Source organism: Camellia sinensis, chromosome 5, assembly GCF_055761805.1.
Source record: "Camellia sinensis isolate YWXY chromosome 5, ASM5576180v1, whole genome shotgun sequence".
Taxonomy (NCBI): Eukaryota; Viridiplantae; Streptophyta; class Magnoliopsida; order Ericales; family Theaceae; genus Camellia; species Camellia sinensis.
In genome coordinates, this window is record NC_138965.1 from 95,834,753 (window position 1) to 95,906,841 (window position 72,089).

At 37.2% G+C, this 72,089-nt stretch overlaps 1 protein-coding gene across 1 annotated transcript; it reads right to left on the bottom strand.

Annotated features, from left to right (window-relative positions):
- Window positions 1-7,867: 7,867 nt before the first annotated feature.
- LOC114307238 (phragmoplastin DRP1E) lies at window positions 7,868-51,299 on the bottom strand. The gene is made up of 15 exons (XM_082869335.1): window positions 50,915-51,299; window positions 50,462-50,525; window positions 50,241-50,348; window positions 46,257-46,358; window positions 45,021-45,071; window positions 44,877-44,938; window positions 43,906-43,996; window positions 43,736-43,800; window positions 43,270-43,464; window positions 43,068-43,187; window positions 42,916-42,986; window positions 10,203-10,428; window positions 10,033-10,083; window positions 9,054-9,443; window positions 7,868-8,260 (listed from the first exon to the last, which is right to left on the bottom strand). The coding sequence occupies exons 1-15, from the start codon at window positions 51,053-51,055 to the stop codon at window positions 8,132-8,134; spliced, it is 1,866 nt and encodes a 621-aa protein (XP_082725461.1). The 5' UTR covers window positions 51,056-51,299; the 3' UTR covers window positions 7,868-8,131.
- Between the last annotated feature and the right edge of the window lie 20,790 nt (window positions 51,300-72,089).

Consider the following 72,089-nt stretch of genomic DNA (forward strand, 5'->3'; position numbering starts at 1 on the left):
GGCCATGATAGGCCTGTCCTCCAGGGTTAGTTCAGGAGCCCATGGAACATCGGGCTTCTTTGACGCCGAGGTCGTCGCAGACGATGACCTTGGCCTCTTTGTTTGTGTAGACCCCGAGGGTTGGCCCTCAGCAGACCTCTTGGTTGAAGTAGAGGCTGATTTTTTGCTTTCTGCTAGTTTAGAAATCGACAAAGCATCCTCAGCCTCGGCATCTGTAGCCTTGGCCTTAGGCTGAGCCTTTTTAACTCTCTTTGGTTTGGGTGGAAGCATTGATTGCATTGGTGCGGCTTCGGCATCAGTTGGAAGATCGGCGAGAAGGTCTTGAACGACAGGCCTTGGACGAACCATTTCGGCAGTCTTTACAAGCCTTCGTCGACGTTTACGTTCAGGAATTGGTATTAAGTAGGGGGCCGAGGTTGATGGGAGATCGGCTGGGTCAGATGTGGACTCTTGATCTGTTCGGGATGTAGAAGCAGTTAAGGTTGTGGCTGTGGGTGGAGAAAGACTCTTCTTTCTTTTTCTTGGGACGTCGGGTAAAGTGGATTTGTATGTAGGGATGAAGTTTAGTAACAGTGGGGCCTTTCGTTTATGGATTGGAAGGTTGAGGAGTGTTTTTAGATCTGTTCCTGGGAAGAAGGATTGACGAAAATTTTTCGGTGGCTGATGAAGATCTGCAGGACAAAGAAACAGACGTCAGAAACAAAAAAAGTATTAAGGACTTAAATAAAAACAACTAAGTGTTGACTCAGGGCTCTTACTCTTACCCTCTGTAATTGTTCGAGGAAGAAGGTAGAGGTGGACATCTTCATCTGGGCCAAATTCCCAATTTCCAGAAGCAATGAGAAAATCATCTCCAGCCCCCTTGTTGGAGTCTGGGAGGTCGGCTACGATTTTGTACTGAGTAGATCTCGGTTTAAGGTAATAAACGAAACCCCTATCCTTCAGGTCAAGAGGGCACATGGTATAGCAGTATTGAAGGTCGGCCAGGGTAATTCTAAGGTTCTCTTGCCTAGCTAAGGCTATAATACCATTGATCACCCTATAGGAGTTAATAGTAAGTTGCATGGGGTTCATCTTATAAAAATAAAGAACATGACGGAAAAGGGGATGAAGTGGAAGCCGGAGTCCACATTCGGTGAAAGCTACTATAGGGAAGGGCATCGTATGGTCTGTGGGCATGATGGTATCACTGTCCCCAGCCAGTTTAAGATGAACATCGGCTGGGATAGAGAATTCCTGCCTAAAGTATTCAAGTTTTGTTGGGGTATTTACCCTGTGCCTCCACATACCCATTATGTCAATTTAAAATATGTTTCAGAAGATGGGCGTTTTTAGGAAGGGTTACAAGAACCTCGGTAAAGATCAAAGAAATGGCTGATAAGGCTTATTTCAGTTTTCCCTAAATTGGAAGGTTCTACGCACAAATCCCAAACCTAAGAACTATGAAGATCAAGATTGAAGGCACAGATCTGGGGCAGATACAAAAAAGAGAAAACAAAGACAAAGTTTCAGATTCAAGAACAGAGGAATAGCACTCAGAAACAATAGAGATACAGGGAAGAAAAAAGAATCAAGAACAGTGGCAAAGAGAATGGTGAAAAAGTATAGAAGTTCAAGGTATAGCCATAAATTCAAGACACAAATAAATCCAAGGCTTCGAACAAGATCAGTAATGGCAACAGGCAGACAAAAGCACATAAAGAGAAATCAACATTAAAGAGAATGAATCTTACCAGAACGAATGGAGCCGGGGCAATGTTCGCCGAGCTCAGAAATTGGTTGCAACAGCAAAGAAGGCTTCGCAAGAATGAGGGGTTAAGAGCAGTTCCAGAAGAGAGATTGAAGCAATGGCAGACTCGAAAGAAGAAAGAACTTTCAGAGAGAGAAAAAGCAAGAAGGCAGAATGAGAAAGTGAAGGAAAGATAGAGGCAAAGGAAAAGTTTTGTCAAAAATGTGAAACGGCGGCAAAATTAGGGCAATTATTACGCCTAGAGCAACGCACGCGTCAGACGGCGCAGACGAACGAACAGACAGCTTTCAGGCGCGTCACTGACACGCTCCAATGAATACAAAACACGTGAAAAGAACAGTTTGATATGCATGACAGCTCATGCGCGTGGGAGAGTACGACCGAAGCCTTGTTCCCCGAAGAGAACACGTCGGCTGAAAGTAGATAATCTTGGCTAAACAGTTTTTCTGCCATTACTCAGAAAAGAAGTGACAAAATTTCGGAATAGGTTCCATCACCTCAGAATGCCGAAGTAATAGAACCTAGGGGGCAGTTGTGAGGATATATTTTCTGAATACCAACACGTGGCATGGTGACGCCGACGTGTCAGCCGAGGTGCCACGTGCCCTGGTAGTTAAGCCGAGGTAATCTCGGAGAAACCGAGGTCATCTCCGAAGATATCGGAATCCGAGATAAGGGGCAAGAGTCCTAAGGCAAAAAAGGGACTTAATCAAGATAAGGATAAAGCTCTTAGGGAGTTTATCTTTATCTCTTAAAGAGTCTAGAGTAAACAGTAAATTAGAGTTCATAGAAGTCATACTTCTAGTGGGACTTGGATTGAGTATATTATAAAAGAGAGGCACCCTCGTGGGTCTAAGGTATGCAATTTATGTTTTGAGTATTCAGTTTAGTACTTGATTATCTTTGAGAGATATACTGACTTGATCGTCAGAGTGCCCCCGGGTGGAAGAACCACCGCCGGAGCTTTTTCTTTCTGTTTCAGGTTGCCTAAGCCATCTATTCTGCCTGTGCTCTCCAGCTGATCACTAAACGGGCAGTGTGGTCAGATTTTTACCCACACAGGAATTATGATAGAGAAATTAAAGACAAAAGAGGAAGCACAAAGATAGAGAGAATATGGAGAGAATTTACATTGCCTTCTTCATTGGCTTGATGCCAATTTATAGAATACATATTGTATATACAGACAAAAACCAAAAGTTATGGCATATCTACCTTACGTCCAATTTCTACAACTTTTGACAAAACTTTACAACTTTTTGACAAAGTCTACATGCCTAGGCATAGGCTTATACAACATTTCCACAAAATTAAATACAAAGACAAAAAGTCATAAATGAGAGACTTTAATTATTTGTCATCTTTATATTACAATTATATACATGCACTGTCTTCAAGGCTAAAAATATAGCTATTTGGTTGAATGATAGCTAGTTCATTATACCAAAAATTTTAAGTTTTCCGTATATGCATGGAGATTTCCTTCTTGCCAATAATTTTATATATAAATACCTTCCAATGCAAATACAGGAAAAAACTATTTCATTAAGCATAAACAATGTCTTAATTCATATTCCCTTGTTAGAACAACATCAATACATTTGTGATAAAGAGTTTGCGCCCGTGCCGCGTGGTGATTTAACTCTTATCATCAAAACTATTGACGAATCACACTGGATTTATAAAATTTTAGAAGAAAATTTTAGTGAACATCTATTAAAACTATGGCAACGTAGCCCACGTTTTTGTAGTTTAAAATTGAAAGACCCTAATGTTATCATTAGAGTAAGACCAATGATCTATACTAGACAAGATGTAGATGAATTTGATATTCAACTCCAGGAACTTTTAGACAAAAAGTTAATTGAAGAAACTAGAAACCCTCATTCTAGTCCAGCTTTTATGGTAAAAAATCATGCTGAAATTAAAAGAGGAAAAGCCCGAATGGTAGTCAACTATAAACGGCTAAATCAAAATTTAGAATTTTATGGATATTTTATTCCACGAAAGATGTTTTGATTAACTTAACCAAAGGATCAAAAATCTTTAGCAAATTTGATTATAAAAGTGGATTTTGGCAAATTCAATTGATTGAAGAGTCAAAAAAATTGACAGCTTTCAGTACACCTAGAGGACATGACCACTGGAATGTTATGCCTTTTGGGTTAAATATTACACCACAGGTATTTCAACAGTGGATAGATACAATTTTTAAAGATCTTAAAGATTGTTGTGTAGTTTATATTGATGATATACTTATCTTCTCTAAAACCAAGGAGGAGCATAAGAAACATTTAAAATTACTTTGTGAAAAATTCCAAAAATATGGAATTATTTTGTCTCCAAAAAAGATTGAACTAGAAAAATAATCAATTGAATTTTTGGGAATAATTTTAGACTAGAAAGGTTTAAAATTACAAGAACATATTTTGTCCAAAGTACGAGATTTTCCTGATACTCTTGAAAATATAACACAATTACAGAGTTTATTAGGCATTTTAAATTATGGACGAAATTTTATCAAAAATCTTTCAAAAACAGAAATTCCTTGGTTAACCAAATTAAGAAAAAATGTTATTTTTGAATGGACAGCAGAACATGTTGCTTTAATTAAACAAATTAAAGAAAATGTTAAAACTTTATTAGATGTTTATCTTCCTAAAACAGGTGATAAATTAATTTTAGAAACAGATGCCTTAGAAGCATGCTGGGGATGTGTTCTTAAAGCAATACCAAGTAATTTATGGTATGATAAAGAGATACCTTTATCAGAAAATGGGATTAGACCAAGAAAAAAATCTAATACCCATAAAATTACAAAAAGAAGAATTAATTTGCGAATATAATTCTGGAACATTTAAACCAAATGAACAGAAATATATTATTTTCAAAAAAGAATTACTTGCAATAAAATTAGCAATAAAGAGTTTTCATATTTATATAGCCCCAGAAAATTTTATTGTGCGCACTGATAATAAGGCAGTAAGAGATTTCTTGATCAATAAAACCTATTGAACAAGGAAGAAGATTAGCCTGGTATAATAAATTTCTGAATATACTTTTGAAGTAGAACATCTTAAATGTACTAACAATTTTCTTGCAGATTTTCTTAGCAAAAATTGTTTCAGAAAATTAAATTGCTAAACAAGTAAATTTAATTTTTGCAGAAGACCTCTAGACCAAGAGGAAATAATGGATAAGGGTAAACACCCCGCTCAAGGAGATTGGGTGACAATTGCTAAAAAAACAATCCCTAGAGAAGAAAAAGTTTATGTTGTGTTTGCAGGAAGACAACCTGGAATTTACACAGAATGGAATGATTGCAAAACACAAGTTTGTGGATACTCAGGAACAAGTTTTAAAGCATACGATAGCATGACCAAAGCTAAAAAAGCTTTTTACTGTGCACCAGCCAGGCCAATTTATCAAAAGAATCAAATGAGAACTAACCCAGTTCCAACTAATATTCAAACAGCTAAACCAGATGAATCTGAGATAAAAGATTTTTTCAACCCTGGTATATCTAGAGAAATTTATACAGAACTCAATAGAGTTTGGAAAACTCACATTGTAGACAACAAAGTGAAATTTCGAAAACACATGGGAGTTCTGGCTAACAAATTAGCTGAACAAACAGCTAAATTAAAATATGTGCAAAATCTTTGTTTCAATATTCTTAAACAAATGAATTGGAATGAAGATTTTAATTTTGAAAAAATAAACAATTTTCTTCAACTATCAGACCTCATATCAGATGAGTTTTCTGATCTAGTTTTTGAACAAATAAAAAGAATTTGTCTTTTTGAAAAAGCAAGAACTTTGCTTCTAAAAGAAATTTTTATGTTAATAAAAAATCGAGTTGAAAATCATCATGATAAGATTAGAACGATCTTATGATAAATTAAATTTGAAAGATAGAATTCCCAAAATAACTATCATGGCAAACCATGATATGTGGTTTTTTGAGGATATAGATTGGGGAATAACTAATCAAGTTATTTTTCAAATTTTAGATCCAATCCAATGGATAGATTATCCAATGATCATCAAAGCAATGCTGATGGAGCAAAATTTTACTTTCTAGATCTCCAGCATTGTTGGTTGGCGAGAACGAGAACATTTTTTTCAACCATACCAGATTTGGTATCTTAAAGAAACTGAAGATTTTGAATTTGAAGATGATTATTTAGATAAAGATCACCGGAGAGAACGATTGGAAAATATCCAAAAATTTTCTTTGACAGAATGTTGGATAGACAGTCTAATATCTGTTTCACAAGCAGCGTCCAACATCCATGGCTCAGCAAAATTGCCGTTCATGGTTACAGATGGTAGAATATTATTTGTAACCCATTTTCTCATAACATATCAAAGGTCTCCTACACAAATTAATGAGGCTCTTGACATGTTAATAAATCTCAAAAAGAGAAATAATTTGGATCTTCCATTGGAACTAGCCATGACCGTGGATGATGTAGAACATTTCCGGAATGAGCAATACAGCTAAGATCCGGATTCCCCTCCATCAGAGACTGATGAAGATTATAACAATCTCATCAACAGGATGGAAGCATAGTGGACCCCACTATCAAATGCAGCTGTCTCCTGATCGACTCCAACCTTATCCAGGACACGTGGAGCAACCTGCATCATTTGGCGAAAAGTGATCAGCCCAATCTTTTCAGCCGACGCTACACGACAAATCCGCTCAGCCAAAGCTTATCTATAGCAGTCTATCTCTTTGAAAATCGAGGAGGATAGACAGTGTATGTATATAATTGTAGTATAAAGATGACAAATAATTAAAGTCGCTCATTTATGACTTTTTGTCTTTGTATTTAATTTTGTGGAAATGTTGTATAAGCCTATGCCTAAGCTTGTAGACTTTGTCAAAAAGTTGTAAAGTTTTGTAAAAAGTTGTAGAAATTGGACGTAAGGTAGATATGCCATAACTTTTGATTTTTGTCTGTATATACAATATGTATTCTATAAATTGGCATTCAAGCCAATGAAGAAGGCAATGTAAATTCTCTCCATATCCTCTCCATCTTTGTGCTTCCTCTTTTGTCTCTAATTTCTCTATCATAATTCTATAACTCCACCATAATTCCATAAGAAAAATAGTAAAAAGCTCATTTCTTTTTTTGTTTAGTAATTGGTATCAGAGCTTGGTGAAGAACTTTTGAAAATAAGATCAAGCTATGTAAGTATTTCTATCTATGTATAAATTTTTGATATATATATAAGTGTGTATGGAGTGTTTTATGTAATAAAAAAAAAAAAAAAAAAAAAAATTATTTAAAAACTCTGTCTAAGTTTTTTGTGTATCACTTGTATTTTATATCTTCATAATTATTTGATGAAACATATTAACCAAATATATTTTTAAAATACAACTTAAAATTACTTTCAAAATTCCTTTCTTTTTTTATTTTATTATTATTAATCAATCAATTAATCAATTTTTCTCTCTCTCATGTCTCTCTCTCCTCTCACATTCTATACATCAATCAATAAAAATTACAAATCATCCTAAAACTATTATCAAAACTCATAACCAAACAAATTTTTTATTTTCAAATCATAATTCAAAAGCTCGATTCAAAACATAACTCCACACTAAAATCATTATTCTAAACCCAAACCAAACGGACCCATCATCAGACATCTCTCAACTTCAGCAAAAATTTATAGAAAAACTGAGAAGGGAGCAAGGCATATCTACTCGGAAGAAGAAAGTGAAATGGCAAAAGCTCTACTACAGAGTTTTACTTCTTATCATCATCAACACCTCAAGAGAGGTAGAAAAGAAAACAAGAAACATACAAAGACATTAAATTTTTAAATTGAACCTTTTTTTTTTTTTTTTTTGGAAAATGCAATTCAATCACAATCACTATTGCAATTTTAAAATTCAATTAGATCCCTCAAATGTTCCAATCACCAATCTCTGAAAGGTTTGAGTACTATAAAGTGATGCATTAAATAAATAAATAAATAAAAAACTTTAATTTTAATTTCAAGTCTTTCGGTGTCCTAAACATTAAAAATTCTCAAAACAAAAAATAAGCTTTTGTCATAATCAAAACGAGAGAGAGAGAGAGAGAGAGAGAGAGATATTTAATTACTTTACATACTATAAGGGAAGTAATAAAATTTACACATTTACAGAACATTCAAATGGACTCACCTACCAGATAACGGGAAAGAAAAGAAAAGAGCAAAATCCCAACCTCCAACACGAGGAATAAACTAAAAAAAATATGACGTGAGAAGAATCTCAATCATCCAATAATTCAACAATCAGCAAAAGTACGGAATTGTTTATATCGTGAACTGTGTCATCATACCATACAAAGCATCTCCATATGTCCGTTAGTCTCACCGCGCCCATGATGCAGAATCAATCTCATCCCTCGCTGACTTGTACAGTTCAAGCCTTTTTGCACATTGTTGCCTCCTCTCCATCAATGCTGGATCTTCATCTAACAATTGTGCAAGCTGCTTAGCCTGAAAACATGGCAGAAAAAAGGCCACAATTTCATGTGTTACGACAATTCAACAACTTCCAACAGCAATTTCATGAAAAAGGGTATACTTTAATCAAGTGCAAACAAGTTAATCTTTCAACCTTTGCATTTCATGATTACTATAATGCTACACAACTTACAATAGGAACGTAATTTTTTACCGTATAAGTTTTTTTTTTTTTCAAATTTCTTCACAAATATTTTACTTTTTAACTATATTTAAAAATTAATATTTTTTTTACTAAAATATGAAAAAAAATTCACCAAAGACAAAAAAACAAGAAAAACAAATAACCGAAAATAGTGTTTTAAGTAACCAAACAATACAATTTTGGCAAAAAAGGAAGACCTTTATTTTTTCACAATATCACATGGGAAGGGGCCCGCCACATATGAGAAGGTGGTAGAATTTTTTTGATAGAAAAATTGGGTCTACAGCAAAATTGTAATTTTGGTCTTCAGGGGTGGAACCAATATTTTATACTAGGGGTGCTGCCTCATAGAGACGGCGGCAGAAGAGAGCCTATGATTGACCCTATTGGTGATGGTAATGACAGGTTTCTTCAAATTTCATTAATTAGAGAGAGATTCATCTAGTTTAGGAATAACTGGTGTGACATTAAATTTGAATAAAATAAAATTATGTAATCCACTGTCTTCTAGTTACTGTATAAATAACAAGCTGTGCGCCTCAAAGGATTGAAGAAACTCTATTGAAGACTCTTACCCCACACACACACACACACACACACAAAGACAGAGTGGGTGAGTACCTCTTTCTTGCCAATTTGAATGTAGAAGCGATTGAGCAAGGACTGTTTGGCCTCCTTAACCTGACAATAAACCACTGCCTTGGGAATTATGTTCTTGATTGTCTCAGACACCATTCCCACGTAAGAAGACACATTTGAACCTATCCTCCTAAAGTGGCCCTCTGCGTAGCGATCCACAGTTGGGGCGGCGGCAGCAGCAGCAGGAGTAGCTGGGTTAACCCCTTTCTCTACCTCCTGGGGCAGTTTCCTGAAGAAATCTACCGTCAGGTATGAAGATTCCATGTCCACCAATCTTATAACTGTCTTCTTACTTTCCTCCCGAAACCTTTCCAAGGCTTCACCCGCTGCAGCAGCTATTTCAGCTTGCAGTGTAGGAAACCGCCTCAACTCCTGTCCCGTTAAAAACATAAATTTGGTTTAGTCTTTTGAAAAACTATTTGAGGTTTTTTTTTTTTTCAGATGCACTGAAAAAGTGAAAATATTTATAAAGAAATTCATTTTAAAAATTCACTGAAAAAAAAAAGTACGGAAATGTAATGTCTAGTTTTTGAAAAATATTTTTGAGGTTTTTTTTTTTTTTTGGGGGGGGCGGGGGGGTTTCTATAGTGAACTTTTTCATATATTAGTATTAAAAAAAAAAATCTTTTTGGATGCACCTACAAAGTTATAAGGAAATTAGAAAAAATGTTCAACAAAAAATACCGAAATGTGCTGGTTATTTTATTTTATTGTCTTTAGTGAACTTTTTCATATTTATTCACAAATATTTACTTTTTAACTGCATCTAAATTAGGTGCATCTAATAACTAAAAAAATTGACTAAAATATGAAAAAAGTTCGCTTAAGACAAATATGGAAAACAAATAACTCAAGCAGGTTTTGAGTTTGAAAACCAAACAAGGAGAAAATATTCAAGGCACTTTCCAAATAACAAGGGCACACTAGAAAACTATGCAATCAGCTTCAAAGGGTGGTTCACCTGAGTTTCTCCAATTGACTTTCTAACAAGTTCCTTCAAAACAAAGTGAACCTACATTTAAAGAGTTCTTGGTTAGGCACATATTCGGAGGCAATTTTTGGATAAGCACATAAATATATTTTAAATGAAACCAGTGCAAACCAAAAATAGTAGTTAACACTACTACTTACTGCGTCAACTGAAGCTTCAGCTGGGCCCCTAAAATAATTTAATGACCCCTCAATAAGTCGTCGATAACCTTGCTCGGGTGCAATCAAGTGTGGTTGGTAACCATCTGCCTCTGAAACAATTTTCTTCACATTCTGCAGAGAAAGATGCCGATCAAATGGAAGCTTTCTTAAAGCAGCGGGAAGCTGGTTGTCAAATACACCATAAATCCGATCACCTCCAGGTCGACTGCAAAAAAAATAAAAAAATAAAATCCACATTTATAAATCACAGACATGAACCCAAGATTCCCAAAAAAAAAAAAAAAAATGCATAGAAGGCCCAAGCACTCAATGAACAAAGCAGATAAATAGTCAGAAGTCGAAATCATGTCTTCGAAATCCTGCATCCTTAGTTGCCTGTTCATAAATCATACTAAAGAAGCAACTCAGCCTAAAAACCAATGACTCAAGGGCAATGAGATGGGCTTAAGTTAGCTTGGATTGATTAAAACTAACAACTCCATTTTGAGGGACAAGTCAAAACCACCTGCATTCCGATGGTAGTAGTATATCAAATATATAATATTCTAGGTTGTAGTAAGTGGGAATTTGGGTCATTAAAAAAAAAAAAAACCGCAGTGACTCCACCCTCAAACAAAAAGGTATGCACCATTCCCACAGGAGCTTTGAAGAGGCCAGTTGTTAAGATACACATATTTTAGCTGAGGAATTGCTTATGCAATATATTAATGCTTGAGGGTAGTTTAGTCATTTGCTTCTTTTAATTAAGGTTTATCATTGTTTATTAGATTCTTCTGTATTAGGTATTTTATTCATCCACCTCAACCTAAAGCTCTCCAACACATGTATCCAATATTTTCCTTTGCAGACATTTTAAAGCATTTTATCAGCTGTATGTAATCCATATCTATAACATGTCAATACAGAACCAAAAGCTATTTCATTTTTCTGAGTTCTATCTCTATCAATTAGTGCAACTATGCATGCACGTGTGGTGGTTGTTTATTTTTACCCTTTTTCCCCTCTTTTTTGGAGAGGGGCTGTGAGTAATGTTGTCCTTCCCATACATTAAGGCCATATTTGTTTGGGGAGATTACAGAGGGGATTAAACTAGAGAATATATGGGGCCAACAGTTCAGAATATCTCCCAAGGGACTCCTAATAATGCATTTGTTTGGACGGATTGCTAGTCTGGATCAAACTGCTAGTATCAGGCCAATTATGTTGTTTATTAATAATGCAAATGGATGGATGTGTGAGAATATTCGGTTTTATGTATATATGATAGTATATATATTTTGTACATGTTAGGAATTAAATAGATATTCTTATTTCCTTTTTCAATCCTAGGTTAGATTGTTATATAAACCGATATACTCTTATATTACAAATGCAATTGAATATACAGATTCTTCAGAAAACTTACATGGTATCAGTGCCGTCACCATTATTCTCTGATTCAAAACCCTAGATCTATCACCATTGTTCTTTGATTCGCGCTCTCTCTCTTGGATTCGCTGGTTGTCTTCGACTTGGGTGGGTGACCCATGTATTCCTGATTTGGGGTCACGATCGCTAGTCGAATCGTGTGTGCTAGTCTTCGTTTTCTCTTAGTGCGTCGACTTAGTGCTTCGAGTCGTCTTCTCTCTAGTCTGAAGTTGTGAAGGCTCTCTGGTTTTTTGGTCCGAAGTTGTAGCTCTCTCGTCTTGGTCTGATCGTGCTTGCAAGGGTTCTTCTTTGTTCTCTCGCTTTGATTCGAGGCATCAAGGGTTCACTCTCGCTCATCTTTGCTTCGCGAAGAACCTCTCTCACGAAGGTTTGCTCTCTCTCTCTCTTGGTGGTGTCGTTTTCATAAAGCCTCTCTCTAGCTCAGCTTCGCTTCGCGAAATCCATCTCTCTCACTGACCTCCTTTGTTGGTTCTATATGCTGGTTCTCTCTCTCTCTCGCTTTGAGTTGGGTTTGGATCGTGACTCAGCTGACCCTTAGATTTGAAGGAGTGTCATTTGTATACTTGGTATCTGTCGGCTAATTGTTGACCCACATATATTTGACCCATCTAGTCTTTTTTTTTGGGTTTATTATATTTTGACCCATTAGTTTGTAGTTTATTACACTTTGTTTCGTTAATTCTTTCTTTTTTTTTTTTTTTGGTCCATTAAAATGTCAGATGATAAGATTGATAGGCCCGAGAATAGGTCACTGGCTTATGATGAGTGTGCCTTTTGCCATTAGCGAGGCTATTGGAAGTATCATTGTCCCAAGAAAGGCCATCTGCCCATCACATCTTCTCAGCAATCTCAAACCCAGTTCCGCGCTCCCCTTCCGAGTACTTTTCGTCGTTCCATCGGTTCCACTGCATTTGCTCCGACTCTTGATCCTGACTTGGCTTTCTTGAGTGCTCAGATTAGTCAACTTTGTTAAGCATACGTGTATTTTATTCTTAAGGGTAGTTTAGTCATTGTTCGCAATAAGGGTTAGCATAGTTGACTTATATATATTTCTCGAGTAAATCCTTTTTTTGTTTAATGAAATAATATGATACTTTGTTCCTAAGTAAGTTTTCATGGTATCAGAGCAAGGTGTTGATAGCTAACCTAGAAAAATCTCATTGGTATTGGAGTATGAACTGAACATAGGTTTGTGGTTTCTTCTCTTCGTTTGCCGCTATACACTCTTGCATCGAAGTCAAGTGGGCTCATCTGTGCCTCACGAAGTCGTGACTTTCTCCCTCATCTCACAGTCGCGTTTGTGCCTCGTGAAGTCGCGACTCTCCCTCTCATCTCACAGTCGCGACTTGGGTACTCGTCTGTGCCTCACGAAGTCGCTACTTTCTCTCTTGTCTTACAGTCGCGTTTGTGCCTCGTGAAGTCACGACTCTCCCTGTCAGTCACGTTTGGCTCTTCCAATTGTGATTGATATTGGCTCGTTTTGGTTCGAAGCTGTGGCTTTTGCAACCTCGTCCCCTCACGACTTGGGTACTCTACTTCAGCTTCCTTTTCTTTTTTTTGTGTTGCCGTCTCTTGTGACTTCTCAGTGGGTAATTAATATGGTTGAGAATTTTCTTTGGTTTTATAACTTGGTTTGGTAATTGCAAACTGTTGGGGTTGTTGCTGAACTTTAGATTTGCTCTGTAAAGTTCTTTATTATTTATATTGTTGATATCATGTCTAGTGGAACGTCATATTCACTTCAAGCCATTAGTGTGAAGTTAGTGGAGGATAATTGTGTTCATTGGGCCTATGTCATGAAGAATTTTCTTCTGGGTAAAAATGTTTGGGATGTCACTAGTGATTCTCTTATGCCCATTGATGCCAATGTTGAAAAGTTTCAAGATTTGCTCTCTACATGGCAGGTTACTAATGCCAAGATTATTACTTGGATTAATAATTTTGTAGATCAGTCTATTGAGGTTCATTTTGCCAAGTTCACTACTGCGAAGCAAATTTGAGATCATCTCTCTCGGTTGTATGTTCAATCAAATTTTGTTAAACGTTATCAGTTAGAACACGAGATTCGTGCTACTCAACAAGGTGATGAGAGCATCCAGGAATTGTACTCTGTCATGACTGGTTTGTGGGATCAATTAGCTTTTACTGAGCTTAAGTCATTGAGCATTCATGCGGCATATTGTACTTATCGAGTGGAGCAATGGCTGGTTTAGTTCTTGATGGCCCTTAGGGTTGATTTTGAGGGGCTTCGCGGTACTATTCTGCATCGTAGTCCTCTTATTTCTGTTAATTCTGTGGTTAATGAGTTATTGGTTGAAGAACTTCGTTTCAAAGCAGCTCCTAGCAAAGGATTGCTTCCTTTGCCAACTCAAAACAGTTCTGGTCGTTCCCACTGGTCATTCTTCTCCTATTTCCAGCAAATCCTACTCTCGTGCTCCTATGGATGAATGAAGCTTTTGTCATAAAAAAAGGTCACTGGAAGGCTCAGTGTCCTCAGCTTTTGGGCCGTCCACCGTATGGGCAATCGCCGACTTGGAGAAAGAATTATGATAGGCATTCTAGCCAATCATCCTCTTGGAAAAAGGGTGGAGACAAATATACAGCTGCCACGGCTTCTTCAGTGGATGATTCCTCTCCATCTTTGACTGTTATTGCTGAACAATTGCAAAAACTCCTCTCTACTCAAACGCCAAATGCCTAAGTTATCTCATCTCCTCTTGGTTTGTCTTCCTCCTCTTCATCTCCTCCAGGTATATCTTGTTCCACATGGGTTTTTGATTCTGGTGCTATGCATCATATGGCACATGATTCCTCCCTCTTATTGTCTATCTTTTCTCCTCCTACTAGTACTATTATGGTTGCCAATGGCACTCCTATGTCTCTAGCCGGGGTTGGGTCCATTTTGATTGATACTCTCTCTTTCATATGTTTATTGTATTCCTCAGTTAACTTTGAATCTTATTTCCGTCTGTCAACTTTGTGCCATTGGTTATTGTGTTTACTTCTTTTCCTCTGGTTGTGTTGTGCAGGATTCTCATTCCAAGCAACTGATTGGGACGGGCCATAGGTTAGGAGGATTATATGTTCTGGAGAAACTACATGTTCCTCCTATTATTGCATCTTCAGTTGATTTGTCTTCTTTTCGTTTGAGTCCTAAGTTGTCTGTTTTTTATTTATGGCATTCTCGCCTTGGTCATGTGTCTAGCTCTCGTTTACAGTATTTAGTTTCTACTAGTGTCTTAGGTTCTTTGAATAGTCATAATATTTCAGATTGTAGTGGATGCAAACTTGCTAAGTTTATTGATTTACCATTTAATAAAAGTTTCACTACTTCTTCTAAACCTTTTGATCTTATACATTCTAATGTGTGGGGCCCTACACCCATTCCTACTAAAGGGATTCCCGATATTATGTCTCTTTTATTGATGATTATACTCGACATTGTTGGATTTATCTAATGAAGCACCAATCTGAATTTTACTCTATCTATGCTGCCTTTCGTGCCATAATTCAAACCCAATACTCTTCTGTTATTAAATGTTTTTGGTGTGATTTAGGTGGGGAATATTGTGATAATGATTTTCTTCACTTATTACAATCGGATGTTACTCTTCAACAGTCTTCCTATGCTGAAACTCCTGAGCAAAATGGTGTGGCTGAACGCAAGCATCGTCACATCATGGAAACCGCTCATTCTTTGTTGATCTCTGCCTCTGTTCCTAGTTCATTTTGGGGAGAGGCTCTTCTTACTGTTGTCTATATTATTAACCGCATACCCTCACAAGTGACTAGTGGTGTTACCCCATTTGAACGTTTACATCGTACATCTCCTGACTATTTCTCTCTTCGTGTGTTTGGATGTACTTGTTTTGTCTTTCCTCGTGCAGCCCGTACTAAGTTGTCTGCTCGTTCTGCCATGTGTGTTTTTCTTGGGTATGGTGAAGGGCGGAAGGGTTATTGCTGTTATGATCCCACAACTCACCGTCTCTATGTTTCTCGCCATGTTGTTTTTCTAGAACATATCCCCTTCTTTTCTATTTCCCATGCCTCTGCTCCTTTCACTAAATCTGATCCTAATTATCTAGATCCTTTTCCTAATGTTATTTCTTCTAATTCTTATGTTAAATATTTGTCTCCTTATGATATTCCCTCTTCTTCCTCCCCATCCCCTTCTCTTGTTCCCCCTTCAATTATTCATACTTATGCTCATACGAAACGTTGTTTGCCTGCAAGTACACCTCCCCTTCCTCCTCCGGCTATGTCTCCATTACCTGCTACTACTAAGGCTTTGGTTTCTCGGTATCCTCAACGGGTACGTACATGTCCTACTCGTTATGAGTATTCTAACTCTTGTTACTCTTCTGAATTTTGTACTTTCTTATCCTCTATTCACTCTCTTTCTAAGCCTACCTCCTATAAGGAGGCTGTTTCTGACCCTCTTTGGCAACAGGCTATGAATGAGGAACTTTCTGCTTTACATAAGACTGGTACTTGGGATCTTGTTGCTTTACCTTCTGGTAAACATACTGTTGGTTGTCGGTGGGTGTATAAAATTAAAACCAAAGCCGATGATTCTGTGGAATGTTATAAAGCCCGATTGGTGGCTAAAGGATTTTCTCAAGAATATGGCCTTAATTATGAAGAAACCTTTGCTCCGGTTGCCAAGATGACCACTGTTCGTACCTTGATTGCCGTTGTTGCTGTGCGTTACTGGCATCTCTCAAATGGATGTCAAGAGCGCCTTTCTCAATGGTGACTTAGCTGAGGAAGTCTTTATGGTCCCTCCTCCTGGGCTTCTTCATGCTCCTGGTGAAGTTTGCCGCCTTCACAAAGCTATATATGGCCTCAAACAAGCTCCTCGAGCTTGGTTTGAGAAATTTTTTACTGTGGTTTGTGAGTTGGGTTTTCGTACTAGTGATCATGATTCGGCCCTCTTTCTTCGCTCCACTTCTGCAAGGCTAATTATTCTTTTATTATATGTTGACGACATGGTGATCACTGGCAATGATGTGTATGGTATCTCTGCTCTCAAGGCTCACTTGCATCATCATTTTGAGATGACAGATCTTGGTTCGCTTCATTATTTTTTGAGCATCGAGGTGGCTTCTTTGCCTCGAGGTTAGCTTCTATCTCAGTCCAAGTATGCAGTTGATGTTATTCAGCGGGCCAAGTCGACCGACTCCCGCACTGCTGACACACTGATGGTGTCCTTTTGCCTGATCTTACCTTATATTGGGTTCTAGTGGGTAGCATTGTCTATATTACCGTTACTCGGCCCGACATTGCCTATGCTGTCCATATTGTCAGTCTATTTGTTTCTACCTCAGCTACTATTCATTGGGCTGCTGTTCTTTGTATTACGCTATCTCTGTGGGTCATTGCATCAGAGTTTATTGTTTTCTGCTACTTCTTCTTTGGATCTTCGTGCCTTTTTTGATGCTAATTGGGCTGGTGATGCTCTGAACCGTAAGTCTACTACGGGTTTTTGTGTTTTTCTCAGAAGTTTTCTTATTTCTTGGAAGAGCAAAAAGCAAATTGTTGTTGCTCGTTCTTCTGCTGAGGCTGAGTATCGTGCTATGGCGATTATCACTACTAAAATTGTTTGGTTGTGTTGGTTGCTTTCAGACTTTGGTGACTCATCCCCTAGTCCTACTCCTACATATTGCAAAAATACTAGTGCTATTCAGATTGCTCATAATTATGTTTTTCATGAGCGGACTAAACATATTGAGATTGATTGCCACTTTGTGCGCCATCACTTACAGCTTCACACGTTGTCATTGCCATTTGTCTCCTCTACTATGCAAATCGATGATTTCTTCACTAAGTGCCATTTGTCTCCTCTACTATGTAAATCGATGATTTCTTCACTAAGTCACATACTACATTGCACTTATATTTTCTGCTTGACAAACTCTCGATGCTTCTTGCTGTCACATCATGAGTTTGCCGGCCACGCGCCCGGGGGAGGAGGGGGTGTTAAGCATATGTGTATTTTATTCTTAAGGGTAGTTTAGTCATTGTCAGCAATTAGGGTTTGCATAGTTGACTTACATATATGTCTCTTGTAAATCATTTTTTTTGTTTAATGAAATAATATGATATTTTAGTTCCTAACGAAGTTTTCAAACTTTAGTATACTATCTACCTCCCAGCCCTTTCCCTCTATTTCAGTTGTTTCCTCTCTTCATTCAGATTTGCTTGGGTCTTCTTCAGGCATCTTTTCGCCTGTCTGGATTTTTGACTCTGGTGCTTCTCATTATATGACTCATCATCTCTCCTTACTTCAAAATTGTATTCCCCCTCTTTTTTTTATTACTGTTAATGCTGCTAATGGATTTGGTATGTTTGTTATATCTGTTAGGTCTGTTCTACTGTCTGTTATGTCTGTTGTCTCTATTCCATCTGTTCTTTATTTTCCTCAGTTATTTGTCAATTTATTATCTATCAGTCAACTTGATGCCTCCGGTTTTAATGTTATCTTTTCTTTTCTATCTGTTCTGTACAGGATCGGATGTCTAAGCAGTAGATTGGGACCAGCCGTAGAGTTGGAGACGTCTATGTAGTAGAGAGCTTGTATCTGCCTATGACAACTTCTCCGACTGCCTTTTCCTCTTTTCAGTTAAATTCTCTGTCTAGTCCTTTCTACTTGTGGCATTCCAAATTAGGACATTTGTCTGCTGACCGCTTACGATCTTTAGCTCAGTCAGATATATTGGGTAAAGTTTCTCCTAATGAACTTACTAAGTGTCGGGGTTGTAAACTTGCCAAAATGACAGCCTTACCTTTTCGTAATCTGATACACTGTTTTCTTTAGTTTATACTGATGTTTGGAGCCTTTCTCCTGGTTTCACCAAAAAGGGGTCTGCATATTGTGTGTCATTTGTTGATGACTACACCCATTACACTTGGGTTTATCTTATTGACTCATAAGTCCAATTTCTATTAGATATACCGTATCTTTCAGTCTCTGATCACTACTCAATTTTTGTCTACAATTAAACTGTTATGGTCTGACTTGGGTGGAGAATATTTTAAAACTGAATTTTGGGAGTATTTGGCCAATTGAGGTACTATTCACCAAACTTCCTATACTGATACACCTGCCCAAAATGATTGAGCCAAGTGTAAACACCGTCATCTCCTTGAGACAACTAGATCTCTTCTTCTCTCTACCTCAGTTTCGGTTCCGTTTTTGGGGAAAGGCAGTTCTTACCGATACTTTTCTTCTCAACCACACGCCTACTTCCCTGTTTTCTAGTCGGTCTCCTTATAAGGCTCTGTTCTCTCAAATTCCCAATTACTCCCTCCTTCGTGTCTTTGGGTCTGCTTATTTTGTCCTTCTTTCCTGTAAAGATCGAACCAAACTTAGTGCCCGGTTTGTCCTATATGTCTTTTTGGGTTATAGTCTTACTCAGAAAGACTATTGGTGTTACGAGCCTATTTCTCGTCGTCTTTATGTCTCCCGTCATGTTTCTTTTTTAGAACGTCTGCCTTACTTTCAACTTCCTCTTATCATTGCTCTGATTTCCAAAGAGGATTTGGTTCACATTGATCCATTTCCCTTTGAGATCAATTCTGATGAATACATCTCTACTATTCCCCATGCATTTATTCCCTCTTCTCCTCCTACCACCCCTCCTGATGAGCCCCCTCTTCACTAACTCCCATGAGTCTATTCCATCTTCTCCTTCTATCACCCGTCCTGATGAGTCCCTCTCCACTAATCCCCATGAATCTGTTCCCTCTTCTCCTCCTCCCCAGCCTACTCCTTCTCATCAATTGTCTGCTATTCACTATTTTTCAGAACATCAATCTTACAAGGAAGTCTGTCAAGATCTTCATTGGATTCGAGCTATGGAGGATGATTTGTCTGCTTTACAAAAATTAATACTTGGGAGTTGGTTCCTTTACTTGCAAGTAAGAATCTGGTTGGTTGCAAATGGGTCTACAAAGTCAAGATTCATTCTAATAGCTCTCTTGAGCGCTACAAAGCTTGTCTGGTTACCAAAGGTTTCTCACAGGAGTATGGCATTGATTATGAGGAGACCTTTGCTCCCTATTGCCAAGATGACTATTGGTCGTACTTTGATCTCTATCGCTGCTGTTCGTCACTGGCCTCTTTATCAAATGGATATTAAGAATGCTTTTCTTAATGGCCATCTCACTGAAGAGGCTTACATACATCCTTGTCCTGGCCTTCACCATTCCTCTGGACAAGTCTGTCATCTTCAGCGTGCTCTGTATGGTCTGAAGCAATCTCTTCGTGCTTGGTATGATTGCTTTCAGACTGTTGTTACTAAGCTTGAGTTTCATCCTTGCCCCCAAGACTCTGCTTTATTTCTTCTCTACACCTCTGCGGAATTTGTTACCTTATTATTCATCATTGACTCTGACTCTTCTGCTATCTCTGAGGTCAAGCAGCATCTTTTTCACACCACTGAAATGAAGGATCTAGGCCCATTGTGGTATTTTCTTGGTATTGAGGTGGCTTCTTCTCCCAATAGCTATTTTCTATCTCAGGCCAAGTTTGCCAATGAGGCTATTCATCGTGCATGTCTTACTGACACTTAAGACTTCTAATAACCTCATTAAGCTTAATGTGAAGCTCAACACTACTGATGGTGTTCCTCTGACTAATCCTACATTATATCGAGAGCTTGTGGGTTACTTGGTCTATCTGACGGTTACTCGTCTTGAACTTGCCTGTGTTGTTAATGTGGTTAGCCAGTTTGTTTCTGCTCCTCGCTCCACACATTGGGCTATATTAGTTTGAATTCTTCACTATCTCCAAGGTACTATCTTTTAGGGTTTATTATTATCCTTTACTTCTTCTTTGGACTTGGTGGCCTATGTTAATTCTAATTGGATAGGAGATGTGACTAATTGCAAGTCAACGTCTGGTTTCTATATGTTTCTTGATTTCTGTATGTTTCTTGGCAATTTCTTAACGGAAAAGCAAGAAACAAACTGTTATTGCTCGCTCTACTGCCAAAACTGAGTATCGTGCTATGGCTTACGCTACTACTGAGATTGTTTGGCTTTGTTGTCTCTTGTCTGATTTGGGTGTCCTATAGTCTTCTCCGACCACTCTCGACTGTGACAACTGCAATGCTATTCAAATTGCCCATAACACTGTCTTCATTGAGCAGACGAAACACATTGAGATTGATTATCACTTTGTGTATCAGCATCTACAATCTAGCTCTATCTCGCTTCCTTCTGTCTCTACAACTTGCTGACTTCTTTACTAAAACTCACACCACTACTCGATTTCAATTTTTCTTGGTAAACTCTCGGAGTTTTCTGCTAAAACATCTTGAGTTTGAGCAAGGGTTTGAGAATATTCTGTTTTATGTATATATAATAGTATATATATATATATATATATATTTTGTATATATTAGGGATTGAGTAAATATTCTTATTTCTTTTTTCAATCCTAGGTTAGATTGTTATATAAACCGATGTACTCTTGTATTACAAATGCAATTGAATATACAAATTCTCCAGAAAACTTACAGGATGCCACACAGACTTTGACTAGACAGTCATGGTTTGCATAGCATTTAGGCCTTGTTTGGGAAGCGACCCATTTAGCTAAAAAGCCAAAAAGTCACTAAAAAAATCAAAAAGCCAACAACCCATACAAAAAAATCAAAAATTCTATTTTCTCTCTACTTTTTGCACATCTTTTCGTAAAAAGTCAAAAAATCATCCCAAACATACTAGTTTTTTTTAGCTCATATTTTAGCCAAATAACCAAAAAGTTACTAAATTAGCCTGTTCCCAAACGACGCCTTAACCATAAAATTCAATTTTCCCCATTTTGGTAAGTACAAAATTCAATATTGATGAGACCATTTCGATAAAAGGCTACCTTCTCTTCAGTGATTTTCAAATCCTTTATAACAAAAATTGCCCCAATACCACCAATGATGATGGTTCCCAAATATCTTGTTCAAAGATTTTTGTTATCTTTTAGATTTGTTCTTGGATGTTTGGAAATTGAAGTTGTTGATCAATAATTTTGTAGGAGATTTCTTTTTGTAGGAGACAAATTTGCTTCGTTTATAAATAAGATGTTATTTAAGAATATTAATTGTATGTTCTTGTGGAGGGAATACAAATTTAAATATAATATCTTTTATAAGTTTTGTAATTATTACTTCATATGTAACTACAAATGGTAAAATCATTGTTAGGCATGGTGCTCCTAATATTACTAATTGTGTCATATCATTTAAGGCAAATTACATGAACCTCCCGTGACTATTGCCTAAATTACACTCAGACCCACTAGTATGGAGAAATGATATGGGCCTCCCTTCAAAACTTAATCGCATTACATTTAAAAAAACCATTTCGTTAATCAACGGTTAGTGAAGTGGATGGAATTTGTTGATATCATCATATTTTATATAAAAACACCAACTTCATTCATCCTATTTTCTAATATTTTTTAAACAATTAAAAGTAATAATCAAAAGAACACATAGAACACCAAATCTTTGTGAGAATATTGGTATATATTATTGTGTGAATATTTTGTTTTAGGTTTATTCTTGTTTCCTCTTTAGGATTAGGCCTAGAATTGTTATATATATATATATATATATATGTATATATCATATATACACATTGTATTGAATCACGATTAAATATACAAGTTTATTCAGTATTCTTACATGGTATTAGCGCTACATGATCGTTAATCTCGTGTTGGCTAAGGTTTTGCATAAACTGATTGTTCATCTAGGTTGATCAAATCTAGTTTGAAGTTGAAGTTCCCCTTTGTTCAAAGTTCATCTAGTTCGTAGTTCTTCCTTGTTCAACATCTCTCGAAGTCGCAATTGTACTCACATTGCAATCAACTTCTACCTTTATCCAAGTCGTGACCCTTATCCTCTAATTCACGACCCACCTGGTTCGCAATCAACATCTGCCCTGTTCACGAGCCTTCTCTCTCTAGTTGAACTTCATTTGTCACTCAAATTGCGACATCAGTTCAACCACTTCTGGTTCAAAGTTGGCCCATCATGATTCAAAGGTACAAAGGTTCAACTCAATCTCTATTCTGGTTTTTTGAAGTCGCGAGTGCTCCAGCATCGCGAATCAACCTCTATCGAAGTTGAAACATCGTGATTCGAAGGTTATCTGGTTTTGTGGTTCGAAAATTCTAGACTTTTGGTTCTCGACTTCTTTGGTTTGTGGTCGCGACTCTCTAGTTCATCACTGCTACATCTGGTTCTGAAGTTTAGTTGACCTGGTTTTCTATCATGACATCTCTCCCTCTCTTGTCGTGACCTAGATCTTAAGTTTGGTTGGCCTAGTTCTCTTGTATTCTTGTTTGGACTAAACAAGTTTCTATTACACTTACTCCAGGATATATTTTTTATCTAGGCTCCTTTGGCTTCCTTTATTGTGGCTTTTACATTGTTCTTATTTACTAGTACATTCACAATGTCGGATGATAAGATTGCTAGGCCACTGGCTTCAGATGAGTGTACTTTTCGTCATCAAAAGAGCCATTGCAAGTATCATTGTCCCAAGAAGGGATGTCTGCCTACCTCGTGTTCTCAACAATCTCAGACTCAGTTTCACACTCCTCCGAGTACTTTTCGGCTTCTCGTCGCTTATCCTGCACCTGATCCAGCTCTTGATACTGACTTGTCTTCCTTGAATGTTCAGATTGCTCAACTTCAGCATATATTGTCTACCTCCCAACCATCTTCATCTGCCTTCATTGTGTCCTCTATTCATTCAGGTTTGTTTAGGTCTTCTTCAGATATCTATTCATCTATCTGGCTTTTTTACTCTAGTACCTCTCATCATATGATTCCTCACCTCTCCTTACTTCAAAATTATACGCCCCCTCTCTTTCCTATTACTGTTAATGCTACTAATGGGTCTGGTATGTCTATTATATCTGTTAGGTCTGTCCTACTGTCTGATATGTCTACTGTCACTATTCAATCCATCATTTATGTTCCTTAGTTATCTATCAATTTATTATCTATCAATCAGGTTGATGCCGATTTTAATATTATCTTTTCTTCTTATATATGTTCTGTGCAGTATCAGATGTCCAAGCAACAAATTGGGACCAACCATAGAGTTTGAGACATCTATGTGATGGCGAACTTGCATCTACCTATGACAAACTCTCTAGTTGCTTTTTTCTTTTTTCAGTTAGATTTTCTGTCGAGTCTTTTTTATTTGTGGCATTCCACATTAGGGAATTTGTCTGCCGACCGTTTACGGTCTTTATTTCAGTCATGTTTATTAAGTAAAGTTTCTCCTAATCAACTTATCGAGTGTCAAGGGTGTAAATTTACCAAAATGCCAGCCTTACATTTTTCGTAAAAGAACTATCTCTGATACACCGTTTTCTTTAGTTCATACTGATGTTTGGAGCCCTTCTCCTGTTCTCACCAAAGGGAGTTCTGCATACTACATGTCATTTATTGATGACTGCACCCGTTACACTTGGGTTTATCTTATGACTCATAAGTCCAATTTCTATTAGATATATCGTACCTTTTAGTCTATGATCACTACTCAGTTTGGGTCTACAATTAAAGTGCTACGGTCTGACTTGGGTGAGGAATATTTTAAAACTGAGTACTGTGAGTATTTTGGCCAACTTAGGTACCATTCACCAAACTTCCTGTCTTGATATACCCACCCAAAACATAAAAATATGACATTTTTTGCCGAGTCCATGTATCCTTAAATTTATGGTTTGATGAGTCCGACCTTTAGATACATACCCACACTTGACACCCATAACCAAGTCCATGTAACATAGACTGTTCCCCATGAGCTTGTTCCCTCTTCTTCTCCTACCACCCCTCCTGCTAAGTCCCTCTCCACTATCCCTCATGAGTCTGTTCCCTTTTCTCCTCATTCTCCTCCTCCGTTAATCTATTCTTGTCGAAAGGCTCTCATTCCACCGCTTGTCTCTGCCCCTGTTACTAATCCTCCTGCTTGTGACGACTCTGATTTTGCTAACTGTAAGTATCCCTTTCGCAACCGTAAACAAGCAGTCAAATTTGTCAAATTTGTCATATTTTTCTCCTTCATACTGCACCTTTTTGTCTACTACTCACTCTTTTTCAAAGCCCTATTCTTACAAGAAGGCTTGTCAGGGTCCCCTAATTGGGTACAAGCTATGGAAGATGAGTTGTCTGCATTGCAGAAGACTACTACTTGGGAGCTGGTTCTTTTGCCTGCTGACAAGAATCTGATGGGTTGCAAATGGATCTATAAAGGAAGACTCGTTCTAAAAGTTCTATCGAGTACTACAAAGTTCGCTTGGTTGCCAAAGGTTTCTCACAGGAATATGGTATTGATTATGAGGACACCATTGCCCCTATTGCCAAGATGACTATTGGTCGTACTTTGATATCTATCACAGTTGTTTGTCATTGGCCTCTCTATCAGATGGATGTTTAGATTGCTTTTCTCAATGGCCATCTCACTGAGGAGATTTATGTGTTCTTCCCCTGGCCTTCACACGACATCTATCACAGTTGTTTGTCATTGGCCTCTCTATCAGATGGATGTTTAGATTGCTTTTCTCAATGGCCATCTCACTGAGGAGATTTATATGTGTTCTTCCCCTGGCCTTCACCATTTTTCTGGATAGGTTTGTCGTTTTCGGCGTGCTCTATATGGTTTGAAGCAATCTCTTCATGCTTGGTATGATCGCTTTTAGACGATTGTTACTCAGCTTGGGTTTCATCCTTGTGTCCAAGATTCTGCTTTTTTTTCTCCTCTACACATTTGCTGGTTTTGTTACCCTGTTACTTTATGTGGATGATATAATCATCATTGGCTGTGACTCTTCTACTATTTCTTCGGTCAAACAGCATCTCTTCTGCACCTTCAAAAGGAAAGATCTGGGTCCATTGCGGTATTTTCTTGGTATTGAAGTAGCTTCTTCTCTTAAAGGTTACTTTCTATCTCAGGCCAAAGTATGCAAATGAGGTTATTCACCATGCTGATCTTACTGACACCAAGCTTTCTAATACCCTAATTGAGCTTAATGTGAAGCTTAACACTACTGATTGTGTCTCTTTGAATGATCTTACTTTATATCGAAAGCTTGTAAGTTGCTTAGTTTATCTGACGGTTATTCACTCTGATCTTGCCTATGTTCTTCATGTGGTTAGTCAGTTTGTTTCCGCTCCTCGCTGTACCCATTGGGTTGCTTTGATTCGGATTATTTGCTATCTTCAAGGTACTATCTTTCAAGACTTACTGTTGTCTTCTACTTCTTCCTTAGACGTGGTAGCCTATGCTAATTCTGATTAGGTTGGTGATGTCACTGATCACAAGTCTACTTCTGTCTTCTACATATTTCTTGGTGATTCCTTGATTTCTTGAAAAAGCAAGAAACAAACCGTTGTTGCTCATTCAACTACTAAAGCTGAGTATCGTGTTATGGCCCATGCCACTGCTGAGATTGTCTAGCTTCGTTATCTCATCTAATTTGGGTGTCCCTCAATCTTCTCCAACATCTCTCTATTGTGACAACCGTAGTCCTATTCAAATTTCCACAACACTGTCTTCTATGTAGGGATGGCAATTTGAAACCGGCCCGACGGGGACCCGATCCCCCGACCCCGATTTGAACGGGTTTTTCCCGAAAAATACCCCCGACGGGACGGGGATGGTATTCAAAAACCAATCCCCGATTAATTTCGGGCCGGGGACGGTGATAAGTGCCCAATCCCCGGCCCCGGCCCCGCCCCGCCCCGTACGTCCCCGAACTGGTCTATATATATATATAATATATTTTTTTATTATTTGTTTCCGTCTCTCCAGCCCTCTCTCATTTCTATTTCTTTGTTTCATTTCATTAATGCTCCTCTCTCTCTTCCCTTTGCTTCCTCTCTCTCTCTTCCTCTCCGTCTGAAACGCTACATCCAACTACGACGACGGTCCGTCTCCGACGACGCCACCTCCAACTCGGACGACGACGACGAGTCACGAGTGCCACCTCTGACGACGACGAGCAACAGAGAGATGGAAGGACGACGGGCGACGAGCAGATCGACTCAGATCAGATCTCTACTCTCTCTCTCTCTCTCTCTCTCTCTCTCAGATCAGATCGACTAAAAAAAAAAAAATAGCATCAGATCTGCCCTGATGTTGATGATATTGTTTGATGTTGTTTGTGATGTTGTTGATGATGATGTTGTTTATCAGATCTCTCCCTCTGTTTGTTTGTTGTTGTTGGTTTTTTTGTTTTTTTTTTTTTTTTGGGTCCGGGGAATTTCGGGGTCGGGGAAACCCGATCCCCTTTGGGGGGCGGGGACGGGGGGCGGTGATAAGTCCCCGTCGGGGATCGGGGCCGGGGATGGGGAAAATTTTACCATCGGGGATCGGGGACGGGGAGTGTGATCCCCGGCCCCGCCCCGCCCCGTTGCCATTCCTAAGTTCTATGAACGGACGAAGCACGTTGAGATTGATTGTTACTTTATCCGTTAGCATCTACAGTCTGACTCTATCTCGTTTCCTTTTCTCTTTGGCTTTACAACTTGCTGACTTCTTTATCAAGACTCGCACCACTGCTCGGCTTTAGTTTCTTCTTGACAAACTCTCAGTATTTTCTGCTAAAACACCTTGAGTATAAGCGCGGGTGTGAGAAAATTAGTATATATTAATGTGTTACAATTTTAAATTGTGTTGGGTTGTGTGAATATTTTATTTTAGGTTTATTCTTGTTTCCTATTTAGGATTAGGCCTAGAATTACTATATATATACATATATATCAGATGTACACATTGTATTGAGTCACAATTGAATATACAAGTTTATTTAGAATTCTTACAATCCCATGCCCCAAATCTCCAACGCTTGATTGATTTCCATCCCCCAAATCAACCATCGCCGCCTCCGCTTCCGCTTCCGCTATTGCCATCATTGCCTTAGTTTATGCCTCTCCCACACCGCCTCCTCCACTACCGTTAGTCTTTCTGAAAACTATCAACCTACCTCACCCCCACACAAAAGCCTTTACAATGACAGCGCCAATGCCTCTCTATCATTGCCGCTAGTTCCTCTCTGCCTCCACGAGAGCCTGTCAATGCCTCTCCACTACTACTACACAGTATCGACCCCCCATCACTACTGAAAACTAAATGGTCACAGCTCTATAGCAGCTCTCTTTCTCTCTCTCTCTCTCTCTCTCTCTCTCGTTGTCTCTCTCTCTCTGGGGCACGATGGTTTGGTTATAGGGAGGGAATGGGGTTTAAGGCCAAGTTTGGCAAGTTCAGAATAAGCCAAAAAGCCAAAAAGTTACTCAAAAAGTTAAAAAGTTAACACTATTTACCAAAAGTCAACAATTACGGCTGCACAACTCCCAATTCTAATTTTCTCTTACAAACCAATTTTTACAATTTTTTATTACACATTTTTCCGTAAAAAGTCAAAAAGTTAACCCAAACATTTATATTTTCTTCCTCAATTTTTTAGTTCAAAAAGACAAAAAGTGCACTTATTTAGGACACCCCAAACAACCCCTTAGTGTAGCTGTTGTGGAGTGGGGTTAGGGTTTTGGTGATGGTGGTTGTGGGTTGGAGTTGGGGTTGGCTGTGGGTGGAAGTTTCGATGAAGTGATGTTAGTTGTGGGTTGGGGTTTCGGTTTAAAGTTGTTGAATCCATTTTATTTCTTTTAGTTTGAACATTTAAAGTTTAAACTTTAAGAATTGTTGGATCAGCTAAAGCAACTTCAAAATTTATGAAACATTCAAAATATATTAGACCATGAAATAAACTTGTATTAATTAATCATAACAAGGAATCAATATAGTCATGGTGTCTCATGTCTCTTAAACTTCAAACAACTGATTTCTTTAGATTTGTGTGAGTTAATGGTTTTAACTCTTATTTGGATGACCTAGATCTAAGAAATTAAAGTTGTCTTAATTTTCTTATTCTTTTTTATCTAATAATTGGAATGTTTGATTATATTTGTAAAGGTAATGTTTGTTCAACTATACAAGTTTGTTTTAATTCAAATTTTTATCATATCATTGATTATTAATTTTTTGGGCATAGATCAGTTGGCTAATTGTTCTTACATATTTTCATTCCATATAACTTTGATTAATTTATGAGAGGTTTATTAGAGGAACCTTCACCAATTAAAATATTAGAAAAGGACCTAAATAATCTTGCCATAATAATAACTGCTTCTTATGATTGCTGTAGCCATCAACAATACCTCTTTTAAGCTAGAAACAGCGACCAAACCAATGGCCTCGAATGCTTATGAGCTTCTGAGACTTGGATGCCACTCAGGTGATATTAAGATACAATGTTCTTATAGACTGATTAGATTATCCTTATTATCCATACTTTAATAAGGCTCTATTACCAAATTTGGACCGAGGGATAATGTGACTAAGCTAACTAATTAAATAGATGATAACAAATCTAATTGTTGTTGCAAATAATAAATACTCAGATTGCGATTATACATTTCATTATTGATATGAAATGGTTTTGGCTCCAGATAATTTATTTTTAAATACTTTATTCTATTTTGATGATGTATTTTTTGAAGATCATATAATGTATCAAAGATTGGCATAAAGTAACATACATAAATAAAACACACCTTAATACATTATGAAAGAAAAACTTACAATGACTTACACACTTGTAAAAATACTACACATAGTATCATACACAAGAACAATCAACAAATTCAAGCTCACATTTAAACTGACAGCATCACAAGTAGGGGTGTACAAAATACCTAGAAAGCCCAAGAACCGAACCAACCCGATCTCCATGGGTTGGGTTGGGTTGGGTTGGGTCAGGTTGGGTGGGGTTGATTTTAATACATTGGTTTGGTTTTCGGTTTTAAAATCATCAACCAAATAAGATTGCGTTGGGCCTTGGTATAAGCCATATGACTAAATCCAACCAACTAGAAATTGAACCTATATATATTGTATAATAATCTATTAATGTTCACATGTATTCATGTAATTTCTATTGCAAATACTAAGATGTTATTGAATGCACTTGATCATTTCATATATAAGACAAAAATTACAGCTAATTAGAATTTGTTTTCTACCTTCATCCAGTCAACTCATTCACGGAAACTAGATAATCTACTTACATTTTTCCACATTGGCTCATTCATAGAAACCTTTTTGTATAACCTACTTACATAATCTACCTAACATAACAGGACTCTTTGTGGTTGTTGGTTTGTATTAAATTTTAAAACAATTTTGTTCTTTGTTTATGTAATGTTAAAAAATGTTTCAAGACTTCTTTATTCTAATAATTTATTGTTGATTGATTAACTTAGTTTTAGTATAGTGAAACTGTGGTTCCGAATTCCAACCCCAGCTAGAGCTACATTGGGTTGGTTTGATCTTGGGTTCAAAAACCTAGAACCGATCATGATTGGTTTGGTTCTAAATTTGGTGCTAACTTGAACCAAATCAACCCATGCACAGCCCCTATTCACAACTCATTCGAAAGAAAACTGTTTCCAACCCACTTTGTCTGAACAACGGTCAAGGCCTTCCCTTTTGTAAACTAGGGGTGTTCAAAAAAACAGATTGAACCATTAAACTGTCCAAACCCTCCGATTTTGTTAGGAGATGGTTTGGTCCCGGTTTTGAAGTATGTGGTAGAAATGAGGATGTGATCTGAAAAGTAGATTCCTTGGTGATAATTTGTCGAAAGTAACTTGTTTTCTTGTGTCTTAGAGATAAGATCATTCAAAAGATTTTTGTCTTCTTTTGTCACACGCAAGGTTGTTAAAATCGGGATCCTAAGTAGGATCGGTGAGAGGGTTTGGTGGATCGGATCATAGGATCGGATCGAGGATCGTAAGATCCTACTTTCTATTAAAAAAAAAGATAAAAATTAAAATTAAAATAATACATATTAAAAATAAGGTAAAAAATCATAAAATCTACGATCCTACTTGCGATCCTACCTACGATCCTATACGATCCCATACGATCCTACACGATCCCATGCGATCTTACACGATCCTACTTGCGATCCTGTTATAACATCGATCCTACAACGATCTGGATCGTTTTGGCAAAGTAGGATCCTACGATCCGGATCGCGATTTTAATAACCATGGTCACATGAGAATCTGCTTTTATAAACATTTGCTTTGGTGGCAATTTATATGCTCAACAATAATTGAGAATTGTGACAATCACAGATGACGTTTATAAGTTGTAGAGATCCATTCCATAACAATCATTTTCCTGTGAGATTGTTTGCATTGCGCATTCATTAGTTATAGCTTGATTGCTTAGTTTTATATCTCTACTTTATTTGTGAGTTTACTCAAACTGCATTAGTTTTCATTATTGCTTAAATATTAGAAAAACTCAATTCAAACACCCCCCCCCCCCTTTCCTCCCTCGCTCTTGGGCTGTCATTACTGGGATAACAAAGAAAGGAAAAATCTTCCTAAGTTAAGTCCACCTAATCAAACAGATAAATTAATCTTGCAACAAGGCAGAGAACCTTTTACATATCTAATTCATTGAAACAACAGGACAATAAACTTTAGTAGTATCTCCACCACTTTGGCTTTATTGAACATGTAATCCTTTTGACTTTACTTATCATGTGATCTACTTTGTTGTGTCTCTTTAGTTGTCTTCTTGGTTGTATCCATTATGTGAGCTTCCTTTGGCTTCATTTGTTTTGGCTTCTTCTGTCATGTGAGCCTTTCTTGGCTTGGTTTGGTTTGTTATGTGACCCATCTACAAGATTCTAGCATTTTTCGGCTAATTTGTCATGTATACTCCTGCTTATTTTTCAGAAGTGGACATGTCCATTTCTTGCATTGACTAGTAGTGGAGGTTTTTTTACTCTCTTCAATTGTTTCTTGAATTTTTTTCTTCCACACCTTTTTGGAGTTGCTCTCCTGATAAATCCTCTTTCCATCAATTGCCTATTTATAGTAATAGAGGGATAATGTATGGAAAACATTTTTAGGTTTAGTGTTCTTCTATTGATATTTTTGATGAAGATTTATTTGTAATAGGAATACGTATTGTTTAGTTTCCTATTATTTCTTCATCTAAACTTTACTGTGTACTAGATTCGTCTAAACTTTATAGTAAGATTTTTTATTCTTTCTAGGCTACTTGTAGAACTAGATCTACTAAGAAGATCACTTGTTGATTTTCATCTAGGTTCTTCTAGATAAACAACACATCTTTTTTTCTCAAACTGTTAACCTTTTGGATTGAAATTTTCGAGTATGAGCACTCACTTTTTCAAATAACTCTGCTTCAAGTAAAGGTTTACTAAGAGGATTAACTATATTAACCACTCTATATATAAGCCTATAATTAATAGCAATGTTTTTGCTTTTCGTGTCAAGGTCTTTCATACCTTCAGGTTGTATTTTCAATCCTAATGCCTGATTAAGATTTGGATCATCCAATGTCAAGAAAAAATTTGGTTTGATAATGAACCAAATTGTTCCGTTATACAATATTAAGGCTTTTTCAAAGCTAAACCATCTATATCCATGACACATGTTAATACTGGAATGTCTTTTCAGCCAGAAATTGAGTTTTATCAACCATATCAGATCTAGTATTTTTACCCAGCAACCAGTTCAAATCTCCTCTTAAAGAGAGAAGATAGATCATGGAAGGGATATGATCCTGTTATTGACAAAATTGATAAGCTCATGTTTTTTCACAATACATTGGACACTCTCTCCAACATGAAGAACCATCAATCTACTGCAATGGGAAGAGAGTTGTGGTCCTAAGAAACGGAAATGTTTTCCTGGAACCCTCCAAGCTAGGGGGAAAAAAATGCTCAAGATGCTCAAGAAAAAGATAATTGAAGTACCAGACATCTCTTCAACTATTTGAGAACTCTACAAAATTAAAAGAGCAACCCAAATCCAATACGAGTCAATGGAAGAAATGGGCATCTACACTTTTAAAAAAGAAGCAGGAATTCACATGACAAATCAGGCCAAAAAAGGCTAAAATCTTGCAGATGGTCACATGACGAACAAAGCCAAGAAAGGATCACATAACAAAAGAAGCCAAGACAAATGAAGCCAAAAGAAGCTCATATGATGGATACAACCAAGGAGAACCAATGAGATATAACAAAGTGGATCACATGATGAGTAAAGCCAAAAAGATCACATGCTGAATAAAGCCTAAGTAGTGGAGATACCACTACTAAGTTTACTGTCTTTTTGTTTCAATAAATCATATATTTAAAAGGTTCCTTGTTTTGTTGCAAGAATCTCATCTTTCTTTTAATTTTATGTATTTTAATTTCGAAGTTGAAGTCCGTTCTTTGCCTATAAAAGGGTGTGGTTGTGTCTTGTAAAATCAGAGTTGTGGGAGCCAAAAAAATATCCTAACTATATGAGTAAAATATCCTAAACGAATATCATCTATCCCCTATAAAAGGGGAGACCCCATACACAAAAGGGAGGTCATCTCTCTCTACACTCCACACACAACACTCTTTACTATTTATACTCCTCATTCATGGATTCTAACTTTATCATTGGAGTGTCTCCGGCCGGCAACGCCGGTTGGGTGGCGCCGACTATGTTTATCCTTGCAGATTACAGTAGCCAAGCTCATCTTTTCGTTGGCGCTCATCAACATCCATGTTAGAGGATTTTTTGGGTCTCACAAGAGTCAAGAAGCAGTCTTATGGTAGGCAAGAGTGTTTCCCTCAATCTTTCTTATAAGCTTTGAGAATTCAATAAAAGTTTTCCATTTCCATAAATACTTGGTCTACTATCTTTTAATTTTCTGGAGGTCTGAGAGTAGTGATATGAGCAAAGTAATATTCACCAAGAGTGAGAGATTACTCTTTCTCTCTACTCATTGAAAGGCTTGAAAACTATTAGCAGCAAACGAAACAAGGTGGGCATGGAAAGGAAGAACCTTACGGTTAGTATATGATAATTTTACATATAGTTAGTATTTAAAATCTTGAATTACAAATAGTGTAATTGTGATTTTTGATATATATATAATATATATATATACTATTTTATGCCACATTAGTGCCATATCACACAGCACATCAACTTGCCTAGTCACTCGGGGACACTGTCGGGGACTCAAATTCGGGGGATGTAGCATCACCCATTTATTTAAAGCCAATAGAGGTTGTACGGTCACCTTTTGTCGCAGACTGTACATTTTTAATGAACCGTTTAGTGGCTTTTGTCGTGGCTGATCAGTCAAGGTTGGATTATTTATTTTTTAATACACTATTAAGCTCTTTTGTCGTAACTGAATCAGTGAATAGAAATAATAAAATAAAATAAATCCTCCAACAAATCCAATGTGTAAATGTAAAAGTAGCCCAAAACTTTTTTTTTTAATATATAACTCACTCACATTATACAAGTAGTACACATTTAAATAATAAGTCCTACAAGAAGTAAGAAACAAACGGAGATACTTGAATTGGAATGGGAGGAGACAAGAAACATTTGAAAATGTCTTTAAATTTGTCTGGGATTATTTTAGATTTTTTGCGAAAGGTTAAAATAAAAACAAATATGGTTATAATTTAAGAATAAATATGGTTATAATTTAAGAATAAATATGGTATCACAAATGGGATCTAGCCTCTCATGTATATAACTCATGGTGTGGAAAAAAGATAGGGGTAATTGCACCAGAATAGTAACTTTTCAAATTATTCTCTTTCTGATGGGGAATCTAAAATAATTCCAATGGGGTGGAATCTTGTCTTTTACCTTTTCTTTCTTCCCTCTCTACTTCTTTATATTATGGCATCTCCCCTAGCATTCTTTCCTTTATGTTTTAGTTTTGTTTTAGCTTTTGAAATTTTAATTTTACCTTGTTTTTTCTTAATTTTATTTTTTATACTTGAGACATCAAATCTAGTTGTTGTTAATAATATAGAATTTCTTGAGTTATTCTTTCTACTCTTTTTCTAGGAAATTATATATTAATAGCAGTACCAGTTGTAGACACCCCATTTTTGACCGCCCTTAAGACTTGGGCGTCACTAATGGCTTGCTTGGTGATGAAAGTTGTGTGGGGGAAAGGTTCAGTTTCTTCGGCAAGGAGAGAGAGTCAAATCCTAACTTCACACCCCATTTTGGACCAAAGCTATTTTGGATGGTTTTTAGACCTTAAAACCCTCTCTTTCAAAATATTTTTGAAACAAAGTTCCTACAATGTTCCGAGGCTCACATTTTGTTAAATGTCGCGCTTTTCGGTAAACCGAGCCAAGACAAAGTGGAAATGAATGAAAGAGAGATGAAATCTTTGAAAAATCTTTCAAAACACCTTGCTTAGGGGTTTGAAGCTGAGAAAAATAGGAGAAGAGGGAAGAAACCCAGTTGGGGAAGAAAATGGGCACGAATCGCTAAGAGAGGGACGAACAGTCCTCGCTGAATCAGGCCTATTCATTTGCATACTTGGATTTCAGCTATGAGGCCACTACCATTGGAAAGCTTACTTCCGGGGCTTCATTTTGCACTCAAGAATCTCCTAAAGCCAAGTCCGGACGAGGGAGATATAGTTAGTTGATGTAGGGCATCAATCCGGTTGGACCGAATCTGCGCAGCTTCACCAAAACAGGCATAACTTTTTGCACAGTTGGAATTTTAATGCAAGGCTGGCGCCATTGGAAAGCTAACTTTTGGGGCTTCATCATAGGGGGTGGCCGACCACCTTGGACCTTTTGACCTGGTCGGCCGACCAGGTCAAGTGGTCGGCCGACCACTTGAACTGATCGGCCGGCTACCTGCAGCTTTGTCTCACTGAGTGTGTTCCAGTTGTGCCAGCTGGAAGGCATTTGCTGCATCCTCCATACACGTGTATGGAGGATGTTTAATCTTGGTTTTAAGCTTCCAAGAGAAGCTTTGGACCCTTGGCTCTATAAAGGAAGGCCTCTCCTTCCTTGGCAAGGGTTCAGAACTTGGTGAGAGCATACACCATATATCTCTCTTTGTCTCTCCCTTTAAGCTTCAAAGAGTGAAGTTCTTGCCCTCCTTTGCACACCACCTCACAACCTAACCTCTCCATCATCCATCTAAGCACCTTGGAGCTTATTTTCAGAGGCTAAGGAGTTGCTGTTTTGGTACAGAAGCTGCTGGAGTTATTGGCTACAAGGGTAACACTCTTATTCCCTTTTTGGTCCTTATTTTGCTCCATATTTTAGCTATATTTGCAAGCATATTTGGGCTTTGTCATAAACTGAAAAAGGTCTTATTTTGAGCTCCTCTTGAAGTTTGTTTAAGGTCATTTTTCTGTTGGGGGTCATCTACCCCCTTGCATGCTTGTTTTCATCTTGTTTTGAGCCATGCATTAAGGCCTTTGTATTGTGCTTTGTTTGGCCTTTTAGCCACTGAAATCCAGTGGATTTTCAGTGGCTAGCATGCTGTTTTGAGCCCCAAAATCAGAGAGGGGTGGCCCTCACACCCCTTGTCTTGTTTACTAGCATTCTTGGCCTTGCAAAGGAGCCCATATTTTCACACTTCTTGAGCATTTTTCAGGCCATTTTTGGTGGGTTTTAGGACCTGCATGACCTCTGTCCAGAGGTGGTTTTGCCATATTAGGTGTCCCTCTTGCATGTGTAGAGTAACCCTCTTCATGGCCTTTCAAAGGAGCCTTTACTTGCATGCTTCCTAGCCTCATTTCAGGCCCTTTTCAGTGAGTTTTAGGACCCTCATAACCTCTGTCCAGAGGTGGTTTCGCCATATTAGGTGTCCCTCTTGCATGTGTAGAGCAACCCTCTTTATAGCCTATCAAAGGAGCCTATCATTCTTGTATGCATAGACCATGTTTCAGTGGGTTTTTGGGGTTTATTTGGCATATAATACCTCTGACTTTTGCTGGTTTAGTGGCCTCTTGAATGCTTAATATACTTGTAGTGTAAACCCTCTTCACTAGCTTGTATTGCATGTTGCTTTGGCCCTTGATTTTAGCACTTTTTGGCCATGCCGTAAATTGATTTTGTGCATGTTTTGGACTGCCTTAGCTCTGTTTTTGAGTCTCATGGTCGAATGATGCTTGTTTTGCATGCCTGTAGTTCAATATTCATGCTTAGCTTTGAGTTTTGGGGCCTATTGCATGCTTGTGTTGAGGTGTTTCCATATTTTGGGGCCATTGTATATCATATTTCAGAGCTTATATGCATGCCATATATCCATGTTTTGCACTCTTTACATGCGTTTGAGAGTTGTGCATAAATGCCTCGTTTTCGGACCATTGCGTGAGCTTCATTTCTATGCATGTTGAGCCATCATTTTGGGCCATTTTCCCACTATCTTGGACCTGCCTAGGGTCTGTCTGGGGTCGGTTTTGTCATTTGTGCATTGTTTTGTGTACCTCTAGTGTAATCCGCTTCACTAGTTTCGGTATTCGGGCCATCTAGCATGCATTGGGTGACATATCTGCATGATTCGGGACCATGGTGCATCATGTTTCAGAGTTGGAAAATGTGTGTTTGTATGCCATATTTCATCCTTTGCCATGCTTTGATTAAGTTGCATTTGGTGCTTTAGGATCGGTCCCTTGCATTGGGCATATTGCATGAGTGTTCTTGCCTTTAATTTCACCATGAATGGCCACTGATTTGAGTGTGACTGAGGTCCACTCCTATTGGTTTAAGTCCACCTTGCATTGTGTATGCCATTTGGTTCATGTTGTTGCATGTTTGACCATCGCATTGTGTATGCTTTGGTTATGTCTTTGTGTATGTCCATCTTCGTATGTGTGCATTGTGTATGCCATATAGCTCATGTGCATTGAGTATGCCATTCTAGGTTCATAGCATTGCGTATACTAATTGCATTCGTGCATATCATCCCTCGTATGCCAGCATGATTAGGTTGCATTGCATTTAGGGTTGCATGTTAGCCGCATTGTGTATGCCATCTCATTGCATTGTGTTTGGAGGAGGGTTAGTCCAAACACGGAAAACGAGGGACGTTTCGTACTCAAAGTGATGAAACGTGTCTAAATTCCCGGTCGCCGACACTCCGGATTACCCATGATGGAGTTTAGGCCTTGTTGTGTTTATATGTGCATTCATTTCATATTGAGTCGTGCAATTCAACTCCTCGGTCATCGTGCATCGAGATGCGTGATTGGTGGCACGAAGATCGAGGTCTACACTCCCTAGAGCTTGTGCAATGACAGGAAGAGTGGTCGTGCATACATATGTGAAAATATTTTGCCATGCCCCTTTCTTGCTCTCTGTTGCAGCAAACCGGAAACCGACAGCAAAAACTGGTCAACAACCTTCTGGAGTTTTGTACAGCATTCCGGGATCAATTGCAAACAGAGGCAAATCGGGGCATCGCGAGGAATTTTCCGACGAGGCGGCTCGAGCATGCATGCATCTTTCATCATTCAGAACAGAGCTGAGGCGGTCCATTTAGCTTGCATGCTAATTTATTTGCTTTCCTAGTTAATTTGTTGATTAATTAGGATTTTGTAATATTTAATTAACTAGAGCAGTTAATTATTTATTCGGAATGTATTATTTATTCGGACCCTCCGAGCGATGGCACAATTGTAATAAGTGTGCGTGTGTGTGATGTATGTTTTCCAACCCCACGTCTTTCTCCCTTTTATTTACTAGCTTATGATGGTTAGATTACGGCATGTTTCAATTAGCATACTTATGCTTGCATGTTTGCATCATTCATCTGTATTGCATGCACCGGGCTCGGCGCATCATACTAACTGCATTGTATTCCAATTCCAAGTTGAACACGTGTTAGCTGTAGCATCTCATATGCCATTCTTAAGATAGCCGAGCCTATTTCTAGTTGCATTTTGCATGTGTTGCATTAGCCATCTTAACATGAAATAGGATCATGCATTGATTACTAACTAGTTTCTATTTTGGCTCAGAGTACTCGGTAAGTGTTTATGCTTTAGCATCCTTGCATGCGTGTGAGTGATTGCCATGATAGCATGTTTACCATGAGGCTAACTGCTTATGTGATATACCTGCCTGAATGCCTGTGGGTGAAGGTTGGATTATCTGAATTGGAATAATGCATTGACTGTGAGTTTTAAGCCCACTTGAGAATGGCAAATCATCTTGTTTTCTAAGCCCACTTGAGGGTGGCAAATTCGCATTTTAGCCTATTTGCGAGTAGCAAACCGTTTCAAAAGAAAACATGATTGTTCCAATTCAGGCGATCCAATCTATACTTGTATGCTGTGTGCATCACGTAGTAAATCTAAGCTAATAACCGGAATACAAGCACATAATGTTTTCAAAACTCGATATTAGTAGAGGTCGATCTTTGATCGGGCGAACGGGGGTGCTCATAGAGTGACCTTCCCCAATCGTACCCAAGTTCTCGAGACGAAGCAACTTTGGTGATGACGGACACGTGGCCTTAGGCAAACGAGTCAGGGTTTCCTAAATTTCCCAAAATAAAATATTTAGGTGGCGACTCTGTATCTAGCGAAACAGTCCATGTTTGGCACTTCTTTCAAAAAAATCTGTTTTCAAAAACGATTTGCTGGATTTGGACTCTTTGATGATTCATCGGTCTTGCATTGTACTCTGCGAGATTAGATACAGGACCGTGACATTTGAGTCCTGAACTGTAGTGAGCCCATATGAACAAAACGGGATTCCCTCCCGGGACATTCGGGGACGTCTACACCAGTATCTAATAAATATTGCAAACAATTACGATGACGTTGACAATTAACAATATGTGATCGTAACTGGTTGTGATCGTAACTGGTTACGATCTAATGACAAATGTTGGACACAAAAATATTGACAAATAATCAATACAATTTTACAAAATAAACTGTTTACTATTACTTCTATATTTTTGAGTTCTTTGATTTTAGTTCTACTATACTTCCAAAATAAGAACAATATCTAAAAGTTTTGACCATTACATGAACATAATTGGCATAGGATCTTGGCATTACCAAACTTTCAGTCTATAGAGATGGCTAACCTTAACCTTTTCTTCCTTACACTTCGTTTGGATTGAGATGAAAAAAGAAAAGAAAAGATTAGAGTCTCTCACCTAGGTGAGAAAAGAAAAGAAATGATTCTGGTTTCTCACCTTCTTGTTTGGATGGATTATGATTAAAAGAGTAATTTTGTTTTCTCACCACATTTGGTGAGAAACAAAACTTAAGTTTGGTGTGACTTGGCTTTCTCACCATTACTCACCTTATTAATCATCCAAACAAGTGACAATAAACCTCATTCTCTCCATTTCTTTTCTTTTCTCACCAAACCCCTCAATCCAAAAGCAATGTTAGAAACCAGACTCAACACAGATTTGCTTCGTTTCCTATCTCATATCGTAGCCTTAGAAACTATTATATTTGGTTATCTAGGTGACCTAATAACAACTCTTAATGCAGAAGCAATCATAGACTACATACCTTGGAAGAGAATATTTATATTACTTGATAAAAAATTTACAAGGTTAAGGGTGTCTGTAGATTGTTAGATTGCCATAATATTGTTTGCTTTTTAGAAGGCTTAAGGTCAAGACTTCTTTCTTAGCTAAATAATACTCTGAGAAATCTATGTCCCTTTCATACAATTGGAGACATTAAAAGGTGGAGCTACTGGTGATGTGATCCCATCAATCCATGACATTGGCAAGATTCCATTCTCATTTGTTACCCATGACATCAGCAAAATCATAATCACAACCGTATTCTTCCATAGCATCTAGATTCATTTAGATCTTGTTTCATCATTATACTCTCCTATAAAATAACATCCTCTTGTTGATAAATATTTTTCAGAATCTATCATTTTCAAATATTCATATATGGATTTATATGGCAATCCTGGAACAATTATGGCGCCCATAGCCTTTAGGACTGCACAATCAGAAATAATTGAAGGGCGTCTTAATGCAGCTCATTTTCTAATAATTATATAGGATAGACATGATCCACTCTCCTATTGATGCAATTGGTTCAAAGATTGGTCTAGACCACACACAACAAGACCCGATTGAAGCAAGGGCACAAGGATTCTTCTTGATATCACAAATAACTACAGAATTAGCAGAGGTAATATTTAAATTAGCTCATTATTGAGATAATTATTTCAAGATTGTCAAATGAATCCATATATGAATATTTGGAAGGTAGATGATGAAAAATATTTATCAAAAAGAGGATATTATTTTCTGGGAGATTATATGACGGAACAAGATCTAAATGATCTAGATGTTATGATGGAAGAATACGATGGTGATTATGATCTTGCTGATGTTATGGATGACGAACGAGAATGAAATCTTGCCAATGCTATGGATAAATGGGACCACATCACCAGTAGCTCTACCTTTTAATTATTATACTATTAAAATAAGTTTGGAGTCCGCATGTCAAGTCTGGACCACTGAGTAATTTTTTTTTTTTTTTTGACACTAGGGTGTCCGGATCAAAACCCGACTAATCCCCAAGGGTGCACAGGCACAAGTGCACCATGGTTAATTCAAGAGTTTTTCCCCAGTCCAATGGCCCCAAAGAATTGTTAGCACCTAAGAGGTTTCGATCCCTAAACCTTAAAAAGAGTACACCCCCAAAACCCAAGGCCTTGCCACAAAGACAATCCCTTAGGTTGCCCACTATGTAAATTATTGTATTGTTTTAGACTAGTTTCCAAAAGTGCTTACAGAAAGGGTCTTCAGTTGTATAAAGGAGACACAGATTTCTCAGAGTATTCTTCCACTAAGAAAAAAGTCTAGAACTCAAGTCTTCTTAGAGCAAACAATATTCTGGCAATTTAATAGCCTACGGACATCCCTATCCTTGTAAATTTAAATGGCATGATACATTGGGTGGCCTATTGACACCTCAATATGTCTTCGGTTCATGTGTTTACAAGAGCTCATTTTCAAGAAGGCGGCATTTGATAGGGTGATTGACTTTTGAATAAGAACTTGCAACCACAGTCTTCTTTGTTGTTGCGTGTCCATTGCACCTCCATATGTCATTGTTTTGCGTCATTTTGTTGATGTCCCTAACTTGAAGGACAAGTTGTTTTCTTTAGAGGGAGAGTATGATGTAATAAGAGAAGGACTTGCAACCACAGTCTTCTTTGTCGTTGTGTGTCCAGTGCACCTCCACATGTCATTGTTTTGTGTCATTTTGTTGATGTCCCTAACTTGAAGGACAAGTTGTTTTCTTTAGGGGGAGAGTCTGATGTAATAAGATACAAGCTTGTTATTTAGGTTTGGTTTGGAATGTTCTAAAAAAGTGCACTTTTTGACTTATTGGATTATATGGGTTGGGTTTGGATTGAGCTTGATGTGATGTGTTAGAGAGGTGATATGATTTAAATAAGATGATGTGACTTAAATAAGATAGTGACTTTTTGACTTTCTGTATTATTTAGTTTATGCCAAACCAACCCTTAGTTTTAGGTTGGCCAACTCTATATGAGTTGTTCCAAGTGTTTAGTTGTGTGTTTAGCTTATAAATAGGTAGTTAAGGTCCTTTGGTCTGGAGAATTTTATGGCATTTTGATATTGAAATATTCAGAGCTTTAGCTCTTTGTAAATTGTATCCAAATTTGGGATTTTCTCTCTAAACATTTCATTCCTAAATTTGGCTTCATCAATTATTTAGCTTAGTAACACTATCCCTAGGCACAAAAGTTGCACTAAATTTAGCCCTACAACAATTATATTGTTTATTAATAATGCAAATGGATGGATGTCACACAGACCAAAGCTAGTAGTGGTTTGCATGGCATTCAAGCATAAAATTCAATTTTTTCCCTTTTGCCAAGTACAAAATTCAATACTGATGAGAACATTTCAATAAAAGGCAGCCTTCTCTTTAGTGATGACTTTTTTTTTTTGAGAAACAACAAAATTCTCTTTAGTGATGACTTTCAAATCATTATAAAACAAAGTTAGCCCTGGTACAATCAACTTCGGTGATGGTCTCCATTCATCTGAGGGATCCCTTTTAGAAGATGGCTTTGTATACAAATGTTTCGAGATATCCAGAATCTAGATGTGTCATGTATGAAGAAAGTAAACCCATTTATGCCATCGTTGGTGAGTTCAGGTTAAATTTTGTCTAGTGTACAAAGGCTATTGAGAATTACCAACGCAGAGACTATTCATGATTCTAACAACATAAATTTCCAAATAGAGTTCAAAGAACAAGATCAACTCAAAGGTAGTTTGAAGCTTTAAGAATAAACTATCCATAAGAGAGAAGAAGATAAAGTGCTCACCCTCCATCCAGATGCTCCTTAAAAACCCTGTCAAATGCACGACAAAGTTCCAAGATAGTGTAGAGTTGAGCCTGGAAAATAACATTTCAGTCAGCGACAACACATGTAACGGTGTCTCATTCAGTAATAATTATACAGAGAAAACTACTCACCCCTGCATCAACACCAATAGGCCTACCAAGGTGGTCCATCTCAGATTCAAGTTCATCAATGGTTTTGTTAATCAACGACGTGATACTTGGTATTCTTGCCCTAATTACAGACTCCAATTGCTGAAATTAAAAATACTCATCAAAATGATACCATATTTATTCAAAAAGATCTTATAATACGAGCAGGATACATGAAGTATACCTTGGAAAGAAGTTTTGCAAGATACACTGAACCCATTTTACTTGTTAAGTGTGCATAGTCAGGACTTGTAGCAAAGTATTCTTGCTCCTTCCGCCTTGCAACAACCATATCAACATTTTTGTTGATATCAGCTTGTGATCGATTCACAATTCCAACCCAAGGATGTTGTAGACGATAAGATCTCCCTTCAAGAACCTTTTTGAGGACGAAAATCATTGATTCAGTATGACAAAAATAACAAATAGTGAAAAAGATAATTGAAGAAATGAACAGGAGAAAAGAATAAAAAGAAAATTTGAAGAAGCATTTAATGAGGTCTTATGGCATCACTATCATGGACTCAAATAGTTGAATCTGTTTCTGTAAAAACCTAATAAATACTTGAATCAATTATAGCACTGAACATCATAAAGATAAAAGAAACCTCAATAATGCATGGAAACAGAGAGAAAGAGAGGAAACCTACATCCAATGCATTAGTTCCTTTATCCATCAAATCTAACTTTGTCAAAACACCAAATGTCCGTTCACCTGAGCAAGTTGCAAAGGAAATTCCATAACAAAAAATCCAAGCAAATTTGAAGGAACAGATTGTTTTAAATAATTTTTCTATAACCAACAGTAAGAAAAACATACCACTGGGATCCACCTCTCTTGCAAGTTTGATAGCATCTGAGGTTGCTATGTCTTGATTTGCTGGAGATATTGCCAGTATGATGGAGTTAGGCTGCAAAACCATATATTCACCAATTAGTGCCAAAATAATCTGCAAAACCTAGGATCTCAATTGAAGCTGGTAATGCATTTACCACTCATGCAATTGTTCATGGCAAAGAAAACAGGTAAAATCAAACAAGAAAACCACATGATACAAATGCTACAAGCCAGGTTAGGGTTGTATGGAAGACTTTGCACACCAGGAGAGAAGCTAGAGGCTTAACTTGAGGACCATAAATTTAATGTACCGATAACAGTTGTAATAAGCAAATCATCATCTTGCTAAGTAAAAGTATGACGATAAACAAAATTAAGAAGCTTTGGAACATATCTATCTGACACATAAATTGCTCCAGGGGTCTTATTTCCCTTAGGAATCAAGAGACCTTTGAGGATCTGTTCTTTACTAAAACTGTCAGGAAACTAATACCTTTTTCTTCAAGTATTTTCTTTTTGTTTCTTTTTATTTCCCCTCATTTTATAAGCTCGGTAAGTACTCATTTGTTAAAACTTAATCATGATTGGTTCATTCACATAACCTAAAAAAAACGAAATTACAATTAATTAAAATAATCCTGAAGGTAGTGAATCATCTATACTATCTATATAAAGTGAACAAGTCTTTTGGTGTCTTAGGTACTTTGGTTCTCCTCATGCCACGTAGCACGTGGATTTCTCTATTTAAAAATAAATAAACTACATTAACAAGACTTAAGACTTGAAACTAAGAGCTTCGTCTTAAGGAAGAAACATTATACCCACTTGAACTACCCACATATTGTGATACTAATTTCATTATCATGTTATTTTTATTTTTACTTACATGCACGCGCATCACATGTGCCAACCGCTAGTTCTTTAATAAGAAAAGATAATCAATTCATCATTACCTTTTCAACATAAGATCGCACCATGTTTTCAATGTCTTCAACAATACTTTCAGGTTGTCCCTCTGCGAAGAACAAACCTCTTTATTGAACGAGTTATATCACTTCCAAGTTATATAAGAAAATGAGAAATTATATAGAACATACCAACAGCGACTTTTGTCAGTCCAGGCAAATCAATTAAGGTTAAGTTGACAACTGCCACACAAAAAAACCCATGAAATGGTGCCAGCGAAGTTATGTGTATGTAGATAGATGTGGAGAGAATGAGAGAGGGCATTGTCATATAGTAGAAGAAATCAAGAAAGGGATAGACCATTTTACTTATGGTACAATGAAACCACAACATAAGAGAAAAACAAAATATTTTAAAAAGCTTATATCTTGTTATACAAAACAACACCGGAGTCCAGACCATGTCTGTTCAAGGTAAGGTCACACATTCACATTGGAAAGATGGAAAGAAAGGTATCACTTGCATCCCGAGGTGAGATGGGACACGATATTGCAATCCCCTAATCAAGCACTAAAATGGAGAATAAGACAACAAACAGGCTTAACAAATCATGCTACCAATGTTGATCAAAATTATCTAAAAGCCATGGCAAAAGACTCCTCTCCAAAGTGAAAAATCAAAAAGCAATGTCAGCATGATATCCTTTGAAAGAGTTTCCAGTTAAAGTTTCCCTCTCAAAATTGTTCCAGTTAGGTCAAACAAGTGAACATGGTTCATTGAGTTTACAAAGTTTTAAATCAAAATATCAAATGTAACTTCTTGAATTATTTCAATCTTTAACACCACATAGTATTTGTCAAACCAAACATGACCTGGACTCCATTTGTTCAACTATTTGGAATCTTAGAGTTCTGATTTGCGGATACCATGCAGAGTGCTCATGTTACATATATATTAAAAAAGATGCAGGCATTCCATCCAAGTAATGACTTCCCAACTCAAGTTTCTTCCTTGCATCTTTGTTTAGAACATCTGCCGAGAAAACCTAGTAATCCTTTTCACCGCGCAATAAAAAAGAAAAGTTGTTTAAAGCAACCAAACCAAAGTTCTGAAATCTAAACCAAAGTGGCTCTTGAAGCCAAGTTGGAGAAACTCTCAACGAAATTGTGTTACAGTATATTACAGAAAACTGGGGAAAATGGCAACACAGGTTGCATAATAATCAATGAATATTATGCTCCTTGTAATCAATGAAACTCCAAGTAATTTTATCAGAGAGGCAGCTAAAAGTAAGAAAGAATGAATAAAGTATAATCACAAGATGTGTTGAAGGGCCAATAAATAAAACGAAGAAGTTTGCAACAAGTGTGGATATATATTTGTTCCACCAGGGCTACCAGCAACTAGGATTAAAATTAATAACCTACCATTTGGAGAGTATATACTAAGATGGATAGGAATAGGTGAAATTTGTTTCGTTTTTCCCGTCACCCTATCAGTTTCATCTGCAATTTCCTTGCGAATCATGGCTGCAGAAGAGAAGCAGAAGGCAAAAGATCAGTTTCAGCATTTGTATAGACCATAGTTGCCAAAGGAAAAAGAAGGGAAAAAACTAAAACAAAAACTAAAAACAATGTCAAAATAACAATAAGAGGTATATAATAAATGTTGCAACTAGCACACCAAAGACAGAAGAATGGAATACGTATACGATAAATGTATTGTCAATTACAATTTACAACTCACAAAATTTTTTTAAAATAGGTAATCTTATTCATTGTTCTTTGAACTATGGTTTATTCATTCCTAAATCTAGTTAAATATATATATTATATACGTCAACACCAAGACAAAGCTAGAATAAGGATTAGGTGGTATTACCAAGTACATAAAGTGCCCAGGTTTGGAGCATGCATGCCTAACTTCATTTTTCCTCCTGTTCTCAATGGTGTAGCACACAATGAAGCACAACAGGTGGTCCCACACTGGTTCTGTAAAGTATCCCTTTCTATTGAGTTTAATGTCTAAAATACCATTTTTCCATCAGTTTTACCTAACGAAAATAGGCAGATGGTTTAGATTGAAAACAAATAAGATTAGGGTTTAAATTGACAAAATTAAAAACTCAAGGTTTATTTTGTTACAAGGCTCAAAACCCTGGTTTTTTTTTTTTTTTTTTTTCCCCTAAAACAAAAATAATGTAAATTAAGGGCAAGTTTGGGAAGATAAGAAAAAGCCAAAAAGCCAAAAAGTTACTTAAAAAGTTAAAAAGTTAACACTATTCATAAAAAGTTAACACTATTCACCAAAAGTCAACAATTACGGTTGCACAACTCCCAATCTTAATTTTCCCCTCCAAACCAATTTTTACAATTTTTTAATACACATTTTTCCATAAAAAGTCAAAAAGTTAACCCAAACATCCATATTTTTTTCCTCAATTTTTTAGTCCAAAAAGACAAAAAGTGCAATTATTTAGGACACCCCAAACAACTCCTAAGTATTATAAGCAAGGTTTTATAACGGTGGCAGCTGCATAACGGTAACGGTGGTGATGATGCAGTTGCAGAGTGTAACGACCATAATGTAATGATGGCAGCAACTCGAGCCGTGAATTTTTTTCTTTTTCACATAATATTGGAAGAACTTTAATTCAGAATCACATTTAATATGGTTTTAAAAGGTTTTTAGTTAGTTTTGTTTAACTTTTTAACACAATCTAGCAAACATATGTACTAATTTTCACACTCATTTATGAAGCATGGGTGTGGGTACAGATACTGGTACAGGTACACCGATACAGCAAGACCTAAAAAAAATAGAATATGGGTATGGCTGGGGTACATCAATAAATTTTTAATATTTTATAATTTATAGTTTGAGATTCAATCTACAAATCAAAATTCAATACCAAAACTAAAAAAGGAAATTACAAAACCAAAAGAGAAATCATAATTCAACAATACAAATACTCAAGCAAAGTCTATAAGCTATTTTAATGCCATTAAATAAGAGAAATTACAAAACAAAGTTTCATTCCAAAAGCAAACTATGCAAATTTTGAAATTTCAGTTTCCACTTCCATTAACTTCATCATTAAACAATACATCTTTCAACTTTGACATATCAGGTAAAGGATTTGCAATTTCAAGTAAATAAAAACTCTCTAATAAATTAAACGTATCTCCACTAATGTCCCATAGCTACGTGATATACCCATGAAGTACCCATAGAATACCTAACTACCAAAGAATGTATAAAAAATACCCAGTACGTATTTCGAATACCTAGTGCGCATGCAACTCTATTGGTACAAGTACCAGTACCCAGTAAATATCCGGTACGAGTACGAAAATATTTTCAGAGTACCCATGCTTCATAGGTTTTAAGTGACCCTAGAGATTTTTCATTTTGCTAGATGTATTTAATTTTCTTTGTTTATTGATTGAACTTATAGATAACTTGCCCTTTTTACGCAAAACAAAATAAAAATATTTATAAAAAGAATTTATTAAGCATGTCTAATGTTTCATATTTCTAGGGCCTTAAACAACAATCATAATGCAATATGCTAGCATAGTAAAAGTACATAACAGAATATTCATCTAAATACTTGTTTGGGAACAGGTTTTTTTAGTAACTTTTTGGCTTTTTGGCTAAAATATAATGTAAAAAAAACTAGCATGTTTGGGATGACTTTTTGACTTTTTACGAAAAGATGCGCAAAAAGTAGAGAGAAAAGGGAATCTTTGACTTTTTGGTATAAGTTGTTGGCTTTTTGGCTTTTTGACTTTTTGACTAAAAAAGCCACTTGCCAAACGAGGCCAAATCTAACCTAAAACCAAATAGATCTAAGTCAGGCTCCATTTGAGACTGCTAATAAGCCCATGAAAAAGCTTCAAGTCATCTGTCATAGCCATTTCCCGCCAAAAAGCCAACTTAAGCCACTTAAAAAAGTCATTAGGACAGCCAAAAATATGCCAAACAACTAGCTTATTTGTGGGCTTATTTTAAGCCAATGTTGAGTACCAAAAGAATCAAGGAGTCAAGTGAAAAAATAATAATAAAAGTTAAAATAAATAAAGAAGGGAATCTCATCTAACTCAAATCTAGTAGAAATTGAAGATTGGACACTAAAGGATGTTGATCTAAGATTTTCACAACAATTCTATGCGCTTTTTGTGTGATGTTAGCAATTGAAAAAAGGGATACGAGAAAAATGGTATTACTTGTATTATCTACTAAAGACAAAGGTAAAGGTCGTAACAATGTTGTAACATCCGTTTGATTTTCAATCACACTAGTATAGCGGCCGTAACGGGTGGTAAAAACTACCCAAAGGATTATGTAATGGCATTACATAACAGTTACGGCCCATTTTTAAAACCATGGTTATAAGTTCAAACACAATGTATCCTCAATGTGTCTCTAGTGTGTTCGACTTAAAATAAAATAAAATAAAATAAAATTTAAAAATAGGACATTTCCTCCAATGTGTCTAACATGTATCTTGTGGGTGTCCAACGTACATCCGTGTTGGACACATGTCGAACACCAGTACATGACCTACAAAGAGGTATATGGGCCTCATAGTATAAAAAGTATATATTTTATGTGTCCCTCACATGTCTCTGTCTTTATTTTTTTTAAATTACTATGCCAGTGTTTCATGTCATGTTGTGAATTCATATTTGTGCTTATAATAATAATAATAATAATAATAACCCCAAGTAAAGGATAAAAGGGGTGGATTAAAATCAAAATAAACAAATAGTTCATTTCTGCTCATCTTTCTGTTTCATCAAGGTTTAAAACCTTGGGTTCGGAAAAAATACATCATATTGCAACCCTTTATCTAATTTAAATTTCAGTAGGCCTACATGAACTTAATAAAACTAAGCTGGGGAATGGACAAGACCGGTCAGTATCTAACAACTTCAAGATCAGCGAAGCCATAAAATTCGTATTACATTTGTTTGAAAGTATCAATTATATGTTTAAACACTTCAAAGGTCAATACTGTATTTAGGAATTGGAATAAAGCTTTAACAAGTGAAACATGACATTCAAATAAAGAAACTACGGCCTCATTTGGCAACAGGCCGGTTTAGTCAAAAAGCTAAAAAGTTACTAAAAAAATTAAAAAGCCAACAACCCATACCAAAAAGTCAAAGATTCTCTTTTCTCTCTACTTTTTGCACATATTTTCATAAAAAGCCAAAAAGTCATCCCATACATACTAATTTTTTTTAACTCATATTTTAGTCAAATAGCTAAAAAGTTACTAAATTAGCATGTTCCCAAATGAGGCATAAGAATTATCATCACTCGAATATAAATGCTTAAAAAGTACAAATGTTAATCAACAGTAAAAAATTAAAAAAACAAAATGAGCAGCAGAAGTGGTGCACCATAATCAGTGAATTTTCTTCGAGGCAGATGAGAAAATTCGCCATACTCCTGCTGTCCCTCATCTATCTTGTAAAGTTGCAACACCAAAGGCCGCCTTGTGACAATCCCTAAAAATACCCACAAACACATTCAATTAAAATTCAATTAAAATCAAGTAGCATAATTACATGACTAATAATAACATAAATTCATAATGAAAGCAAAGTTAACAAAACCTAACCAGATCCTCGAGGAAGAAAATCTCTCCCAACTATGCTCTCCAAAACGGAAGATTTTCCAGAACTCTGATACAAAAATTAGACAAAATATCAGATAAAGAAAACCTCAATTCCCAACGATTATCAGATTAAAAGAGAGCCTCAAATTTAAACAAAATCATATAAAGCAAAAAATGACTTAAAATCTATCTTTTTTCTTCCATATTTCTCCTAAAAACCACTCAATCTCTGTACAAAACTCTCTGCCACCGGAATAAAAACTTTCACTCGATCAATTTTAACTCAAATCAGATGAAAAATCACAGAGGATTCTATGAAAAATAGATTATACGCCCACATTTTAAAAGCTCAATTTTTATGTTTCACAGAATTTTGACTAAAAATCAAAAATGGATTAGTCTCTCTCTCTCTCTCTAAAAATATACTGTAAACAAAGAGGGCCTAAAAGGGTAAACCTGTCCACCGACGACGGCAACGGAGGGAAGAGCATCCCAAAGAGAGGAGAAAGCGGTATCGCCGCCTCCGTAGTCTCCGAGAGCAGTACACGCCCTCTGTATGCGATTCACCAGACCGATCAAGCTCTCCATTGTCGCCATCTTCTCCAAACCCTACCCGATCTCAGTTCAAAACCCCCCTCGTAGAGACTTAAACGACAAGTAAAAGCAGCTTAGACTATTCTAGGTGAGAGAAAAATCTAGAGAGAAAGACACTTGCAATCTACGCCAACCAAATTGGAATGGCGGTAGAGAGAGAGAGAGAGGGGACTTGGTCGAAGAAATGACGGCGTTCGTTAGGAGGACAATGATACGGTGCGCCAGGTGCGCAATGTTTGTCGTTTTTGGAGGATCTGATTGGGTGTAGAATTCTAATAGAAAAATTCCTGCTAGCTCGAATTTCGTGGCCCGAATTGGGCTCGAGATCCAAAACGACGTCGTTTTGGGTCTCAAATTTTTTTTTTTTTCTTTTTCTTTCTCTTCTTTCTCTTCCTTTTCTTTCTTTCTTTTCTTCTTCTTCTTCATTGAACCAGGCAACACAGGCGAGAGGGAGAGGAGAGGAGAGGAGAGGAGAGGAGAGAAGGGCCCCTGTCGCCGTCGATCGTCGTAGCACGCTGCCGATCGTCGCAGCCCGGCAGCAGCTCGTCGCAGCCCCGCCTCCGGCCCCGACTCCTCCTCCAGCCCCATTTTTATGGCCCCCTCCCCTCCAGTCCTCCTCCTCCTCCTCCTCCTCCCTCTTTATTCTTCTTCTCTTCTTCCTCTGCTCCGAATTCGAGCCAAATTCGAGCCTCCGAATTCGAGCTACGAATCAGAGCTCATTCTAATAAGGGTATAGCTTGTTTCATGTTAAGATCAAAATTGGATCCGTTTAGTTTGGTCCATGGGTTCATTTTTGGATTCCGTTTTAATAATATGAATTGTTCAATATGTAAAACTTGTCAAGTATTATATGTCTGTAAAAATTCACATTGATCGGATATCAATAGCTATTTGATCGAATCAGAATTCCATCAACCGTTTATTTTTTTACCGTTCATTTTTTTAATACAAATCTGGTCCAATCAAATAATTATCGATATCCGATCAATAAAATCTTTTACAAGGATATAGTACTTGACAAGTTCTACACATTAAATGGTTCGGATCATCGAAACGGGGATCCAAAATGGGCCCATGTGTCGGATTGAATGGGTCCAGTCTTGATCTTAACATGAGACAAGCTAGACCCTCATTAGAATTCTACACGCAAGCAGATCCTTCAAAAATGACAAAAAGTGCGCACCTAGCACACCGTATCATTGTCCTCTTAACGAATAATGTCATTTCTTCAACCAAGTCCACTGCCTCTCTCTCTCTTCTCGCTCTCTTCATCGCTATTCCAATTTGGTTGGCCTAAATTGCAAGTATCTCTCTCTCTCTCTCTCTCTCTCTCTCTAGTTTTTTCTCTCACCTATAAAATTCTCTCTGTTGTTTCTTCTAAGCTACTTTTACTTCTTGTTTAAGTCTTTACTACGGGGGTTTTGAACTGAGATCTGGTAGGGTTTAGAGAAGATGACGACAATGGAGAGCTTGATCGGTCTGGTGAATCGCATACAGAGGACGTGTACTGCTCTCGAAGACTACGGAGGTGGTGATACCGCTTTCTCCTCTCTCTGGAATGCTCTTCCCTCCATTGTCATCGTCGATGGACGCGTTTATCCTTTTAGGCCCTGTTTGATACAGTATATTTTGAGAGGGAGAAAGAGAAAGGAGGCTAATCCATTTTTGATTTAGTCGGAAATCTGTGAAACAAAAAAATTGAGCTTCTAAAATTTAGGCATTTGTTGTTTGCAATGTTTCCAAGTCATAACAATCCCAAAATTAACAATCTGTTTTTTAACAAAGACAGTTTCATTTTTATAATTATTATTTTGTTTAATTTTAAACTTTTAAAAAGTAAGTAGATTTTACATTATTTATATACTATTTTTCTCTTTTTTTTTCACAATTGGAGGCGTTCTAATTGTAATTTTTTCATATTAAATCGTTGTGTCGATTTGTATTTGATTGTTTGATTATGATTGTTTTTTACTATTTAAAATTGATACATAATCACAAATCAATATCTCAAGGATTTTAAGATTTTCAATTAGTATCAGAGTAGGTCGCTCTATTTTTTTTCAAAACTATTGGAGCAAGATTTTGTTGTTTGATTTGTGATAATGGATTCAATTTGTAAGGGGAATTCTATGGTCCGACCACCCCTACTTGATGGATCTAATTATTCTTTTTGAAAAGCTCGGATGAGAGCGTTTTTAAAATCTATTGATGAAAAAGTTTGGCAATCCATCATGTGTGGATGGACCGAACTGACTATTACCATTGATGAAGTAACGTTTCCCAAACCAATTAATAAGTGAAACACAACTGATTACCAAAATAGTAGCTGGAATAGTAAAGCTATCAATTCTCTCTTTTGCACCGTTACACCAAAAGAGTTTAGTCGTATTTGTAGTTGTGAAGTCGCAAAAGAGGCTTGGGATATCTTACAATTCATAAAGGCACTTCTTCGGTTAAACGCTCAAACTTCAAAGGCTTACGTTTAGTTTCGAAAACTTTCAATGAAAAATAATGAGACATTTGATGAATTTTATGTAAAAATTGAGTGACATTGTAAATTCCAACTTTAATTTAGGTGAAAAAAATACTGAAATCCAAGATTGTGAAAAAAAATTTGAGGTCCTTGCCCGATCGGTTTCAACCAAAAGTTACGGCTATTGAGGAGGCTCAAGATGCTGACAACCTCAAGCTGGATCATTTGGTTGGAAATATCCAAACCTATGAGGCACATATGACCTTCAAAAAGATGATATTGCTTTTAGTAGTTCTCATAGAGCTAGAAAGGATTCTGATGAGAATTGTGAGATTGATTCTAAGATTACGGATGCTTTCGTAAAATAATTTAAAAAGTCTTTTCTGAAAAAGAATCCTAATCTTTTGGAATCAACTCATGAATCCAAAGGCAAAAATAAGCTCAAAATTGATTCTACAACCAAGAAAAAGAAAGGAAAAATACAAGGAAACTCTGAAAAAGTCCAGTGCTATGAATGCTAAGGATTTGGTCACTTCGCTAAAAAATGCCCTAATCGTTTGAGGAAGAAGAAAGCTTTCGCTATCACTTGGGATGACGAATCAGAGTTTGATAAGGATGAAAGTGACAACAAGACTCCAGGCGTTGAGGGGCGTGAACAATTTCTTGTTTTTATGGCAGCTTCTGGAATTAAAAGACGAATGGAGTATCCAAAGAGACAAATTGAGAATGTCACTGATGATGAATCCTCGGGGAACGATAACGAAGAGCTTTAGCAAGCTTATGAAAAGTTGTATAAGGAATCTCTTAACTTATATAAATTGAATGACAAACTCATTATCAAACTCAAAGTCTATGAAAGTGAGAATGTCAAATTAAAGAAGGAGATTTCCGAGGCTAAGAATGATGCCATCAAGATTTTTTGTGATCGACAAGCTCTTTGTGCAACACTCTTGACTTGTGAGACAGAGAGGAATGAGCTACAATAAATCTATGTAATATATGAAGAAAAGATTGAAACTCTCGAGATGTCTCAAGTTGCTTTAAAAGAGCTAGTCATCAAGAAAAATGAAGAACTCAAGTGTGTTATGGTTACCATTGAACTTTGGAACAAAGGATCAAAGACTTTGGACAATATCATTGGGTCTCAACAAATGTATTGTGACAAGAGTGGCATTGGCTTTTGTGGTGACAAAAAGCAAAAATGGAATACATCTACATCTCATGATACAAGAACTCATGATACAATAACTCAAGGAAAGAGGGAACAAAAATTTCAACATGATGATGGACTTTTCAATCTTCCTAGAGTTGGTGAGGCTAAAGAAAAAAAGGTACACCCTGTTTTTATTTGTCATCATTGTGGTATGTATGATCATATTTGCCCTTATTGTTATGAGTTGTATGGAAGAGGGTCTCATAGAGATAGAAGAAATTCCAATATCTTATGGGGAAGAGAGACACTTCATTAGTCGTAATGATGTTAAGGGTTATAATAGACCTCGCTATCTTGATTTGCTTGAGACCAAACATGAACAGAGGTTGTGTTTGCCTAGACTTAGGAATAGGAAGTTAAAAACCATATCGAGACGGGTTCCCATTGAAGTGGAAGGGAACCACAACATCAAGACACCACCCACGAACCGTAATTCTCACAACTTTGTTTATACCAAAGCGGTTTAGGTGAGAAAAATTGACTTGATCTAACATGTTTATTTAGTTTTTTTTATTTATTTGTTTTTCTCTCTGTTTAAAGGTTTCTGTCTTTTTTTGGGGGGGTCGTTTTGTGTGTGCTTGTTTATTTTCTATCTTGCTTTATTTATATAAAATAAAATATAAAAAAAACACACACACACACACACACACAAATCCAAAAAGATTTTCTTAGTATGGTTTTGCAAGCTTGACATTTTTGAGAAGTTCTTTGTGCATATTGGAATTAATAAGAATATCCATTACATGTTAATATGTGTGTGCCTTCTGTGGTCATTGCTCATTTCGGAGTGTGTGTACTTTGATTAGTATATCTCATTCTGTACACACGCTTGGATTAGCAAATTTTGGACTCTTCTGCATAAGTGATCAAATTTCTCAATGGACTTCTAGCATTGTGTCTTTTGCATTTCTAGAGGAATTGACCTATACTAGCACATTATGGGTGATGTTGAGTCTTTTAACCAACTTCTATCTTTTTGCATCTCTACGGCTTTCCTCTCAGTTTTTTGTAGTCAAAGCAAAAGGCTACCTCAGCTAACTAGGCTTTCTCCTCAGTTCTTTGTAGTCAAGGCAAAAGGTTACCTTAGCTAACTAGGCTATCCTTATTGCATCCATGCATCTCTGGTTTGGTTACTATACTCTTATGCGTGAAAGCCGCCAATGAGTGCGCAAAAGAAAGAAAGAAAGAAATTTAAAAAAAAAAATCAGATTCATTAATTGAGGGAGAGCCTCCGCATTTACTCAACAAATACTCCTTGATTCCTAGTGGTTTGACTTTCCTAAGTTGTGTTTAGATTCTCTTTATATAGTACATGGGTTAATCTATTTATATCAGTTTTTAGAAGAAAATAATTGTTGAAGGCAAAAAAAATGGAAAAGATTTAATGAAGGAAAAAAGAAATGGGATATGAATTGAGGAAACAGAAATTGAGGGAGAAAAAAAATTCATTTTCCTTGTCTGGTCGACCGGCCGATCGTCCTCCCGGATATCCAGTGTGTTTTGATGAATGATACAGTACTCACTGTTGGAGTGGCTCATATCAGATTGAGGAACTCGTCTTTTTTTTCTTACTTAGATTTGATGAAAATTCTGGTGAACCGTTGTCGATGCCCTAATTTATATAGATATTTAAGTGAACCAATGATACCTGGACAATCCACTATTCTACTGAATTAGTGCTTTGTTTAGTTCTTTATTTTTGATTGAAACACGACCTATAAACACTTATAAGAGTTAGTCTCTCAACCCTTTATAAAGCATCAAAAAAAAGTTCTTGCCTCTTAAATTCAACTCCTTCTAGAGAAACTTGAACTCATGGCCTCCCCTAGGAACTAAACCCTTAGAAAAGTCATAGTGGCCAAGTAAGTTTGACTTAATTGGTTAATTGTGCTCTTTCTACTGCTGTATCATAATTGACATATCCATGATACCTACACTTTTGCATGGTCCTGATTGAGATTGATTAACTCCTTATTGGATGAGCAATATCTGATCTTCTTAACAAACATTGAAATGGTCCTTATTGAGATTGTTTAACTTCTTATTGGATGAGCAATATCTGTCCTTAACAAACCTTCAAGTTGCTAGTTGTTAAAGTTTATGAAACTTTTGTCACGTACTCATGCTTCTTATGTGTAGCCAGAGTGTCACGACCCAACCCTTGCCCCAAGGGATTAGAGAAGTGACCGGCTAGTAATCGGAGATTACCAAAGGCCTGTTTAACAGTAATACAATACTATGGGCTAGCGGAAGCCTTAAATAATAAATTATAACGTCTGTGAAGATTTAAATGGACAAAACAATCCCTTTTATATACATATACACATAAGTCCACGTTTATGACATTTTGTCCCAGGTGACCGCTCGAGCAGTGAAAGTATCGCTTGAGCGAAGATGGAGGACATTTAGTAGTTTTACAGGTGGAAGTGGACTGCTCGAGCGAAGTAATGGTCGCTTGAGCGAACTTGGAGAGCTCCTAGTATCTCGTTTTGCAGACAAAAGTATTGAGAGGCCTCGTTCACCGCTCAAGCGATGAAAAAACTACTCGAGGGGTTTGTGCGAATTCAACAACTTAAAAAGTTACATTGTAGATCATTTCTCCGTCTTTTATTTTCTATCTTCTTTCCCCTCCCTCTCATTCCGAAAAACCCTAAGTTTCTCACTCTAATACTTTTCATTTCACTAAGATCCAAGTCTAAATCGCTTGTAAGAAGAGAAGTATAAGTGAAGATCTTTCTTTTCTACTTATTAGATTTCGTCATTGCGAAGGATTCTTTTAGAAGTCTAGCTTTCTTGCTCTTTGATTGAGGTAGGGTTACTTTTAATTTAGTATCTCTTTGTTTTGAAGATGATTATATGGTATTGTTGTGACTTTATGACTTAATTTGATGATTGAGATAGATTAACTTTGTATTTCACAAAAAGGGAAGTTTTATTCAACTTTTATTATAGTTTCATCAATTTTCCATGTTACTTGAGTATTGATATTAAGAAGAGAGATATCTATGAAAATGGGGAGAAAGCCCCACATTTGTTAAAACCCTAATTTTGAATTTGAGTAGAGAATAATACTTGGATTGAAATTTCCTTAAATTCTTGGAATTTGGTGAATAATCACGGTGTGGAACATATGGGTATTGTTGTTGAGTTGAAATTCTGACTTGGAAATTTGTATTTCTTGAATATGATGTTTTTCAAATATCTCATTTAATGTTGAATACTTGTTTGCATGGAAGAAAGTTTAACAAAGAGGTAAATTGAGCATAAGTTCAGGTTGGGGGTCAATTTTGAGAGTGTGGTGTATGTTGGTACCCGTGTGGGGAGTCAAGGTGCCCAATTGCCCTGTCTTGAGCTTATCACTGGATGAATGTGGAAAAAATATTTTTGGGTGTCCACTGGTCCTGTAGTATACTAGTCAAAAAAAGTGAAAAAACGGATGATTTAATTAGGTGCCCATATCCTGCTATATAATAGTTGATAAATATGGGAATAGTTTCAGTTAAAGGTGAATAAGTGTGTGTTGTATGACCTCTCACCAAGGACTCATGGTGTATTTATTTTCCTGGTATTGATCATGGCTTCTTAAAAAAACAGAAATGTGTTTTGCTCTTTGCTTACTGATTTTCTTGAAACATAAACATTCAATGTTGTTTTAGTTGTAACGGTGCCATGTGAATGTTCAAATGATTAGATACTTTATTAAATGTATCTCTACTGGGCATATAGCTCAACCCTATTTGACTTTTACTGTGACGCCCCGAAATAAAACAATATACCAACCAAGACAATAAGTAAATGACAACAAGTATCAGAGTGTAAAGTCCTTTTATTGCATATAACAAAGTGACATATGCAATTATACATTCATGAACCTATCCCTGAATCTATAGCATATATCATAGCATGTGATAGAAACTGGAAGCAAAAAAAATAATAGATGCTCTATAGGCTTACAACTTTCCAAGATAGGTTCTCGATTACAACAAAAGTGGACTTTAGGTCCAACACAATTAAAGCCCTTGGCTATACAAAATAATTACAACAAAAAGAGAAACTCTTACTCCTAAGCCTTCTGAATTACTGCCTTGGCGGAGGTATATCACCAACACCTGAAAATGGTTTTCTCAAATAGGGTGAGCCAAAGCTCAGTAGAAATAATCTAGCACAATATATGAATTCTAACAAAGATGCAGGTATGGTATGCATAAATAATGCCCGTGGTGAATTAATTATAACTTCTTTTATAAAACTATACTTTGCCAAGCTTTATATCTCATTTCATTAATCATGCCCATTTCATTCAATCAACCAAACTGAGGATATAACTCATAGGGTCTCAAATCAATATAGTATATACAAACACATCTATTTGTCATTTTACGAAAATTTCGTCCGCGGGAATCGGCACCCATGTATGCGTGTGGTTTTTGGGACTTTCACCCTAGACACACAGGCCAACTTAATTTACTGGAGTCCATCCTCTTTCTTCTCCCAAACATGGAGTAGATCCTCTTTTTCCTCCCAAACATCATACAAATACAATGTATCAAAACATAGTCATATTTAATGATAGTTAATAAAATATTAGTTTCAATTCACCTAATCCTTATGCAATTTCTACAACAATCATAGCTATCTTCCACCGATAGCCCAAACAAATATTTCTAAGCAGATATGCAATCTCCATAACAGATAAATTATCAAAATTTCAATAGGTGAGAGATAATACAAATCCAACTCCGCCATTTATATAAACACCCATCCAATTCTACATTTCCAAAACCAATTCCATTTATTTATACAAAATTATTATTTGGAACATTATAGGGCAATACTCCATTTTCTTCCAAAATCTAATTCATGTGTCAAAATCAACAAATTTAACACAACACATCCTTATATCTACACCTATAATCATTTTCAATACCTTCATTTGAAAACCCCTATTTTGATTTTTAAACCAAAACTCTAGGTTTATCTAAAATCCTCCAAATCCCAGCATTTATTTACACAACAACAAATAGCTAAGTTAAAAATCATAGAAGAGTGTAGAAAGTCCCTACCTCAAGCTTAGAAGACCAAGGAAGAAATGGAGGAACTTTAAAGACACCGAAACCAAGCTTTATTCAGATGAAAACGTAGCCCTCAAGACGCTCTACCTTTTTATCAAAGAGAATAAGGCACAGAGATCCTTAGATCTAGGTGTATTTGTAGAGAGAAGTTGGTTTTAGAGAGAGAGACAACTGATCTAGGGTTTTGGGGAGAAAAGATGTGAAAAAGTGATGTAAAAAGGTGTTTCTGCGATCTGATATACGCGTAACTCATTCGAGCGCAAGAGTTGTCGCTCGAGCGACCAACACAATAAGTTGTTCCGTTCAAGCGCAAGAAACTTCGCTTAAGCGTAGAATGCACACTTCCAGAAGTTTTACAGATAGAAGACTGTCGCTCGAGTGTAAGAAGTCTCGCTCGAGCGAAGAACATTATTTCCCCAGTATCTCTGTAGGCCTGCAAAAGTACTGGGAGCTCACAAAGCTCACTCAAGCGCAAGAAACTTCGCTCGAGTAAAGAGACCAAAATCTGGGCAACAACAGTTTGAAACAACTGGTAACCAACCTATTCCAAACACAACTGAGACGCTCCAATACTCAAACTCAATGAGAAATAAGGGAAAAAGACAAGAACAACAACACAGAATCAAGATAATGTTTAAATCGAAATTTCAAATCAAGTTTTAAACTATGTTTAAACCGATCACAATAAAGATAATTAATCAATTCCATCACCATGACCCATCCTCCAGTCACCTATTCTCATTAACTCGATACACAAGTTCCAACATTGAAAATACAATTCACATTTTTGAAAACATATACAATGTTTATGTTAAACCCTTGTTTCCAAAACATATACAACATATACAATGTTTCCATATTCTCAAAACATATACAATGTTTTCATATTTCGTTAACATAATCAAAATTTCAATACATGCTCAAACATCAACAAATAAGTTTGGATACTTCTCACGGACTTCCAATTCACGTTCCTAAGTTGCTTTCTTAACCCCGTGATGTCTCCACAATACTTTAACCAAGGAAATTGTCATGCCTCGCAAGACTTGGTCCCGAGTATCCAAGACTCTCACCAGTCTCTTCTCATACGAGGCATTATCATCTATCTCTAAGTTGGTCCAATCCAACATGTGCGATGGATTCGACTCATAGAAGCATACTAATATGAAACACATCATGAACCCTAGAAAGTTGTGGCGGCAAAGCCAAACGATAAGCAGCCTCTCCAATCTACTTAAGGATCTCGAAAAGCCCAATGAATCGAGAGGAAAACTTCATACTCTTTCCAAATCTCATCAAACCTCGCCTATGTGATATCTTTAAGAAGACGTAGTCTCCTACCTCAAAAGACAAATGTCTCCTCCTACGGTCAACATAACTTTTCTAGTGACTCTGGGTAGTAGCCAACCTCTTATGAATAAGTGCAACTTTCTCCGGTGTTTCCCGGCCAAACTCTGGACCCAAGATAGGTGCATTACCCACCTCGGCCCAACACACAGGGGATCTATACAGTTGACCATACAAGGCCTCAAACGGTGCCATATCAATACTCGATTAGAAGCTATTGTTATAAGCAAACTCCACTAAGGGCAAGTGCCTCTCCTATGACCCCTTAAAGTCAAGAACACAACCCCAAAGCATATCCTCAACGATCTGAATAGTATGCTCAGGCTCGTCAGTCTGAAGATGATATGTAGTACTAAAAGTCTATCCGTGCCTAAGGCACTCTGTAGGCTCTGTTATAACCGAGCCGTGAAACATGGATCTCTATCTGAGACAATCGTCATAGAGACTCTGTGCAACCTCACTATGTCCCTAATATAGAGGTCGGCAAGATGATCTATCGAGTCACTCACACACATAGGTATAAAGTGCGTCGACTTGGTTAATCGGTTAACTACCACCCAAATTGCATCACTACCTCGTTGAGTCCTCAGAAGGCCTACAACAAAATTCATCGTGACATGCTCCCACTTCCACTCAGCTATAGGCAAGGGTTGCAACAAACCAGCTGGCCTTTGATGCTCGGCCTTCACTTGTTGACAAATAAGGCACCTCGATACAAACACAGCCACATCCTTCTTCATTTCCGTAGACACCCCATTTTTGAACGCCCTTAAGAATTGGGTGCCACCAATTTAATCACCCAATGATGATTCATATGCTTGTCAAATGTTCGATTGTCTCAGTAGGAAGCCTCAGTTTTGAGCCTCTGAAACCTACAAACCTTGCGCCTTTTTTTGGACCAAAATAGTAGTTTTTCAAGCCTGACCATCCAGAGGTCTGTAAACCCACTAGTGGCCAGCATGCCACAAATAGTGTACGGTCGTCCCCTTTAGTGGCCGGTCGACCACTTGTGTCAAAAAATTAGATATTTTTGCCAGTTGTGCCAACTATCTCCACAGGTGCATACACTGCACCAGCTGTTTGTATACTGATATTTCCAAGAGCCTAACATAATTTTCTATATACACTTGACCCCCTCTCATAAATTTAGGTTAGAAAAATTTGTGGAGCAAAGTCTTGGAAAATATTTCTCTCTCTACATTTCTCTTTCTCCCTTGCAACTTATATGCCTTTTGCCTAGACACTCTAAACCAAACTTTGAGGGTTCTTTGCTGAGGTGTTTGAGCTTGCATTTTACCTCTTGAGGGTGAGAAGTTGGTGGTTTATTGGTGGTTTATAACTCAAAAAGGTTACTCATTTTCAAGAGGTATACATCCTAACTCTTTTGTACCATTTCTTTCCTATCTTTTTTTTTTCACAGTTTTTGGGCTGTTTTTCACTTGTATTTATGGGCTGAAACTTGTGGTTTAAAGCCATTAAAGGTAGAGGGGTGGACCACTCTTCTTTGAACTTTGTCTTCTAGGCTTTTACCCTTATGTTTCTCACCTTTTCATTAACTTTTTTTGAGTTTTTCACCATTGAATGTCTGAGGTTTTCAGAGGCTAAAAATGTGGTTCTCAAGTCCCAAAAATTGAGGGGTTAGCCTCCCATCTTTTGGCCTGTTTTCTAGCTTTATTGCTCTATTATTTTAGCTTGCTTTTGTAGATGTTTTTACCTTAATTTCAGTGCTGCTTTAGCCTATTTTAGGATTGTTTTAAGTTGTTCATGTCATTTATACTTTGTATTGCAAGCTTGTAGTGTAATGTTCCTCATAGGTTTAGTGTTTTAGGCATTAGACACCAATCTATTTGAATTGATAGCATTTATTTTAAGCTTTCCATACTTGTGATCACCCCTAATTATCTCTGCAACCTCCCTCTTTTCTTGACATTTTATTTGTTCTGAGAGTCGTTTCAACCGATTGATTGTTTGAACTTGAGATAGAGATCGTTGTGCATAATGGTTTAATCTCTTCGGAGGTTCATTACTAACGACATGACATCTCTCTCATGCCCAAAACAACTCTTTGTTTGACACTTATCTCCATTAATGGACTTTATCTTCATTTTGGACAAAATGGACTAATGAATGGAAAGATAATTAAAAGAGGCAATAAAATTTGAACTAAAAGAGATACAAGATAAGAAAATGGTTTGGGGGTTCAATCGGACGTTAATTGAACCCATTGAGTTTTAGGCCATTTCATACTTGTTAGTGATGATAATGGTTTGAGAGTCAATGTCAACTACTTCCCTTGATCAATCTCATGATAAGGAGTAGGTTTCGTTAGTCATATATTTTCCCTCATTGAGCTCTTGTCCAATCGAGTCATAGATCATCATGCAACAACCTTGCGATCATTGATGATTTCTGACCCGATTCTATTCCTTCCTTGATCTGTTCCATGATAGGGAGAGGCAGAGAAGATGAATATCCCCTGGAAACACTTTGTTTCTGCTATGTTCTTTTTTTATTACAGCAGGGCAGTATTAACAATAGTGGCCGGCCGACCACCATTTGTATCCAACCGTCCACTTCTTCTGGCCGGCAAGCCACCTTTGTGTCAGCAGACAGTGTCATTTTGTTGCAAAACAGAGTAAAAGCAGAGGCAAAACAAAAGCTTTTTCTGTAGGTAAAACAGTCCTGGCAGCAAAACAGAGGCATTTCCGGGAGGATGTTCACATTGTTCGCATTAGCATGCATGGTTCACTACCTCCGCCTGAGTTCCAATTAGTTTACATAGCATATAGTTAATTTGTTAATTAGTGAGTTGATTCCTTTGAACTTGTAATAATTAATTAGTTAATTCCAATTTGTAATAATTAGTTAGTGTAGTTAATTCATATCATTTGGTTTGTAATAGTTAGTTAATTTGTAGTAATTAGCTGGGGCATTCATTCGGACCCTTTTGTATGAGGGCAAAATTATAATAATGTGTATGTCTTCCAACCCCCATTTCTTTCTTTCTTTTATTTACCCGCTTATAATGGTAGCTTAGAGCATCATGTTTCTTTAGCATTTTCCATGCTTTGCATCTATGTGTAACGTCCTAAAAAAAACACATATGAACCAATCATTCAAGACATCCATAGATATAAAAGAATAAAACATGCTTCCAGTTATCAGAGTATTTAGTTTAAAAGTATCACATGTTGACAACAAAAGTAAGTGCCCTAAGGGCTTACAACTTTCCAAGCTAACACTTGGTTATAAAAATAGAGAGTTCTAACTCCAAACATATTAAGTCCTTGGCTTGAATTTACATGTAATACACAAAATAATCACAAAAGTAAGCCTTCAGTTTCTACAACCTCCCAAGCTACGTCCTTGGAGGCAGCATATCACCTGTACCTGAAAATGATGTCCCATGTAGGGTGAGCCAACGCCCAGTAGAGATATGCTAAACATAATATGAACGATAACTAAAACATTAGCTTTTGATATATGTTTAACTCATATAAACCGACGTACATCTTTTTCCATAATCGATCCACATTCACAGATATATAAATATCAATCATTTTCCGTTTCATTATCCAAACCAATTCATAGATATGGTTCTTTGTTTATCCACCCGGTTTAAAGTGAGCCCACAACTCACATTATTAACATTTCAACATTTCAATTTCACATGAGACTACAACTCGTTTCATTCATACTTCATCACTTCAATCATCTACGTTATACAAACGTAATTCAAATTTCGGGATTTTCACCTTGGACACTCCGGCCAACTTAGTTATCACTGAAGTCCATCCCCTATCTCCTCCCCAAATTTGGTTTAGGAGTACATCCCCTATCTCCTCCCAAACAACATACATATGCAATGTATTCAAACACTTATCATATACAATGATCATGCAAAACACATATTCAATGTGTTATTCCATCCGTCATATTCAATGACATACTTAATTGATTAGTTTTAATTCACCTAATCATCATGCAGTGTCTACAACAATCAAGACTATCCTCCACCGATAGCCCAAAACAATTATTTCTAAACAGATAAATTATCCATAATTTCAAAGGTGAGTGATTAATCAATCCAACTCCACCATTAAATCTCATAATTACCCAATTTCATTATTTCGAACTCAATTTCATATTTCCACAACTTTCTCAAATTAATTATACAAATTAATTCATCACAATCAATTAGGGTTTTTCTCTCCATTTTCTCAACATTGACCCAAAGGCTCAAATATCATCAATAAACATCAATAACCTCATTTTAAGACCCAAAATACACATGTATGGGTCAAAAGAACAAAACCCCTCTTTATACATTTCAAATTTAGGAACCCTAACCCCCAAAACTTCCCAAGTTCAACATTAAATCAAAATGGCTACAAGTTTATGTCAAAGACCATAAATATTAGTAGTTATCCCTACCTCAAATGAAGAGACCCAAAGGAGATGATGAACAAACTCAAAGGTGCTCCAAACCCACAAATTTTCGGATCAAAATGGAGGTCTTGGAGAGCTCCAACACTTTAATGAAGGCACAAGGATTGGGTCTCACAAAACCAAGATCAAAATGTAAAGAGAGAGGGAGTTCTAGAGAGAGGAGCTCTCAAAATAAGGTTTTTGAAAGGTAGAGAGAGAGAGAACTGAAAAAGTGATCCAAAATATCTTCATCTCGGACTGAAATATATGCAGTATGCTCGATCGTGGAACGCCCCGCTCAAGCGTTAGACACAGACTCACGCTCGAGCGTGAAAAATGCCGCTCGAGCGTCGAATGCACACTTCCAGAAGTTCTGCAGACGAAGGTCCCCGCTTGAGCGTGAAAATGGACGCTCGAGCGTCTGATGACCTGTATGAAAAAAATATTGAAGGTTTGATAATCTTACTCGAGCGGAGGAACAAAAGCAAAGGGGCCCGCTCGAGCGTCAAAAGCCTCGCTCGAGCGTGAAGGCCAAAATTTGGGCATCAATTCTATGTTTCTAAACACAACCAACCTGTTTCAAACCTGCCCAACACAACCCACAACTCAAATGCAAGAGTAAAGGATGGGAACAAGAATAAGACAACAACACGCATCCACAGAACCGAGTCCGGAATACAACAAACAATGAAGGAAAAATCGGGATCGCTATACTATGTGTCTTGCATGCATAGGGTTCGACTCATCATTTTAACTCGCCTTGTTAGTTATTACTTCTTCGAAAACGTGCTTAAACCGTATGCTATCACATTGATTCATATGCCATATGAGTAACCGAGCCTATATCGCATATTGTATGTGTTGCATTAGTCATATTGTATAGTTAGGATCATGCATTTTTTCTAACTCTTTTATCTTTTTTGGCTTGCCTTGGAGTACTAGGTGAGCTCTTATCACTTTAGCATATTGCATTGTATGTTAGTGTTTCCATGTCAAGCATGATTCCATGAGGCTAAGTGCTTAAGTGATATACTTGTTTGAATGCCAGTGGATGAAAGCTAGTTGCTTAACTTGGAATTTGATTAATGTGCACATAAGCCCACTTTTTCAAGTGGCACATTCACAAACTCTTTTAAAAAACAAACATAAAATCAAAGTGTTCTAATTTTTGCAAATTAGTCTATACTTGTGTGTGCATCACATAGTAAAATTAGCCTAATAATCTGAACAAGAGCGTATAACGTAAATAAGAATCACATTATGATTAGTAGATGCCGATATTTGATAGGGCGATTGGGGTGCTCAATCCATGACCTTCATCTCTCGTACCTAAGTTCTTGAGCCGACATACTTTGGTGATGATGGACACATGGCCTTTGGCACGAGTCACGGGTTTCCTAAATTTTTTAAAAATATTTAGGTGACGACTCTAAAATCTAGTAATGTTGTCCCTTTTTGGCATTTTGATTCAAAATCGATTTTCCAAAAGATTTGTTAGATTTAGACTCATTAGCGTTTATCTATTTCACATTGCACTTGTGAAATCAGATTTAGAATCACGGGAGTCCGATCTGTAAGGCTAGTCATCTTCGAAAACAGCACAAAAAGTCAGTTACAATTCCCCTCCACCAAAACTGGTGGCTAAGGTCGTGATACATCTTTGTGCCTCCTAGATGCACCGTAAGGCGTAAATGGTGAAACTCTCGGAGTACCTCCTCTCGGCAAGACTCTGGTACGAAGAGACGGTCAAGATATCTAACACTAGAGTCGGAGTACACGTTCAAGTCTCTTTCTACCTTCATACTGGAGATATTTTCCCTCAGGAATTCTACCCCAAGGTCACTCTTCTGCGCTTCTATCACTCAGTTCACAAGTGTAGGTTGTGTAACTACTGAAAACAAGGCTGCAGACTCAACGGACTTGCCAAGGTGTAAGTCAAACTCCCCGAGAGCACTCAACATCTCACATTCCCGGATGGAAATACAAGCTACATTGCTAATTGATTTCCTACTCAAGGCATCGGCCACAACATTGGCCTTCCCCGGATGATAATGTAACTCAAAATCATAATCTTCTATAAACTCCATCCACCTCCTCTCCCTCAGATTCAAGTCTTTCTGTGTAAATAGGTATTTCAAACTCTTGTGATTAGAAAACACTTCAAACTTCTCACCATACAGATAATGCCTCCAAATCTTCACGGCAAGGATCATTGTTGCTAACTCTAGATCATGAGTAGGATAATTGTTGTGAACCATAAGCTACTACCTTCCCCTCTTGCATCAATACACAACCCAAACCTTCTCGTGAGGCATCACAATACATCGAATAGCCCAAACTCCTCTTTAGAATAATCAATATTGGAGCGGTGATAAGTCTAACCTTAAGCTCTTGAAAAGACTTCTCACAAGTCTCATTCCATGCAAACTTAATTCCTTCTTCATCAGTTTAGTTAACGGTGAAGTTAATCTAGAGAAATCTTTCACAAATCAATGGTAAAGCATTCTTTGGTTGTCCCCAATCTTGCACTACCTCTATCTTGAATGAATCTACAGTCACCCCTTCCCCGGATACCGCGTAGCCTAAGAACTTTACTTCTCTCAATCATAATTCGCATTTTCCATATTTGGTATAAAGTTTGTGGGCTCTAAACAACTCAAGCACCACTCACAAGTGTCCCTCATGCTCCTCCTCGGAAGGTGTGTAAATCAAGATGTTGTCCACAAAGATGACTATAAAATGGTCTAGGAACTCAAGGAAGATCCGATTAATCAAATCCATAAACACAGTTGGTGCATTGGTTAGCCCAAAGGGTATTACTAGGAGCTCATAATGGCCATACCGCACACGAAATACCGTCTTTTAAATTTCCTCCTCCCTTACTCTTAACTAGTGATAACCCGATCTCAGGTTTATCGTAGAGAAACAACAAGACCTATTTAATTGATCAAACAAATCATCTATACGAGGCATTGGGTACTTGTTCTTGACAGTTACCCGGTTTAATTTTCGGTAATCTATACAAAGTCACAACGCGCCATCTTTCTTTTTGGAAAAAAGGGTCGGTACTCTCCAAGGTGAAATACTAGGGCGGATAAAACCCTTATCTAACAATTCTTGGAGTTGAATCTTCAACTCACTCAACTCGGTAGGTGCAAATCTATACGGTGCCATAGAAATCGGTATCATGCCAGACACTAATTCAATAGAGAACTTGATCTCTCGATGAGGTAGTAAACTAGTAAAATCCTCGGGAAAAACATCTGGGTATTCACAAACCACCCTTGGCATCTTAACTCGGACTTCATCACCCTCTCTACTCAAGAAGTTGGTAAGAAGGTAACTAAGTTCACTCCGTCCATGCAGATCATATATCGGTGATAAGACTTTATCAACTCGGTTCCCTAAGAAATAAAAGCAATCACTGCTCGAGGTACATACAGTGACCCTCTGACAGTAGCAATCTATGATAACTCGATACAATGACAACTAGTCCATACCCAAAATAACATCAAAACTAGACATGTCAATCAACACAAATGCATAAGAAAGTTGGCGATCGACAACCTCTGTGTCACAACCCCGACACTCTTGCTTCAAAACAATCTCGTTACCGATGGGTGATTTTACACAGATAGGAGATGCTAACTGAGCCAACTCTAATCCCAAACCGATGCAAATGCAGACGAGATAAATGAATAGGATGCACCCGTATCAATCAACGCATTAGCAACTGAGCTGCAAAACAAAAAAGTACCTCTCATTACCGAAGGCGCTAGTACTAGGTCTAGTGCTATAACAGTATACACACACCCTGTAGGTCTCTGCTTAACTTGCTTAGCCCTTGGAGCATAAGCTTGATGCACTGACTGAGCTGAAAATGCTCCCTAATTGGCCCTCGAGGCTTATGCTGACTGTGTAGGCTAGTGGCTCTGTGTTTGTCTCGAACCAGACGTACCAAGTGTGCAGCCCAACTGAGGACAAAATCTCGTCATGTGCCCCGCTTACCCATACTGATAACAAGTGAGCGGCTGGCCTCTCCCCGACTCTAAGAATGAGCCAAAGATGATACACACCGTTGCCCTTTTTCTCTCTGCGGGCAAGCTGGAGACTTGTGGCCTAATTGGCCACACTTGTAACAAGTGAAATCTCCTTGACCACCTCTCCCAGAACCTGAACTCGGCACTGGAAAGGTAGACCTCAACTGTGCTCTCTGGGGCTGCTGTGGGTTAGAACCTCTTTGCCTCTTACTATCCCCGTGAATATCCTGACTCTTTCTGAAGCCCCTCATTCTCTCCTCCTCCATCTACATTACGGTCTTAAGATGACCCGCTGCCTCTATGAGGTGTCCATAATCTCTAATCATTGACCCATCCACTTTGAAGATGAGCCCGGTCCTCAACCTCTTCTCGAACTCTAAATAACAGCGCTCCTCAATCACCACAAGTTTCGATGCAAACCTCGACAAGCTCGTAAATGTGGCCTCAAACTCAACCACCAGAGTATTCAACTGCACAAGCTTGGCGAACTGGTCTCTCAACTTCTCCCTAACAGTGGGAGGCAAAAACTTATCCTGGAAGACGCTAACAAAATCCTCCCAAGTCACCTTAATGCGCCCACGCGCATACTTCCACCACTGACCCGCATATCCCTTCAACTAGAAGGATACCGAGGTCACTCTCAACTGGTCATCCTCGGTGCCTAGCATCTGGAACATCTTCACCATTTACTCTAACCACTCATCTGCCTTTAGTGGCTCCTTAGGATCACCCAAAAACTCATCCGGATTCGACCAGAAAAACTCTTGCTTCAGGAATGACGGTTCTGCCTTAGCTACTAGAGCCTAGACTTAATTCTCAGCTCTAAGAATGTCCATAGACTCTCATAACGCTCCAGCCATTTCACGGGCTAAGGCATCCATGGCCCGTTAACCAACTGGTTCGGCCATATTGGCCTGACCAACCCTTTTTTCTTGCATCGGAATCTCATCCGGTAGAGGCACCTCATGCTTTCTAGGCCTACCATGCCTACCACCACCACGGCCTCGTCCTGTCATCCTAATAAAGGCAACCAAAAAGATTAGTATATTTACAAATGTACCAAAGCTAACTCACCGACGTTCTAATGCAATGGACAACAGTAATTCACTCCACATAAGCACGTTGACACATAAACACATACAAATTTCATTTCCGGATAATGATCGTTCTGCGGTGTTGCTAGAGTTCTAATTAGAAACAGCAGTGATTAAGTGCTTTTCTAATAACACTTCTAGAAACTCGTAGAGTCAATCAACATCCTAGAAACTAAATCTCATACCCATATGATCACATAAGCATGTTATCGTGTAAGTACATTGTATATACTAAAGTCTCTATCAAGAGAGACAAACCCATTGTGGCAATAACCACTTCCCACGTACCTAAAGTATTCAAACTCGGTAAGCTCTGATACCAAGTTGTGACGCCCCAAACTAAAACAATATACCAATCAAGACAATAAGTATCAGAGTATAAAGTCCTTCTATTATATGAGATCTGGTTATACAACAAAGTGACATATGCAATTATACATTCATGAGCCTATCCTTGAATCTACAGCATATATCACAGCATGGGATAGAAACTGGAAGCAAAACAATTAATAGATACCCTATAGGCTTACAACTTTCTAAGATAGCTTCTTGATTATAACAAAAGTGAACTTTAGGTCCAACACAATTAAAGCCCTTGATTATACAAAATAATTACAACAAAAAGAGAAGCACTTGCTCTCAAGCCTTCCGAATTACTGCCTTGGATGAGGCATATCACCAACACCTGAAAATGGTTTTCCCAAATAGGGTGAGCCAAAGCCCAGTAAAAATAATCTAGCACAATATATGAATTCTAACAAAGATATAGGTATGGTGTGCATAAACAATGCCCATGTTGAATTAATTATAACTTCTTTTATAAAACTATACTTTGCCAAGCTTTATATCTCAATTCATTAATCATGCCCATTCCATTCAATCAACCAAACTGAAGATACAACTCATAGGGTCTCAAATCAATATAGTTATCATATAAACACATCTATTTGCCCTTTTACGAAAATTTCGTCTGCAAGAATCGGCACTCATGTATACGCGTGGTTTTCAGGACTTTCACCGGACACACAAGCTAACTTAATTTTCTGGAGTCCATCCTTTTTTTTTCTCTCAAACATAGAGTACATCTTCTTTCTCCTCCTAAACATCATACATATACAATGTATCAAGACACAGTCATATTCCATGACAACCAATAAAAGATTAGTTTCAATTCACTTAATCCTCTGTAATTTCTACAACAATCATAGCTATCTTCCACTGATAGCCGAAACAGATATTTCTAAACAAATATACAATCTCTATAACAGATAGACAATACACATCCAACTCCACCATTTATATAAACACCCATCAAGTTCCACATTTCTAATACCAATTTCATTCATTTATACAAAATAATTATTTGGAAC

What these genes read in the sequence shown, in the direction of transcription:
- LOC114307238 (XM_082869335.1), bottom strand. Translation starts at nt 51,055, where the DNA reads ATGGCGACAATGGAGAGCTTGATCGGTCTGGTGAATCGCATACAGAGG. An exon ending in TTTTCTTCCTCGAGGATCTG is followed by an intron (nt 50,349 to 50,461) that starts GTTAGGTTTTGT and finishes GGGTATTTTTAG; the next exon opens with GGATTGTCACAAGGCGGCCT. An exon ending in AGTCAATTGGAGAAACTCAG is followed by an intron (nt 9,444 to 10,032) that starts GTGAACCACCCT and finishes TTAACGGGACAG; the next exon opens with GAGTTGAGGCGGTTTCCTAC.